We start from the raw sequence: 70,795 nt of genomic DNA, 5'->3' as shown, positions 1-70,795 counted from the left end.
CAGCAGCATCACCAAGCCTAACCTTCTGAACCAGGACTCCAGAGAAACGCTGCCATGTGCCTAGTCCCCGGGCTGTCTATAACGCAAAGGCAGCCTGCAATCACAGCCTTCACACCAGTGCCATCTGGGAAGCTGGGGCTTCGCAAGAAACCATCCAGAAAAATTTTTGGGAAGCCCAGCAGGTCTCTATTGATATGATCTCTGTTTTGATAAACAGGTATTTTTCAACAAAAAATAATTAAAACATTTTTTATCATCTCTACCTCTAATGCTGAGCTGATCTTGATTTTTCAGTGTGGAAGACAGGTGTCAGTTAGAGCTATTCACGTGTTTTCTATAGAGAGCACAAAACCTAAAATCCGAGCCTTACATGCTACATTATTCAGTCATTTGTTCTTGAGATAATCTGGCAAAATCAACCCAATAAATTTTAATTTTCAAATTTTAAAAATGATGATTTTACTCCGTGTTCCACTGCGAGTTTGAAATCTTCCTACAGGCTGCATTTATACTTCTGTTGTAAAGCAGTTGCTAAATAGAACCACAGCAGTTAGAGATAGTAAGAACTTACTGAGTCATCCAGTTCAAGCCCTCTGCTAGGTTATATTTGAAAAGTAAAAGAAACAGGCCTTTTACATAAGGATCCTCCTAGTTCAAATGATGACAAATTTGCAGGATTGGTGGATTTAAAATTTTGTTAAATAGGTTCATCATACAGGAAGCAGTATCACTTTTGCTAATGGTGGAAAATGAGGTTGGCCGTGCAGCCTGGCATGATTTATGGAGCGCAGCGCGCTATAAAGTTCTTTAGCCTTTAATTCCACCAAGACTTATGATCTTTACAACCAGAATTTTCAAAAATAATGAATGTAGCAGTTGAATAAGTGTGAAAAGGAAGCAGAAACTATTTCCTAATGACTTAGTTAAAATGTTTATTTTAGTCTTCACAAGGGACCTTGCTTTTCAAAATTAAGACTCCTCATGGAGAAACCGGCTCTGAAATGGGATTGGTTAAAAGATAAGGAATTACTTATTACATTCCTAACAAAGTGATGAAGCTTTAGAGATACAGGTTTAATCTCGTCTTACTTTGCAGAAGGAATACAATTTGAACTTCGTCTAAATGTGTTTTTTCTTCCCTTCACCCCAGCCAAATGTAGCTACACTGCAGTGTTTAGGTGTTGCCAGTGCCGCTGACTCAGGTTTCTTCATCATTGCTGTAGGTAATGGCAATGCTACAGGCCAGACAGTGCCACTTCCGATACCTTTGGGATTTTTTTATTGCCAGTGCAAAACAAATGACTTAAATTCGGGAAGCAAATCTGGTGGAGAAGCAAAAATTAGAACAGCAGTCAGCTCCCCGTCCTTCAGCTGTGACTCTTCAGTAAAACTGGCTTTGTGACTAGCAGAAACGAGCTGTAATCTGGAAAACCGGCAGTAACAAATCTTTGGTGTGCAAAGTTAACATTCGTAAATATCTAATTTTAGAGTAGAATGGCATTAATTTATTTTGGTGGTATTTGAATATGAGGGTACTTAGTGATATATCAAGCAAGCAGTGATGAACCTTGTGAAAAGGCTAGTTACCCAGGGGCTGGATATTACTGAGCCTTTGGAAATATGCACAAGGGAGGATAAAATAGAGTTACGCAGAGTCATGCTCTTCTGAAAATGTTGCCAAATGCGTAGCCTTCAGAAGAGTTGCTCCCCTAAACTACACTCTCCAAATATCCTTATTATCCTCATCCTCCATATAAATGAAACTCGGATATGTGCAGCCCTCTTGGCTGGGCAGTGTAATAAGCTTTCACAAGAAGCCAAGATGGAGAGAGACAGTTATCAAATGACCAGGAAATATGGAGCATGTTTGCTTTTTCTGTCAGGGATTTAAAGAGCCAGAGAGGAGTACAGTCCAGTTTCATGGTCTGAATATTCCTCCTTATGACAGAGTCCTACCTCTTTTTCACTACAATGGTGCTGAATCAGGCAAGCCTATGCCCTGTGAAGCAAAAAATGTATGAATGTTGTTTCAGGATGGAAAGGCAAATATCGCATTTCCAGTCCAATTCACGTTTCAGCACAGAAGGATCCCAAATGCGCCAGTCACTACAGGAGTGAACAGTAAGTTACCACATTTTTGCCACTGCAGAATTTCACCCTTAAGAAAGGACAGTCGGAGTAAGCCCCATAATCTCTTTTTGAATGTACCTTCTCCAGCTGAGGCATATTGTCCTGGATGCCTTCCCTACCCTTCCAGAGAGGAACAGACCAGGCTCTGAACTGTATCAGTGGGGCAGTGAGTTTCTGTGCTAATCCTGTCCATTATCCACTTATCATTACCTCTGCAGGTTCCTGCGCTTAAAGCAGGGCTATATTTTTCCTACACCGGTGCACAGCTCCATGCCAGTTTTCTCAACCTTGCTTTCAAGCTTTGTGGAAATTCTAATGGAAGCACTAAATCATTTTGCTGTGGAAAGTGAGCCTGCTTTGGCTATTAGCTGCAATCAGCATTCACTCTTCCTCTTCTAAATGAGGACGCTGCTCTGGGCTCCCCCTCTACATACAACATTCTGCTCATTTTAGGTCTTAATTTTCTTTCTAGTAAATAGGTACCTTGAGAATTGCTCAGCGATAATCGCTATCATAGTTCATCATTCCTCAAGACTGGGGGTTTATGATAAATTTGTACAATATTTATGTAAACAATGGCTAACGCAGTTATGCAAATGATTCCCTTTTGTACTGAAGAACAGATTATTAGCATGAACTTAAAATCTGTTAGTTTATGCTTTACACATTGTATTATCATTTACGTTTATGAAAGATAACTGTAGAAGGCTTCCAACCTCATTACCTTTGCCTTGTGCAGCTCTAGGGAGCAGCTTACAAAGCAATGGAAAATAAAGCCCACCGAGTTAGTTAAGGACCCTTTCTAGCTCCGTTCTGCCATTCTAGGGGCTAAACTTACCAAAATACTGATGTGGCTGGGGATTCTTCTTAGTAAGTGGGCCTTGAGGTGGGAGAGTGACAACGTGGCAGCACATTATGGGCTGCCTTCTAGCTCCTGTCCTTGAAAGACGACAAGGGAAATGCCTGTCAGCCACAGCATATCCTTTTCTGCAACAATATCCCTTTGGGGCTCTGCCAGCCCGTGATGTACCAGAGCAACCTCTATTAGATGGTTTTGTGCCATGAAACCAGGCCAATCTCTAGCTGAAGACAAAAGTCAGCGTGCAAAAGATTTACGTCACCCTAAGCCGTACCTGCGTGAGCGCAGTCTGGAGTACGGAGTTGCTATAGGAACCTAGTGAGAGCACCCAAGGTTCCCTTTCCTTCAAGCGTTGTTTTCAGTCCCGCAACAAATACACTCATTCACGTGGGAAAACGGTAACCGGGCTGATAGGCTGTTGCAGTTAATCCCTGTTGGGAGAACCCGCTGAAATGGATTCAGAAAAGGAAGGGTCAAAAGGAAGAATAAGAGTTTGAGGGGGAAGGGGACATTTTTTTATTTAGGGGTTTTTTATACATTTTCTCTTCTTCAGTGTTTGAAGGCAAGATAAGTTTAGTTAAACTAAATGGAAAAATTGTAAAGTGAAGAAAACACGATTTGGACAGGAAAAGAAAGGCTGTACAGAGCATCCTAACTGCGCAGCAGGGAGGCGCTTTGCTGTGCCCGGGTGCCCCGTGACAGCTCGGGTAAGACGGGGTGTCAGGGCAGAGAGGCTTTGGACTGCAGTTTTCATACTAACTCATCTGCTTTGCATTGGAGCCGATAAGAAACACTCATTTGATCCATTTTGCTGCTTCGCTGTGGTAAAGCCCAATGGAAGGTGAAGCACAGAGTGGTAACTGCTTCAGAGACACCAGCAGCAATACACCTCTGCCACTGGAGTCACCTGCCCTTTATAGTGCCTGTTCCCATCTCCACTAACTTCTGACCGCTGTAGCAACACCTGCATCTGGGAACCAGGGAATGCACCACGCTGGTCAGCATCAAACAGGCCTGCTTTGGGTTAAACGCTTACCGAACTGTTCACAGACAAAGGTACCGGGATAGCTGTCTGCTCCATCTTCGGCTGTTTGCACAGTAAATAATACAGGCATACAGCTATCCCCTGCATACGCCGGTGTTCTCCGTGCATAAAAGTATTAAGCCTGGTTTTCTGCCTGCCCGGGCAGGCTTCTAAGACACAGACAAGAGTGAACCCATAAAGAAATATTTAGCTGTCAATGGAAGCTTCTACCTTTCTGTGCTCCCGTCGCATTCAGAGAGCAGTTCTTCCACAGAAGGCTTGTTTTAGGAAAAGAGCAGGAAAGTAACTTCTTTCTGAGTGCCCAAATACTTTGGTGGGCTAAACGTTAAGGAAGGCTTAGATTAAAATAGTTATTATGTAGCAAAAAATTATGTAGTTGCCAGGTTGTATGGAAAGAAATATATGGCTTGCAAGTCTCAGTTCTTTTCCTTTTTAAACTGCAAGCGCACCCAGATCAACAGGCAAAACTCACCGTTTTTGCAAATGGCCACAATGGCACAGGCTCAGACAATGCAGTCTTTGCACAGACGGGCTCTCTGCCAGGGCTACGGTCTACTCATCCCATGGCAAGCGTTCAAGCAGAAATAGCAGAACCCCTCTGATCAATCGCTAGCACTTGAAGTGCTGTTTAAAAACATGTCCTCAGTCCTCAAGTATACAGCCAGCTAAGTCAAATCTGTGTCCTGAGCCAAAATTTTGTCCTGAAACCACTACTGTGACTAAGCTGGGGGTGGTATTAGAAGGCATTAAATATTTATTTGGGGATTCTGATGATGCTGAACATTTTTTCCTGTGGAAGCTCCTATCCCAATGACCGTAAATGAAGAACAGGACTTGGATGAAGCAGATGGTTCAGCAGATGGTGACTTGCTCCTTTTTTAACGAGGCTTTTGTGTGAATGGAGTGTGGCATGGATCTCTGTATGCTTTTTGACTTTGAGAGTGTGTATGTGTGCTTTTAGGTTTTAATAAGTGTTTAATTATGAAACCATATGTCATGATGATGATATGGATTTTACTGGCTCTTTGAAGATCTGGGAAATTCTTGAAAATTTAGTTTGTTGACTGATTTCTGAAACCAACGCTATCTTTGTAAAAAGGATATTTTGGTGTTAATTTTTAATTAAACAGGAGCAGGAACAATCCTTGAGTGTGGGACTGGACAAAGCAAGATTTTATTACAGTCTCTAGTTTTTTTGCTCTTTTCTGGTTTTGTTTCTCCACCATTAGGCTTAACTTTCCTGACTACCCAGAGCATTAAGATTTCACTGAAACCGAAAGACAAAAGAGCCAAGAGGTAACTGAAGAAGGGTGAGGTGCGAGGTTCGCTTTGCAAACAGTTCTGTCGAGCTGTCGGAAGTTCAGCAGCCCCCAGCACCTACTTACCATTCCCGTGCTGAAGGTAACAGCCCCCTCAAACCTGCCAGCAGGACTGCCTGTGCATGCGCTCCCTAACCCATTTTATTCAAAATTAGATCGATTAGTGAAAAAATGCACTGTTGAACCATTTCAACTGATGTGCCTCTTTTAGACTGATACAGGTTAAGGAAAAGTCACATGAGCAGCCTGAGCATCAGCAGATCTGAGGCAGCATAATTTCTACCACAGGGAATTTGATGATTTGCGGTGAGGATTAGATTGAGGGTGGCTGCATATGACGCTGGCACAGCTGGAACCAGAAGCGAATGTCCTTTTACTGTCTAAGTGTGGTTAAACCAATACAGTGTCTTCTGTCTCCTTGAAGTTCATATTCCTGTAAGTCACCTGTGAATTTGCTTCTAATTTCACATTATTTCATAAGGCCACAGAGTGGTCTTCTAGGATCCAGCTTTGTAAGTTGGAATGTAATTGAAGATGGTCGTCTTGTATCTCATTTTCTGTAAATTCTCCTACCACCTAGTATCCAAGTGCCTTGTAACCTTTCATTGGGAAAGGGAACTTTTTAACTTTTGAGGTTTGTTCTTTCGCTCATTATTTTCCCAGGTAGGAGATTGTGTAGGCAGAGCGGTGGTATTGCTGGCAGAGTTCACAGGTTTAGCAGACTGTTTTAAATTGCACTAAAATATATTTTGGGTTCTAAGCCAAAAGGCAAGCTACTCGCAGAATTGTCCAGCTTAACTTTGTCTCCTGTTGAAGTGTTTCTAAGCTGAATATAATGAAGATCTATTCTAAGAATTCCTAAGGGATCTCTTCGCACAGAATCTGGAACTGATCCATGGGTTTCCACACTTTAATCAATGCACCGTCTAATAGTGATTTCCTTTAGAAGTCAAAGAGATTTGTTTCCATTCCCGGGAGACTTTGGGTTTTTACCTTTGGCTGCAGTCCTTGAATTAATATGGAAATTGAGAACATCGCTTAGGACTAGTCTCGCGTGCAAGCAAAGTGTGCAGGAGCATGGAGCCAGGTATCCATGCCCGCTCAGACACTCGGCTGACTGCTCTGTCTCCTTCTCTGGCAGCTGGACGACTCACACAACTCTTTGCTCATCTCTCTCTAAGCTTCTTTGTCTGAGGAGCAGAACAGTAAGTGACTTATTACTGAGCTCTTTTTTTCCCCTTTCTTTTGATGGCTCTTCCTCATGTCACTCTGGAGTAAAGGCCAGCACAGTTCTCTCTGGAAATTTGCTTAGGCTGGTAAGGTAATAAGGAGCTGATTAGAAGCCAGAAAGCAGCTACATGGAAAGCAGCCATCTCTCCCATCCATTAATCTGTAGTCACCTATAGGTGACTGTCTATCAAGCAAAAAGTTTCAGATTTGCAGCTAAATTTCTTCTAATCAGCATTTCTAAGCTGCCAATAAGACCGATCATAACATTGCCTGCATGAGGTTTCCTTTCACCCTTCGGCAGTGCAAGGGCAGAGTGGCTCTCGCTTGCTTTATACCACATAAAACTGGAACTGAAATGCTGGGGAATCAGATGCCAGCAGCAGGGCGTTCCACGTTAGAATTACTCGTGTAAGCCTCGGTATCACAGAGGACTGAGGGTCTTGTGCTCTCCTCTTCCTCGTCACTGTCTCTGTGTGCATGCTGTGTGCTGTACACAGGTAGGTACAACTGAGCGTAAAGAAACCCATAGCATAACCAGAGTAGGGGCACTTGCAGCAGGATAGAGGTCATCAAAGTCATTCTTTTAAATGACATATGTGATCTTGTGAATTTGTCACAATGCCAAGGGAGTTGAAGCAATTCCTCCTGGACGCAAAGACATGAGTGCAGGCAGTGATGTAATCAGTGAGGGTCATATTCAGCCTCGTTTGAAGGGTAAGGTTCTTGGTGGTGTTAAATGACAATCTGTCCTGAATTTGTCATGCCCATATGTCATCAGTAACAACTTACAAAACACACCTCTCATTTTAGATCCAAGTTTGCATCTGTTCCAAGCAAAACATGTGCCATCTCCCTGTATATTCCTAGCAAGTCTATATTAGACAACACATGAGAAAGCTGAAAGTGAAACAGGAAAAAGTCCTTTCTATATTATGGGGAAATTAATCGCAAATCACTGTCATTTTTGCCTGACTTTACGTGAATATAAAACCGTAGTGGAGAAAACATCTCAAAGTACTTCACCGTGTTTCAGTGACATATGAAAGGTTATTGTAGCTCATGTACTATCCCTTAGGAGAAACACATTTTCATATGTTTTCCAGAATGTGATGGTAAACAATATATAATTTGTCCTGGGGGAGGAAATCAATCAAAAAGGTACAGAAATTTAGTAACCAGTGACATCACAGCGGATGCTTCAGTTGTGATTTGTTCATCTGTGTTTCACTAGTCCGTCATACAGGCGAGGGACATCTTTAAAATAAGGAACCAGGCTGAGAGCAATCCATCCCTGGATACTGCGATGCCAGACAGCTGATAGGGTTTCTGAGAGCTTGTAGCTTCAAAGGAATTGATTTATAAATGTTTTCTATTTTAAAATATGCAGCTGGACATCCAGTATGATTTACAGAAGCATCTGACTGGCTTAGATGCTTAATTTTCATTGACTAACAACCAATGTTTAGGTGCTTCTATAAATCTCCCTATGTTTCTCTTCATCTTTAGGCACATAAATGTTTTGTAAAGCTGAAACAAAAAACTCAGGGCCTCATTTTCAAAATCTCAGATCTTATGTGACATCAATGGCCAGATTTCAGAAATGCTCTTCCCTCAGCATCCTGAAATCTTGCAAATTCTGCAAATTCACTATCGTTATTTGAGATATACTTTTTCAGGAATTTTGAACTTCTAATCTGAAAAAAATTAAGCCATATTGCAGAGAAATTTGCAATGCCAGAATATAAGCATTTTAACACTCGTATTTACAGTTAAATGGTTTTTTACAGTTACAGTGATGCAGAACAAAAAACGTTTGAAACTTTTATGAAGTGACAAGCCAGGGAAAAACAAGTCAAATAGTTTTTCCTATGTTATTGCCAAGAACAAAACTTCTGAAGGCTAGACTTACACTTCTAGACCTATCCAACCCCAGTGCCTCCAGGGAGACCCTACCAAGGGGAGTAATGAAAATGTAATTCTGCTGTTGCACAATGTAGTAACAGAAACAAATTTTCATCCTCTTGGATGCATCAATTCCAGGAGGTATGGGAGAGCCAAAGTTTACTTTTAGCATTTAAGTGGGGAGCCATATCAGAGAGCAGCCTTGTTGAACAAGAAGGTGCCATGATTGCTTATCAGAACAAGACTGCTTTAAAGGGTTTAAGCGACTGTGCTTTATTTAATGTTCAGAACAGATTGGACTTTCCAGATCTTTTTTCTAAGACAAGTTTCTGATGGGCTGGCACTGAAATTCCAAGTTGCAGAAGTGAGGAAGTGTTTAAGATCTAATTATAATGAAAAAAAAGAAAGCAAATGGTGTCCCATAGAAATGCTGACACTAGTATAAGCATGGTGACATTCTCAAGTGCTGCCTTTGTTACTAATGTTCTTATTTTCCCTTTTATTTACAATTTGGTGGTACAAGGTCACGCCATATACTAGCATGACTTTAGGAATTGTTTGCTGACATGAATATTAACATCTTGTAGAGTTCCTTCTCTCCTTCCTTCTCTTTCCCTGCTTCCTGCTGGCATGTCAATATGAATCAAAATTAGGCCAAAAAGGATTTGAGGTGATAAAGCCTGAGATGAGTTATAATTAAAGTGATAGAACTGTATTGCTGAGCTCTGCTGTGCTTTGAAATATTCTGCCAATTTACCGAAAGTGGATGAAATGCGCTGTGCCAAATTATCTGCTTTCTAAACCACGAGTCTTTCTAATAGGAGAGATGTTACAAGTTTCTAGTTGTTTTACAAGGCTATAGTTAGGGCTGCAAACTCCTATTTTTGGATACTTCAGTGACTACTGTGAGAGTTTGTGTGATAAGTAAGGCTGGGAAGGCAAATTCGCATCTTCCCAAATTAGCACCCTCTATGCACCCATTTTTCTGCTCTTTGTCCCATTTTGTGCAAGACCAGCTGCCCTTGCCAGGGTATAAAAGAAGGTGCTATCCATATGCATGCAGCGTTATGTATTGTAGAATCTCTAAGTGTCTAAATGGACTTCCTCAGCAAACGCTTCAGAGTGCCTGATAGTATTAGGGTTACGGTTAGGCCTGGGATATATTGTCTTTGTTTTACTGGAAGTTTACTGGGTTTCTGATGTTTCTTTAAAACTAGCGTAAGTACTTTACAACCAGACAACATAATCGGAAAGATTTTGGGGAGAACTTCATAATTCAAGAGAAAGTAAGAAAATACTCAGAAAGTTAAAAAGTCTCTATCTTCATATATTCAAACCCCAAGTTTAGATTTTAAAATCACAGCAATTCAACTTCATTTTAATAAGGTTCAAGGATATTTTAAAAATCAGTAAGGACCTAGAATTGGCTTCTTATTGAGATGCCAAGCATGTATAAATCTGACCTCATCCAATACAAGATTCCCTAATTCAGAATAAGCCAAATGCAAGTTAAGCTCAATTATACATGAAAATGGCTCAAGGAATGTAGTGTTTAAAAAATATCAATAAATTATGTATGAAATTGAGTCATTCCACCACGCTGTTGTCACAAACGCAACATGTCAAGGACACCATGTTAAAAAAAATTGTGGGTGAATATAGAAAACACAAAATATAATTAACTCTGACTGCTGTTAGACTCACATTTTTCTGCCTGATTAAAATTTAACCCAAATAAATTACAAATAATTGAAAAAATCTCCCAGCAACCCAAAACCTCTTCCGAAGCTTTGTACACTTGCTGCAGTTTTCTTCCTGTAGTTGTGTTGGCTCCAACCAGGTAACAGCTGTGAAGGTAAACAGGGCATTTTCATAAAGGTCCCAGTAGGGAAATGTGAACAATATGGTCTTATCTGAAATAAGGGTCGGATGAAAGGAGTCATCACGATCCCAGCTCTCCTCACACTGCCAATGCTACTTAAGGCACACAAAGTGTATTCTTCAGATCAGCTCATATATACACATACCTCTTCCCGCCCAACCCTGCCTCTTGCAGTAAAACTTGGCGCTATTTAATTTGAAAGCAAGAAGGGTGATTCCACTCGCACCTCTTTTACAGAAAGTCCCCGTCACCTCTCCCTTCCTTCCCTGTCAACCAGGAGCAGTTTCAGGGGTTTATCAGTGCTACTCACCGGTACACGTGAGAGGACAAGAAAAGAGTTTTGTGGCAGAAACAAACCCACCCACAGCTAGGACGAGCTGTAGCCTAATTAAACTTAACTGTCCCCAAGTGCTTTCTTGAAAATAGTTACTCAAAATTACCTAAACTAATCCACTTTCTTGAAACCCCCTGAGGCTTTATTTTCCTCTCGTTTATTAGGATTTTACCTTTCTAATACCCCCAATTGTGATAATGTTGCTTTTGATTTATGTTGAGGAATCTGCCAGCAGAATTTGGCCACGAGGCATTAAGACAGAAGTACTCATCTTTGTAGAGCTCTTCAGCCTGAGAAACGTTTTCACCCCGTGCCCACTAACATTAATCCCAGCGCTCTCCATCTGCCAGCAAGTAAGTTGCAAGCTAAACTGTTTATTAGAAGTTTTTGAGAAACACCAAAGTTAGGCCCTGAAAACAAAAGTTCACGGTGACTTGAATAGCAGATTCAAGGCCTCAGATGGAAAATGAAAAAACTTTCTTGTTAATGAGAAAATATAAGCTTCTATTTATATAACTCCTTTTTATTCTAGAGAACCTCATCAGTTTGGTCTTGACCTTATCTTTCTCCCCATTTGTTCACCACTTATGTATTTTCTATGCAGTGTCTCACAATTAAGGGGACTATAAAAGCAGATTTAGGCCCTTTGTAAGTGAGTAGCTATCTAACTATAAATGAGTAATAACCTACCACTTAAGGAAAGCCTTTGAGAGGGCAGAAGAGCACTGCAGTGTTGTGTAATGACTGTCACAGCCGAGTGCGGGAGAGGAAGAAGAGGAGATCCCAAAGGGAGAATTTAGGTGCATAGATAAAACGAAATTAGAAAAATGCAGTTTGGCTGCGCTGGCATTTCAATATGGGCACATAATAAGAGCTTATTGGAAATTTTGTGGAATAATATGATTCCTTTGGAAAATGCTGATAATGTCAAATTGTAACTGTTTGGCTGGACCGTGTACTATGGCAGCGCCCTCCCCAGAAATCAGGCAAGGGAGGGAATGCTGCCTGTCTGGGGCACCCTGCCAAGTGCAGCTGTGGGATCCCACAGCCTGCATCGCCCGGGCCAGAGCTTACCCTTTGCCCAGCTGTTTTTTTCCTGAATTTTAGGCACAAAACAAATAACTGTTCTGCATGCCAGCATACAGAATCATCCATGCCTCCCCTTTTCAAGCCACCACTAAAAAAACAATTTAGGTATTGGCCAGACTGTGGCAGGACTCTAGCCTCCATCTCCACATCATCACCACATCCCAATGCATTGAGCGTGCCTCTGTCACGTCGTCCTAAGCAGGTGGGACTTATCCTGTGCCACATGCTGTGATGCTGGGCACATCCCACATGATTCCCCACCTTGTCCCATGTACTCAAAGGACTTCAGTGTTCTTGGGAACAAACTGAGTTGGCCTGACACTGAAGAAAGACATTGAGGGGCTGGAGTGTGGCCAGAGCAGGGCACCAAGGCTGGGGTAGGGGCTGGAGCACAGGGCTGGGGAGGAGCGGCTGGGGGAGCTGGGGGTGCTCAGCCTGGAGAAGAGGAGGCTGAGGGGAGCCCTCATCGCTCTCTGCAACTGCCTGAAAGGAGGCTGGAGCCGGGGGGGTCGGTCTCTTCTCGCCAGGAACAAGCGATGGGACGAGAGGGAACGGCCTCAAGCTGCGCCAGGGCAGGGTTAGGTTGGGTATTAGGGAAAACTTCTTCCCGGAAAGGGCTGTCAGGCCCTGGCCCAGGCTGCCCGGGGCAGGGGCTGAGTCCCCATCCCTGGGGGGATTTAAAAGCCGTGTGGATGTGGTGTTTGGGGACATGGTTTAGTGGTGGCCTTGGCAGCGCTGGGTTAACGGTTGGACTTGATGATCTCAAAGGGCTTTTCCAACCTAAACCATTCTGTGATTCTATAAATCCTCTCGTTCACCTCTGACAATGGGATTCTATGATTCTATTTCTTCATAGGAAATAATGACATTTCTATTTTCATTATGAAACTGGATTTTTTTTTTTTTCAAAAGAAGAACAAAGGATTTTCTGCAAGAATTATTCTTTAGGTTTAATACCACAAAATTGAGCTTCTCTCTGTTTCTCTTACAATGAAGTCTTCAGACTTTTAGCCTTTACAAAAATGTCAGGGACCTTGACCATGTGTTTGTTTTATTTAACTTTAGGAATAGATTACGGTTTTTATGAAGCCTGATGGATGCATATACTTTGCCCTTGACCACATGTTTCATTGAATTGGTATTCCGTTAATTTTTCCATGGTTTTAATGAACATACTTATTTACAGCCTTATTTTTACTGCAGAATTGTACTGGTATAATTTAAAATATGAATTTAATCTAATATGGTTAAACTAGTGCAGAAAAACTTAGGTTTCTTTTAGTTCAGTTTGAGCGGCTTATTTTTTTCATCTTATGTGAAATTGTTAGAAACATTTTAATCTAGTTGGCAACAAGCTACTCTTCTCACTAAAATAACAGGATATGCGAAATCTTCTGCATTGATGTCGTTACACTGGTAGGGAATCTGGTTTATCTTATATGAATATTACTTTCCCATATAATCATCCTATGTGCACCAAAACATTTAAAGATACCTATAGATTTCCTTGCTTCTGTTGAAGGATCTATTTGCGAACATTTGGCACTGGAAAATAATACCGCCTTAAAAAGACTATTTTATCTGCTTGGCAGTCAGTTTTCTGTCTAGGTGAATCTCAGCAGTCATATAAAGGCTCTTTTTTTCCATTCATTTCAAACACATACGACAACAGCCTTCTGGACCCTTTCCTAAGCAATACAAGATATATCTAAGCATTATATTCTGCCCTCAAAGCATGGATTGATGCATAGAGGTAATACTTCTGCTCACAAAAGCAAAGCCTGGGGCCATCCACATTAACAATTACTCTCCAATATTTGCTAAGGACCTTGATGATGATTCCACTCATCATCGTGGATGTTACAGCCGTGCTTTGGTGGTTACGGAGTTTGGCAGTTGAGAACGTAATGCAGAAGGTAAAGCGAAGGCAGTTGTGACCCTGATCGGTTTATGGGCTAGAGTCTACTCTTGAACACCCCTGAACCCATTCAGTTTGCACGCATATAATGAACATTTTGTAGGAAAAAACTGAGATGAGAGACAGAAAGAGGATAAACACAGACTCATGTATCCAATAAACTAAATTTTTCTATTTGTCAGCTGAATATAGCTGCATCCCACAAAATTCAGTCTCTGCTTAATATGATTCTCTGCATACTTTGATCAAAACCACAGGAAAGTACTAAAGAGAATGCAACTCCTTCCCCGCACCCCCTGTTGTTTTGATCGGCTTTGATCTCTGAGGCAGCTGTTACTTGAAAACTTTAAGAAATAGATATGTAATTAATAGCAAGGGAGCCAAAATTGTGAAACAAGATCTTAAGACGTAAGAAAGAATTTCTTATAACAAAAAGGCCTATAATTTTCTCTCTTCAAGGCAAACGCTAATATTTACTAATTTTATATAACAGCACATGAGGTTCCTCTACCTCGTTAAGGAGGATAACTTTCAGTGGCAACACCAGATGCTCAGTTTGAGTATTTGGGTACTTCAAGAACCTGAGTTTGATTTTCAGGTTATGAATGGACCTGAATATCAGTAATTTCTCTTTGGAATTCTCTGACACATCAAGCTGTTGCAAAGGCTTTGAAATCTGCTCTTTTCACTGACATTTCTGACCCACTGGAGGATTTTCGGCAAGTGACTTCACTTTTGTGTACCTCAATTTCCCCATCTAGAAATTGAGGTTAATCATGTTTCTGTATATTACTTTGAGACCTACTGATTGCAAGTACTGTATGAGAACAGCACTATTTTTATAAGAATTTGTTTTGTGCAGTGCCTCCATCTTGACAATCAGAACAGTTTGGTTTTAATTCAAAGTGATAAGAAGAGACTTAAATGAAACAGGGCAGTTTGTGGATATACGAGATTCATTTTTTTCATATATAATTCTTTTCCATATGAATGTATACATTTCTTCTGGGATTTATTGTATACAAAGTCTTCCTGAAAAGTTCAGAGCTCTCACCTCCCTTAACTGTAAAGGATTGCTTTGCGCAACATGTCGGACTGTGACGCTGCGCTGAGAAGCATCTAATGATATTCTTAAAGCCTGGTTTTAATCATTTCAGAGCATTGATAATAGTTTTAATATTTTTAAAGATGCAGGCTATCCAAAAAAACAGAGATTAAAGTACCTAAAGAACAATTACATTCTGTGTCTCCAGCAGGCAATAATGTGTCAAATTCTAGCTCTGAGTCAGGTAGGATTTACTCCATCCCTCTTCACAGTCAATGGAGAGGGAATTTTTGGCTATAATTAGATCGGAGGAGCCGGGTTCCCGTTAAGAGTTTGCTCATGAGCCAGAGAGAGGTGAGCTCTTGTCGTTCGCATCTTTGCCTGCTTTTCACAGCTGGGAGCCAGCATTAACAAGAGCGTTCTGGAGCTCAGTAGTGCCCTGGTGACGCCAGACGGAACGAGAACCGCAGCAGCGGTGCTGCAGGTAACGCTTCTCAGCCGTAGGTTTCGCTGATCAGTCAGCAGAGCCTTGGAGAGCGGCAGCCAGGAGAGTCTCTGGCTCTTTGTCCCTGTATGATGATTTCTCCTCCTCCTCATCTTCGGCATGTTTTAGTTTGGACCTTCTTAGATATGTGATTCAAAGCATTATGCATTACAGCCCAGGCATAGAAACATGTGCAATTAATAGTAGATTTATAGATGTCACTGGCTGGTGTCTTCATTGTTGTGGCACACAAAAGGCTGTTCTGAACTCTGGACTCCTTAAGGCACAAAATCAATGAGTAAAATTGTTTAAAAAATACATGTCTGTAGAGCTCTAGGTCCTTGTGCTTCTCTCTGGAGTAAAATGCATTAGTTCCCTGGGGAACTGTGGGAAATGACAACTGCTGTTCTAATTTTCTCAATAAAAGAAAATTTAAAAGCCCTCAGCAAGCACTCAGGAAACGGCACTTTGCATTTGATGCTTGATCACGATAAAAATATTTATTTAGTGGAAGAATAACTGTAAGAGAATCTTTTAAGGGCTTTTATAGAGATTTTTTCCACCCAAACTTATGTCAGACACAGGACTGCCGATCACCTGAAATGCGCATTCCAAACACCTTTCCAAAAAGTACAAGGAAACTATTCTTTGAGAGACAGGAAAGTTCTGAGCTGGATTTTCTTTTTTTTTTTTTTTTTAATGGTAGCTGTTTCCATTGTGACATTTGAAAGGTCAGATGTGACATTAATGGTTTGTGAAGATGAACTGGCCAGTGACTCAAATGGCTCCCGAATTCGCTGTTCCAGGGAACAGCAGGCAAAGGAAAGCTGCAGAGTCTGTAAAGAGTTCAGCTGTTTGATCTGCTGCCTGGTAAAATCTCCAGGCACTGTGCCCTGCTCTAACCTGCTTCTTAGTATTTGTAGTTAAAGCTATTTTTGAGTCAGTCAGCAATTATACATTGTGCTTTCTCTTTGCTACAAATCTAATTGAAGTAACACTGGTACAGGATCTATAGTTACGTATTTGTTTTTCTTGGAAAAATGTTTGCCTTGGCTGAAATAGGGGTAACAGGGAGGCCACAGCGTGATAAATTTCAGCCCTACTTTGCCGTCTAATATCCTACTTCTGCGATTATCTTTTCTCACATGTTGCTTTTGCCCTAAGCCGCAGGCCTCAAATTCAGAGACGAGCTGAAATAACTGCTGGCTGAAAATGTTATAGATGATACAGATATCCACTGCAACTGGATTTTCGAGAGAACATTCAGGCTATACAGAAAGGAACACCAAATTATATGTCATTAGGCATGGGTACAGTTTCCTGTAAATGTTTTGAAAAATATAGTTGTGGACTAATGCATTTGGGCTAAATTCAGGGCTGCGCTAAGGGTTGTGACTTCAGTAGTGCTTGCTATCGTGAACTTCTGACCTTCCAATACCAACATTATCAGAAAACTTGTGGAGAGTGAGGTGGCTTTCAGAATTCATGGAGATTTCAGGATGTTTTGAGGAGGTCCCAGAACACTGCAAAATGCATTCAGGGGATGGTCACAAGGGAACGCAGACGCCACTCCTTAACGATGCATCCCTGTTGAACATATCGCTTAAACATAGGCTTGGTCCAGAGGCTTACAGATTACATGGGCATATATCCTGATCTTTCTTGATTTCTTTTGCTGGTATGTGGTGCAACCTGTAGGTTCTCTTGTCGCATCTGACCGAAAGAGGTACAATAGCAGAAGAGGGTGCCAGCCAGGAGAGAACTTCCCACGCGCAGGTGTCATGAAGGGCACATCTACGCCACCCAGTGAAACAGAGAGCAGCGCAACTTCTGTAACGCAGTGGTCCTGAACTAATGAGTCTGCCTGCGAAGCTGGTGTTACTGCCTCAGATTTGGCACTACACCAGAGCAGCCACGTTGCTGTCAAGACCTCAGTGCTGCCTGCGTTGCCCGAATGCCCTGGTGTGGTCAGCAGCAGCGATGGGTCCTCTTGCGATGCGATGGGTCCTCAGCGATGCGCCTATTGCCATGGAAAGCTGCCTGCAGGACTTCTGTGTAGAAGGCATAATAAAGTTGAAAGATATATCATAGATCAGGCTGCCTATTGACGTGTAGATCCTGAATTATATCACAGCCCAGAGAGCTCATCAAAGGTAAGCTGCATCCCCTATCAAGCCATAAGCAAAGGCAGGTGTTCGCAAGGGGACTGGGTGCCATGACCCAGCCACAGGCATCCCCTCGGGTGGCCGCATAGCGGGAGCGGCCGCGCAGCCCGCCGGCATGGCTGCGGCTGCCCCCAGCTCCGTGTAAGCCCCGGGGGCTGCCATGCCGTGGGCGGGGATCTCTGCGCTGCATCGCTTAGAGGCACAGCACAGCAGATCACCATTCCACTTTCTCCCCTGTGGTTCAGCACAAACAAATCATAGCTGGAACTAAAACGGTTAGCATAGGTTTATTAACTTTGAGGAAAACAAATCATAAAAGGGTAAATTGATATTAACTGGGTTGAACGCAGGGGAAATCAATAGGATTATACAAGGGCCACAAGAAGGCAGGACGTTCTTCTATTCTTTGACCTTTTGTGAGGACAAGCTCGAGGAAACACAGGAGATCGAAAAGAAAAGATTCTGAGCTCTAGCTAAACAGCAATAACCAGACCTTTTTAGCAGGTGCCGTAAGCCCTGAACAGCAGGATTTTGCTACATGATGTCTTATTTGTCTAAATCCAAAAAAGGACTTCGACTAAGGCCAGAAAGATGCAGGTGGCTATGGGCTCTGCTTCCAAAAGCTCAATGGCATCTCATTTGCTCTGGTTGGGATGCAGAAGGAAAATTTCTTCTCAGCAGACAACTGATCTAAGAATAACTCACTCAAACAGACTTTCAGGCTTCTTTTGTACGTAGATATTAAACAGAAGTAATTCTGTGACTACTGAGACAAACTTTGTTTTGGGGAATTTGCAGGAAGTTCTTGACGATTTCAGTTCACCATCCAGGGCAGTTTATGCTACGCTTGCACAGTGTATTATAATAATGTCTAAGGCTGCAAGCTTGCGTGAGCTGTTGCGGCAGGCAGGAGTTGCTGCACTATCTGCTATATTACTAGAAACTGATTGAAATAATTTTGAGTATGAAATATAGAATTATAATCTGTGCAGTGAATCATACTCATTTTCATAAATATATCTGTGCATATATACACCAAAACTGCAGTTGTCTCCGTTCCTGGAATATGATTCAATTGACGTGATACCTTTTAACGTAAGCCAAGCAGTTGTTTATTTCCTAAAGCTAATGGTGAGTCAAGAGTAGCATCAAGATCCAGTTTGATAAATGGGTGAATGCTGGGTTAGAATAAGGTGACTAACTGTACAGTAGAGACCACTGGTAGCTCCTGGTAAAATACAGTCACTAATCACCTAGACAAAGAAGTAATTCACATGTTAATGAAACCTCCCGCCTGTGCTTTGGAGGTGCTCTGGATGAGTTATGAACAAAATGATAGAAAGCAACTGGGAAATAATGTGGGTTTTGGAAGTCTTAAAAACTTGATGAAACACAACAAAAATTGGATTCAACCTGGAAAAATGCCAGCTAATCTATCTCAAGAAATATAATTCAAGTTGTACATACTTACTGTGAGGGACAAATCTGGAAAGCAGTAATGTGAAGGACTGAGAAACTGTTGGCGTGCCTGTGCTCGTGCAACGTGAATAAGGAGGTAATTGTTCATCTCCATACAACCCTGACAGAAGAATACATGCATTTCTAGGTAGCTCGTTACAACACACAAAGTGAAGGTCGTTCAGTGTACAGCAGAAATAACTACTGAGGGATTTTTGAATAGACAAGAGAGGGAAGATTGGAATGGATCAATATTTATAGGTTGGTGAAAAGAAGGTTAAGTGGTTGAGAATCAAAGAACTTGCCAACAATCTACAAATGAGATAAGCAGCAAGAAGGAAGAGGAATTATTTAGGGTGTTCTGAGGGAGAAGGAAGGAAGAAATGAAAATTTAGGCTGGTTACTAAGATAAAAACTCTGATACAGAAATGAACTATACGGTGTAAAATTCTCCCAGGAAACTAAACCTTATTGCTTAAAGACTTTGTCCAAGTCTTGACTAAATATATTTGGCAAATAATTTATTTCTATCAGCATCAGGACATGACCTTCTCTCAAACTCCCATTAACTTCGGTGCATTTCGGATGTGCCCCATGAAGCGGCAGCAGGGGCTGGGCTGGCTGTCAGCACCTGGCTGGGGTACAGCGAGCTCCAAACTAATGGACTTCAGACCCATGACAGGGCCCGGGACCCGTCCCACCTCCAAGATGAGTCTGTGCAGATCTACACTGAGTGAGTGAGTGCCCCCAAAAGACTTTTAAACTCGTAAGTCAGGTTTTATTAGAATGTAAACTACAGCAATTAACTTCTTTATCTACAACCAACTCTAAAGTGAACACAAATTTTAAAAATAATGTCTTTGTTGTTTGTGAGTTTGCAGAGGGTGTTTTTCCTTCCAGATTTACTTTTTGACCACTCAAGGCACTAAGTGTCTCACTGTCTTTGCTTTGGCTACAGGCAAAGCTCCTTACTGTGATTTTTCTCATTCTCCTCTTGCCATATTGTGCCAGTGGGACCATCTTCACCAAACAGGCTCAGTTGCTTCCATGGGAAGGAGCAGCCTCCCCATGGGCTAGATGGGTCCATCGAACTCAGACACACTTTTAAGGAATATTTGCAGACTGAGAACGCCCAAATCAAACACTCACTGTCCATTGCAACCTTCCATAGTACTCATATCCCACCTGTACTTCAGACAGGTTCAGACAAAATTAAAAGCCTCCGAGTGTCTGGTAGCACACATGAAAGATGATCCAGATAAAAAACACTAAAAGCTACTGCTGCACCTGCCACTGACAACGCTGTTGGAAGTCACAGTTAGGTGTGTCACCAAAAGATGAAAGGTCAAAGACAGATTTCCCACAGGAACCTTTGCAACCCAGTAAGATACTGGGGTGGGGGAAGTTTTTGCTGATGCTACCACAGTGTGTTCACATGATGCCAAGAATAAGTTATACCTTTACATTCCCATTATTATTAAATTTAGTAAATAAAAGCCTATGCAATTACATCCCAAATCATTTGGGGCGACTAGCATGAAGTGGCACAAAAGTACACCGCCTTTCTGTTGGTTTTGTGTTCTAGGACAGATGAAGAGACCATTTCACTGACAGGATCCTTTCAGTTTTCAAGTGTGTTTTGCCCTGTAGAAATGTCCTCTGGTGTGTTTTGGTTTTTTCTATTTTAATGTCAATATGGGAGTACAGTGTGTGCCTGGGAGGGAATAATGCCTCTAAGATGATTAACATATTATTATTAAACTACGGGATAATCGCAATCCTGTCAAAGTGTCAGTGCGTGCATTTCAACAGCCCCACGTGACTGCGGCTCCTGCGCTGAACGCCCAGTAGCTTTCTTTGATCTAAGGGGAGTATTTTTCATGGCCAGCTGCTGAATGTGACCCCTTTGGAGCTGCAAACAGCATAAAGAAAACAAAGGTGGATAAACACTACTAAGTCACCCAAAAAAAAACTTTTTTTACCACTTGGAGTAAACCTAAGCTGGCTTTTCAGATGGCAACATACTGGTGGTAATAGTGAACAAGCCGAGGCATAAGAAAGTGTGAACTTCTCAAGAAATACAGCTAATTCGGCTTTTCAGACTGGCTGATGACTCATGTACCAGGCACCTGCATGATGAAACGGACCTGTACCGTATGCTACAACTGCTTTGGCATTGGTCAAAGTGCAAAGCCTGAGTTTGTGCCAGCACCTTGAGTACAGGCCCTTCTGGAGTTGAGCTGGCTCAGTTAAGGGGTTTAGTGGGCTGAGCTCAAGATTGGCTCCTTCGCTGACAAGAACTACTGCGAAGAAAACTAGCAGCAAGGGCTTGCGCCTCCTTTCCCTTGGGAGTTACTTTTAAGCTGGGAGTTTACTATTGCTCTCCCCGTGTTACTTTGCGGCCACGCTGCAGCTCTGTCTGTGCCAGGCTCTGACCTCCCAGCCGGGACCTGGCCCCAGACCCACCGGCTGCTCTTCCTGGCTTGGGGCTGCCTCGCCACTGAGGACTCACCGGGCGCTCCCTGGGCTGTGTCTGCCCCGATCGCTGTGCCAGCCCCGATCCTGACCCTGACTTGCCACTCCACAGCCCGGCTCCTTGGTGGGGACACTGGTCCCACCGGCCTCCTTGTCGTGCTCACCACCCCGCTCACCTTCCCTTCCACACAGAGGGGCCCTCGCTGCTCTCTGACTGTGTCACTTCACTGATTTCATGTACCTGAGTAACTGAGTTAACTAGGCTTGTTTTGAGCATTCAAAATAAAATATATGGACTTTTTTATCTAGTTGTAGATGTCCCTGCCCATTGCAGGGGGGATGGACTAGATGACCTTTAAAGGCCCCCTCCATCCCAAAGCATTCTGTGATTCTATAATAATTGCTTTCCAAGGTCCAGCGTGTTGCATAATCAAATTTTTAAGTAATGCTGTATTTTGCCCAAACAGATGAGTGAGACTGAAGGCAGATAGAGACACCCTGTGAAGCGGTATGTTCAAACTACAGTTCACCTGCTGATAGACTTTAATTCCTACCATCCTGCTGCTGTGTCTTTTCAGCTGAGAGAGCCACTGTACGAGGTAAGAGAACAGTGGCTTTCTCCACTGAAAAATTCATTTGTTTTGTTTTTTGGGTTTTGCCAGGGAGCCGGCATTTAATCACTAAGATGTGTCATGCTGCTAAGCTGCGTGACAGCTTGATGCACCAAAGGATGCTCCCCACTGAAAATGTAAACTACTTACACTGTATATTTTTCTACCTAAGGAATCTACAGATTTTCACTAGTAATGGCTTTCCTTTATTCCAGGTAATTACAAAAAAAGTGTCTGCATTTCCATTCTGGTATCAGTGAAGCTAAAGAGCTCTTGTACTCTTATCTTACTTTACAATATATTTTTCTTCTCTATGGACGTTATTTTAAAGCATGAAGGCAATAATACGTTTTCCCTGTGAAAAAAAAAAAAAAGGTTTGTATATCACACTAACCAAGCTGCCGCTTCCTCCTGCTCTTTCTGGCTTCTAACATAGCTCTTAAAGAGACCAAATGATTGTTTCATCTCCCAGCTGTGTGAGATGCAATTTCTGAAGTAGAATACAGAGGATTATGGCCCAATTTAGGTACCAACAGGAACCTACTGCTGCTCAGAGTCTGCAGTTACAATATCTTAGACTTCTCTTTATAGCCCTTGTTATATTTTGAGACCTCCATTTGCCTCTACTGAAGATACGGTGCATCTCGATCTACTTTTTCCCTATAATTTCCCAGTCCTATATCCTCCCTTTACTTGTTGTTGGGGTTTTTTTTTTTTGACAGCACTTTGCAACAAATGATTTGTGTTTCTGACCACCTGATAGTGTAAATGGTTCCCCTGCTGCCCCCCCTTACAAAAGGCACTGCTAGCTCTGGCCAGGGCAGACTTTCCCTGTTATCCTGGCACTCAATGCCAAAATGGCCCTTGCCATTTAGGGAAAACCCCTCTCTCATTTTGAAATTTCCACACCTCTTCTGGATTGCAGGACCCAAAACGCTGTTTGGATGCTGTATGCTATTTGAATTCACTGATTTTGAAGAAAAACTTTTCCTTGCATTTTTCAGATGTACTTTGTGATCACTCCTAACGCTAGGCAGACTTTTTCAGTTTTAGAGAAGCAAAGTGCTAAATTTGCATTATGAGATGAAAAATCAAGTTAGAGAAGTGAAAGATAAAAAATAACGGAACACTGCATTTAAGGACCCGACAATAATCTATTTCCCTAGCTGTCACTTAAATGTCTCGGAGGCACATTCTGGCAGCGGGAGCCGACAGGACAGTTCAACCACATCTGCTTCAAGTGCTACTTTTCAGGACCCGCCTTCTCCTGGACTATTAACCTTCTGTTTAAACTTCTGATTGTGTGTATGCTATCTAGCATTTACCAAGCCTTACAGCAGTTATGAAAGTGCTACATCATTTCCTTCCCGCTTCTCAACTTCAGGAAACGTTGTACTGGAGCTTTGATTAACTCGCTGTCAGTGAAGATACAGATTAGAACTTGACCAGGCTGAATTGTGCTTATAAGGATTTTGTTGATGGCTTTTTATAGACAATATGTTGACATTTTGTACAGATGGGAAAATTTGGCTTTCTATCTCCCACTTACTGTTCTCCTACACACGTACACACAGTCCCTCATGTATATATTTGCCAGTTTTAGGAGGATCAGATCATCACAATTACAAGAGGGGAGCTTTAAACACCAGTGTTTTAAATTTGTATGTTTATTCCTCACTCACAATCAACTCAGCACAGAGTTACATCTGTAATTGGTTGTGACAGCAAACAATGCCATTTGCATATGTAAGAACTTCATTTGTGGTACTAATTATCATCCTTTCTTAGGGCAGAATGTGCAAAGGTATTTACATGCCTAACCTACTTTTATGTTTTTTGAAACCTTCTTAGGCACCATTCTGTGACTTTAGCTGCCAATACCTTTAAAAACAGAATTTGGTATCAGTGTCATAGAATATGCTAGAAAAGAGAGGTGAATGGAACGCATGATTTTCATGTCAGTTTGTCTCTGCATTTGATTTGGGACACAATATTAGAGGGGGGATTTTTTTTTTTTTTTTTTTTTTTAAGAGAGAAATTCTGGCCCTGGCTGTGCTTTTGCCATGGGTCCCTTACTTCTGCTCTAAGTCTGTGATTGTCACCTGCACACGTACACATCTTTCTTTCACAGAAGTAGTATTTTTTCACATTTCAAGCTACCTCCTCTTTTCTTGTTTCTGCTTTGGATTTTCATTTGTTTCAGAGCTTCTGTTCCCTGTGATTATGTATGAGTTCAACTGCCTTAATAAGACAAGAATCTAGAGAAAATCAACAGATGTATATTACTTCCATTTCAACAGCCCTCGCCGAACAGTGCCTGGACTTTGACACCTGATTGCACTGATGTGTTGTGATTTATGCTTTCCCAATCATAGGCAGCAGGGCAAGCACAGAAAGTTTAATGACTGACTTCCGACTTTCACACTTGACCTGAAACCTGCTGAAGTCAGGGAGCCCTCAAAGTCTTCATCCCAGCTCCGTCAGAGGCACTGAGCTTCCCGTTAGGAACGGTGGCAGCTGCTCCTGGCTCGGCCTTCGTAACCTCTTCACTGAGCCAAAAGGCAAGCTGGAACACCAGGCAACAGATTTTACTTACAGATTTTAAAAGTTCTATGATACAAATTGGAAACCTCTAATAATAATAAACCTCTAATACTACTCTAAAAATTATAAACCTAAGGATAATTATGAAGTTCAGAGCAGATAAAATTTATTTTCATGGCTTGTTAATTTACTCGCAAATCAGGCCAGCTTTCTGGATTTAACACTGTGAGGAATTCACCAACTGTTTAAACAAACAAATACCACACACATACATCAGTTTGGCATTTCACTGTTCCACTTGGTCTCTGCTTTTGGTTGTTGATTGGAAAAACCAACCTGACCTGTTGGGAGACTCATGAATGTCTACATGTGAGGGTCGCTACTTGTGGCTGTTAGTTACTGCAATTACACCATCCAGGTAATACTGGAATTAACTTCTCTTTCTATTTGCGAAAGTATTTGTTAATCACTGTATTTCCAGACAACTCTTATTGAAGTAAAAATTAATTGGAAATCATATCAGACCAACACAGCTTATCGGCTTTAATGGGAGCTTCACCTGCTTAGGACAAAACTCATTTTTTGATACTTTTTGTTTGTTTTAAATAAAGGTATGCTCGTGCATTAAATGGGAGGAAACATGGAGATAATTAATCTGTATTGGGAAGTTGCCAACTGTTTAACTCTTTGTGAGTTAACTAAAACAGTTTATAACTTTTTTAATTTTAGTGTAGTTTAAATAGTGACAAATTTTAAAGAAGTTATGAGGCTGCTAATTAGTTTGTGACAATGGTTACATGCTGGGTTCGTTGTGAGCAACTAAGAAAACAATATCTGATATTTGTTACTCGCTCTTTAGCCAGTATTTATTGCACATAGGGAATGTTAGAGCAACTGACCATGAGATACAAAAAGAAGTAGGTTGTTTTACCAGGAACAGAAGAACTCCAACCCCTTTAGATCTTCAAAATACTTCAGACTTCTTTGAACACCTTTGGAAAGTTCACATATGTGACATGGCAATTTAGAAAAATGACAATTGCTGGAGAGAGAATTTTACAATGAAACCATGCATACTGTTCTAGCATGGGTAAGAAACTTAATAATTGAGAGTAGTTACATGCTTAAACATCTCCTTGTAGTGCTTGCAGACTTGAGATCAAATATTCTTACTGTATTTTGCTATACGCTGGAAATATCATTTTGGGTTGTAAGTAATGATCTGCTCTGCTGACTGGAAAGTTGTGATGCTGACTGTAAGCTGCAATGACTTACTCTAAAACTCGGAAATCAGGATGACTCCCCCTTGCTATGAAGCAATAGATACTATCAGCCTATGGAGTGTTAGAAGCTGGAAAATTCATTAAAAAACCCACAAACCCCTGTCTGCTCGGCACACCTTCTGCCAAGTCCCTCGTGTATCATCGGCATTTGCTCTGTAGGCAGTATTTCTAGATCTGCTGCAAGCTGTACAGGTGGGTGTATACATATTGTCTGTGTCACGATTACCGCTAAGTTGCCTGACTGGTATTCCTGTCAAATAAGCAAACCTTCATTCACGACAGCCTGGTTTTTCATATTTAGGTAAAAAAATGTCAGTGCCGATGTTTCCTTCAGTAACATTTGCAGTCTCACCTGAAGCCTTCAAACACTTGTCACTAATCTGCAGGCACAAAATGCTGCACTAAGTGCACAAGCGGTAATCCTTAGAGCCATACAAAGGCGCAGCAGTGCCCCTGCCTGCAGTTTGACAGAAATCGCCAGAAGTCAGAGGGGTTCCTCCGCTGACATTTCTCAACTATTATTTCTGTTGTATTCCAACAGGGTCTCAGTGTTGATTCAGAGCCCGGGCAGTTTCCACAGTCCGTCTGTGCATATTTATTACGTGCGACCAACTATTCTCTGTCTACACGTTTCCAGAAATCTGAGAAGTGCAAAGGTCGGTGACACACGCCGGTGCTCAGCGTATCTCCAGGTGAGGCTACGTGTCACTGATCCGTCACAGACTGTGCCAAAGCTGGACTTAACGATGAACTTGTTAAGAAGGGAAATGCTTGAATAGGCATGGCTCGGGCTGTTCCATCACTCCGAGTTTGGTGTTGTTTTCACACCTCCTCCATCGTATTTGATGATTATGCCTGCAGACATAATGTTTTCCTCAAAGTAGGGCTACTAACTGGCTATCAGTTATTTGGTGCTGAACTTCCCTTCATCACTCGTGAGCTAAAATAATATCTTGGATATCAGGTCATCTTTGAACAATCCCGTTGCTGCTTCATAAATGAACAGAAAGTCTGGGCAGCAGGACTGCTTTTAGCAGAACTTGCCAAAAATCTGACAGCACAGCTGGAAGTATAGCTCTTCATGTTAATTCTCATTAGTGCTATTAGCTTCATCTTTCTTTGCCCGAAGAACGTATTTAGTTGAACGTTTTGCTTCCATTTGCAATAGGCTAAAATTTATCTCAAATCTGCCCAAACTTTGCAGAAAATAAAATAGTACTTTGACAAGCATGATCTTGGAGGATCTAATCTTTTTGTCAGTGATAAAATGTGGCTCTTGACACAAAATCCTTTCCTCCATGTGATTTTCTTGTAAGCTTGCCATTGATATTGGCTACTGGGGAACGTTTGAAAAGCAGCTTGACCTTGTTGCATCCAAACTGTGCTTACTGGGGTTTGATTAAAATCTCCTTAGTATTTCACATATCCACTTTGAAATTCTGTCGTGCCTATCAGGTTTTGGGTTGCTCAGGGGCTCTCTCCCCGTGCGTTTGACCCTGGGTTCAAAGCTGGCTTGGTGTAAATTCATGAGCTTTGTATTGTGAGAGTTAGAGGCTGCATGGTGGATTCTGGGAGCTGCCTTTTGTCATGCGCTGACCTAAACTGTCAGAAAATTTACATCGAAGTCATTCAGAGATGTCTGGTTTCCGAGTGTCTGGAATGCTCCTCCTCGAGTAGGGCGATGTGTTGACTTGTATCGCTTCCCCTGCAGAACGGGGACGCTTCCTGCCCGCCCTCTTTGTTTATTTAGCACATGGGGCGAAGCACTGTTCACCCAGGCAGTTCCCGAGCCAACGGAACGGAGGATTAACGACATCGCAGCATGCCCCCTCCTCAGGCCTGGGCTCTCTTAAGCTATATATCTACCCCTGGGTTTATTCCATGCTGTTCCATTTAGCATTACCCCTGCCTGAGCTGTGGGGGCTGCTATATCCTTTCATCAAAAATATTTCCCATCGGCTAACTGAAGTAAAACAAGCAAAAATTGAAAAGAAAAAAAAAAAAATCCACCACTGAAAACACGCAGAGACGTCTTTAAGAGCACAGTGGGTATCCAGGCTGCGTCCCACGAGAGACAAGGCAGGCAAAGGCTTGCGTGTGCCCTGAGCGAGGCGGAACAACGCACGTATGCCCTAGCCTTGCCTTGCTTCCGAGTTCATTACTGTAACCTGGAAAATGGGAGAGAAAACTACGAGTTCATGCCCACGTACCCTGCTCTGGCAAAGCTATTTCTGAAGATGGGATTATTTGGAGTATTTTAGTTTGTTTGACTAAGATAACTTCAGAATTTGTTGGGCCCAGTTAAAGAAAGGATCAATTTAAATATGAAGTTAACCCTCATGCTCAGGGGCAACTAATCTACGTTCTCTGTGTTAATATGATATAAATTACTGAATTTCCTAAAATGCAATTGATTTCTACTCACAGAAGAAAACGCCTGTAAGAAGAGCCCATAATTACAGGTGGTTCGGCTTTCGCCATGATTTTTTGCTGGTACACAACACATTTAAAGTATCTATTCATAATGTCTTACTTCTTATACATTATGTGTGCGTATCTGCATATTAGACTGCAGAAATGCTGACACAAGCAGAGTTTGTGCTTGAAACAACTTTTTTTTATTGCTAGCTCTTTGTATTTGCTAAGCAACACAAATTAACTCTTCCTCAAAATACCATTCCCCCAATTAAAACGGCCATTATTTGCAATGGTGCAACACATTAAACATTCTTCAGGATGCTGCACTTGCGGTGCGATTCACCCAGGAAAGGCTCCCTCTCTGCACCGGAGCTTTGCCGGTGCGTTAACCTTTCCATGTCAAGCTGTCTCTAATCAGTTTTAACGTCTAGAAATTTCCATCTGGTGTCCATGGTTTTTTTCCACCATGGTGACCAGAAATCTAAGTACACACCTGGTCTTAAACAGATCAGGAAGAATTTAAATCAAAATCCTGATGGCTTTTAGGTACATATTAAGTGTTATGCCTCCTTTATCTGTTGTTATATTGAAACAGGGAGACATGAAATGAAAATAAATTATAAATTTGCCCTTCTAGTGTCTTCCCCGAGTCTGCTATGCCAGCGATATCCCTGCTGGCTTTGAACTGAGCTTCTGAGCCCGGTGTCTTTGGCATGATCCTTGCCCTCGCAGTCATGCTGCTTCCCAGAGGAGTTTGTGTCACTGATCTGCTGACAGCCAGATTCCTATTTTTTATTCAGCGTTGTACTGAGGGTATATGTGACATTATGCTGTTTGCAGCGGGTTTTCTTTTCCTTCCCCCTCGCCTTTTAAAATTAATTATTAAATGCGATGCCAGGGACAAATTATTCTTGGGGACCGAAGAACTGTGATCTTTCTAATAGACTTGGATTAATTCCTGCTGGTTTTAAGTACCTTTCTCCATTAGCTAGAGGAGGTGATTAGCACGACGAGCCTCCTGATTTAAGTGTCTTTTCAGCATCTGAAGTTAGCGTTGGTAAACGGAACCACCGAATCCTGCATCGGGCCTGTTTTGAGGGCTCAACTCTAATCTCGGCGCGTTATCCTTTCCCGAGACAACCGCCCCTTTCCCCGTGTTTCAGCACAGCTATCGTGACGAGCGAAGCCAGAGCGTCTCTTGCCCGCGCGCTCTGTTGTTTCAGGTGCGGGCATTCCTGCGGGAAGCCTGTCGGGGGGACGCTTCGACGGCGGGGCCATCGCGGCGGCGGACGCCCGACCGACGCGGGCGAGCTCCAGCCCGCACGGCCGCGGTGCCCGGTCGTTCCCTCTCCGTGCCGTAACGGAGCGCAAGCGTTGAGGGACGGGCCGAGAGCCGGCCGGGGACGTCCCGAGCGATGCCCTTCCTCGGGCCTGGAGAGCCTCCGCCCCCCCCCCCCCCCGAAGCGAACACGCTCAGGTGCCGTCCGCAACCGCGCACGCCGCGGGAGAGCCTGGGCTGCGCCCCCGCGGAGGGAGCGCGGCCTCGCCCCGTCGCCGCGCCCGCCTTTACCGGGGCGGCGCGGGCCGCGGGGGCGCAGCGCCCTCTCCCGACACGGCCGCCGCGGGACGCGCCGCTGCCGAGCCGGCGAGACCCCGGGTAGCCGCCTGCCGCCGGCGCCGCTTTCACCCTTCGCCTTCGTAACCCGGCAGCGGGAGGCCCGGAGCCGGGCGGAGCGGGGGCCGCGCGGAGCCACCCCGCGGTCCTCCTGCTCGCCAGGGGGCGCTGCGGCCGCCCGCTCCCGCCCCGCTCTTGCCGGCGCGTGCGCGTCACGCTGCGTCATCGCGTCGGGCCGGACGGGGAGCGGCTCCGCTTCCGGTTCCGGTTGAGGCGGCGGCGGCGGGATGGACCGGGAGCTGCTGCGCCAGGCGCTGAGCTACCACGGCCCCGCGCTGCTCTCGCTGCTCCGCGCCGAGCAGCACGACAACCCCGACTTCCGCGGGCTGCTGCCGCCGCCCGGCGCCGCCCTCGAGCCGCCCCGCGGGGCCTCGCAGCCGCCGGCCGCCTGGTGAGGGGCGCCGAGGCGGTGCGGGCGAGGGGAGCGAGGGAGCGAGCCGTGAGGGGGCGGCGGGGCGGGTCTCACCGGGTTCTCCTTCCCCTAGGAAAGAGAGGCCGAGCATCGACACCGAGATAAAGCGCTTCATCGCCAAAAAGGCCGACCTGCTTTTCGCTCACGCGTGGAAACCCAACGGGCCTCTCTGCGAGACGATTGAGGAAAATGAAGGTAGGCTGCTCGGGAGGGTAAGCCAGCAGCGTCTTTAAAAGCAAAGTAAAAGGCTTTTCTGTTTTGTAGGCTGTGCGTAAACTTCCTGTTCGTACAAACAAATGGGATTTTGACAGGTTTCGCTGTCGCGAAGCGTTTGTGTTTTGAGGCTGTAGCTCGGTCCCAGTTTGGTAACTGTGGGTTTCTCGTGTGTTGCAGAGTATTACGCTGTTATGCCTCCCCTGGAGCGGTTCATGGAGGTTCCCAGGGAAGAGAGGAGAGAATTATTTTTTCGAGACATCGAGCGTGGTGATATCGTGATTGGCAGGATTACTTCTATTCGTGAATTTGGCTTTTTCATGGTGTTGATTTGTCTGGGAAGCGGCATCATACGGGAGATTTCAGATTTAGAAATCACTGTAAGATACAGCTTTTCTCCATGTTTTGTTCTTGATAAGCAGTAACTTTTTAATGTGTTAGTTGCCTCTTGCATCTCTTAACGGAGCGGTATGTGTAAAGGTGAAACCGAACTTTCAATTTTGAACTGAACTGGCTTTGTGGACAGCATATGGTGCTTTGCTGAGTCAGCAAACACTTATTTTTATGACCCATACTCAATACTTATTATTTTTTAGTTGAAAAGTTCATTATTTATGGATGCGTAAGTTTTTATTTGAACCAAGCTATGCGTTTAAGTGTTACGGCTCTGATGGGTGTCACGATTAAACTAATCTTCTGGCTTAATCTTGGGGAGAAAAAAAAAACTTTTGGCTTTGTTTATGGTATTCCCACTTTCTTCTGTTGCAGGCTCTTTGTCCTTTGAGAGATGTGCCTTCTCAAAGCAACCATGGAGATCCTTTATCTTACTATCAAACTGGAGACCTTATTCGAGGCAAGTAGCTGCAAAAGTTGTCAGGAACCTTTGTTTCAGTTTTGAGATGTTTCTGTAATTTCATCGTAACTTTTATCGTTTCTATAGCTGCAATCAAGGACGTTGATCGTTACCATGAGAAGCTCACGGTGTCGCTTTACAGCTCAGCTCTTCCACCCAATCTTTCCAGCACAAAACTAGGCGTAATTACTTCCGATGATTTCCCATTGCATTATAGGTAGGAACATGCTCTTATGATTGCGTACTTTTTGTTGTTCATCTCTCTGACGTACTTTTTTCTGGATGGGTCAGCCGTGGTTGGTCTTTTAGCATCTTTCCCAAAATGTAAGGAAAGCAAAAAGCAGAGCGAGGTATCTATCGCTGTGGGACTCTGTTAAAAACAAACCAACCAACCAACCCATACAAAAAACCACAACACCACCACAAAACTCTCCAAGAAACAAAAACCTTGGGAGACTGGAATATGAAACTTAAAATTTTTAAATTATCCTTAGAAGACAGAAGGACACAGCTATCTGCGATTTTTGTAATGTTTTTCTGTGTCCTGGAGATACCTAAATCAGTGCTAAAATAGGTTTTAAAAGCTCGCTTAGGCGTATAAGGGTTGCTAAATAGTAGGAAAATGTATGCCTGTAAAAGGCCACAGCTTGCGAGCAGTAATAAACATCAGTATAGGCGTTTTTATTGTAAACGTAAGCATTATAAAATTGAGTATAGTGTCTGTCAGGTGGTGTTTGTGTACGTTGGTGGTGTTGTTTTTTTTTAAAGGCGAAGCATGGAGGTTGCTAATACAGGAGAGACATTTGAAGAGGTTTTGCATCGTTCCCCAGGATTCGCTAATCCATTTTTAGTTGAATATTTAGCCGAAAAACTAGGACTAAGTGAATCAAATCCACCGTCTTTGCTGAGGAGTCTTCAAATGTAAGTGATTTTTACATTGTTCTTATCCTATGGCTTTGTGGAGATTATTCTAATCCATTGAAACCGACTTGTGAGTGGAAGTCCTAGACCACTTATACTTAAACCTTTTTCATTTTGATTTGCATGACTGCAGCCTTAAATATTTAAAAGCAAAGTTCTCTAGAGTAAGAAATTTACGCGTGAAATTCTGTTGCTCTAAGTAAGTGAGACACCTTATTGCACAAAATGCTTCAGGGATTCAGAAATACTTCAGGAATTTGTTGCTTAGATCTTGTATACATCTTTGGATTGAAAGACAGGATGTTTCAGTTTTAATGTTTTCTGTCAGATGTTTGTTCATAATGTTTATTTTAGTAGTAGATCTGACCTCGTTAGTAAAATAGGCTCAAACATATGCAATGATTGAGGTTGTGAGCCCTGTATGTATTAGGCCCCAAAGCAGGTGTGAATATGGTGTATTTTTGTTAAACGTGCTGCAGCTGTGCTAGTTCAATACAGCACTTTTAGAATGGGTTGGGAAAAACTGGTTTCAGAAATATGAAAGAAGATTCCTGACTGAGGGCAAGCTGTAAGGCGTTGTATAAATAATACTTCTATTTATTTCAACTGCGTTATACCTTGTAAGTTTAATCTTGTAGACTCGGAAGGCCAACCTGACGTTTTTGTTTGGTTTTTCCTTAAAGTAAAAATTTCAATGAAGAAGACTTCGCGCCTGCATTGAGGAAAAAGCAGTCTGCATCCTGGGCCTTGAAGTGGTATGCGATACGTTTTCTTCTTGGAGCTTATTGTTAGGTCAGGTTACAGGTCGTGCTTCTTAAAAGAAAATACACATCGAACCTGTTTTTCCACTGCGCGTGTAGTGATGTAACCAGGAAGATCTTTTTGAAAGTAACCCTAACTGCTAAGTGAGTACGTGATAGATAAAGTCTTGAGATTCAGTTCCAAAATACATGTCAGGTTTAAGGGAGAACTTCTTAGAACGTTTATAATATGCCGGCCCATTGATAAGAGCAAGATTTGTGGCAATACCAAGTACACAATTTTCCATTTTATAATTGGGTGTTGAGCGACCGTATATCGCTTGTCGTGCCATTTCAGCCGCAGACTGTGGATTCAACATGCGCTTTCTGTCTTTGAAAAGTTAAATCTATTTCCCTGGCTGCATTCGGAACAGCAGCTCTGGACAGGCACTACTGCTTTTACGCTATGCGGTGGGTTTGGGCGTGCTACAGGGTGGAGGAGGCAGAAGTAAGAGAGACTTTTCTGCTAAAAATGTAAATTTTTTGTGGAAAAACTCTTGAATCTACCAGGTCAAAAAAAAAATAATCTGAGTGAAGCCTCAGAATTTCTGGTTTCTATGCGAACAAAGCAGTGTTTTTCTTAAAACAATAGTGTTTTGTAACTTTGATTAATTGCAGAAAAAGTTGCTTATAATGTTAAATACAAATTTTAATTTTTTAAAAAAGTCTGTAATGAAAAGTTCTGAAATTCAACTCATATCAGTTCTCTTCCAATAAGTTAATCTCTTGGTAAATGTAGAAGAAAGGTTCAGGTAATGTGAAATATAGAACCTCAAAACATTCCAGTTTGAGATGAACTGGTTTCAGTGTGTACCATTTACCCGTCTCGCCTCATGTTGTTGGTCTAACGGTGATTTTTAGCTTTGGATATAATTAAGCCTGGTCCAGTTTAACGGTGGTGGGTCACACGTAGAGTTTTGTGCAGAAAAGTGCTTAAATGTTCATTCTGTAAATGAAGAACAGTGTAATGTAGTAGCACCGTCTGTAGAAATGCTCTCCAGTGCCTTAAGAGTTTAGATTAAAGACAATATATTGTTGTGGAATTCTGTCAATATCGCGTTAATTTGAAACGCCACCGTTAAGTACGTGATAATAAGGTCAACTTTTATTACCTATCACTTATTCGGAACAAGAATTTGTGAGTAATTAACAGTATAAAATCTGCATAGGCTAACTGTACATAATATTTTCTAAATATTTTTCTCCAGCGTGAAGGCTGGGGTTGATTATTTTAAGGTTGGGCGCCACGTGGAAGCCATGAATGAGTACAACAAGGCTTTGGAAATTGATCCACAGAATGTTGAAGCTTTGGTAGCACGTGGAGCTCTGTAAGTCTGCTTGTTTCATTGGTTTTTCAACTTTGGGAAAGAGAAATGTCACTGAAACCCGTCCAACTTTTCTGTCGTTCTAGGTATGCAACAAAAGGAAGCCTGAACAAAGCCATAGGTGATTTTGAAATTGCTTTAGAAAACTGTCCTACCCATAGAAATGCAAGAAAATACCTCTGTCAGACGCTCGTGGAACGAGGCGGGCAGTAAGTGTTGGGGTTGTGTTTTGGTTTGGTTGTTAACAATTTTTCTCAGAATATTTTTTTAATACCATTCTAGTTAGGACACAGAACGGCATCTTTCCTTCCTGGCTATGTGTTTAAAAAAAAAAAAAGTCTTTGTTGGAAATATGCCTGGTGGGGCGGTTGGTTTACACTTTCTCCTCTGTCCCAGTTAAAATCCTGGCAAAATATTTGAGGTTTAATCCTTGATATCCTTTTATCGGTAGGTTACCAGGCTCACGTAAAGCCTCGTGAAATGTTTGAATATATTGCAATAGGTTTGTTGGGTTTTTTTAAAGAAAATATTTGTAACAAAATGAGGTTCTGTTGCTCTATTGAAGTAGTGGTTAACGACTGGAACACACAATTTCACTTTTGAATATTCAGGGAATAGATTTCTTTTAAGCCCTGTGTTAAGAAGTGAGAGAGAGTATTTATGAAACTGAAATTTCCAAGAAGAGTATTACCGATGATGATTAGGAGATAACATATCAGAAATACGGTTATATTTCTTTACTGAGGTGGGCTAAGATGATAGATAGGGTCTTGGACAGACGCAGTGGTAGCGTCATAGTGCGAATAAGAAAGGTAGTCCTAAAAATAAGAAAAAACTGTCAAAATCTGTGGCTTAACTGTATATGGAATTATCACTTGGATTTTAGGTTGGAAGAGGAAGACAAGCTAATAAATGCCGAGAGTTACTATAAAAAAGCCTTAAGTTTGGATGAGACCTTTCAGGAAGCAGAAGAGGCCTTAACGAAACTGCGTAAGCACATGCAGGTGATTCTTTACTTTCTCTTCATATAGTGCTCTCGGCGACAAGAAATGAACGTCAAAAACGATATTGACTCTTTTGAGCAGGGAGAGCTTAAGTTGATGGTTTGTCTTACTCTCTGCTTCCCTTCTCCGCAGTAAAGCTTTTATAGTGAGCATTATGGCTGTGCCTACCAGAAGAAGGGTACCTCTTGATGACTCCGCTCATTTGAACAGGGTAGCAAAGAAACGCCAAACAGTTGAGACAGGGAAAGAGCAAAGCCTGTTAAACCCATCAGCTAAAGCAAGGATAAGAATATTCCATCACACAAGCATGATTAATAATGTCAAATTAAAAGATTCTGTGAATACGGACATGCAAAGCGTAGAACACGTGGGCACGCCAAATAAACATTGCACACCATCGTACCGGCCAGAGCCTTGTTGTTTGGAGTTATGACAAAAAGACAGAGTAACACCAGCCAAAGCTAACTCGCAGGAAGATCCCCTGAGAGGGGAAATTAAGAGGTGATTTAAAGGAAAACAGCAGGGGGTGGTGGGTGGGCGGGCAGGCAGGCAGTTTTGAATATCTGAGCTTTCTTCTCTGCTGTCTGGTTTTTTTCCTCTCTTCTCCTGCACGCATCGTGTTTCCCAGGGGAGCCCTGGTGGGTCTCTGCTCGTCTGAGTTGTTGTCTTTTTTCTGGTATTTACCTCCTTGACTTGTGTTGTCTTCTAGAGAGAATCAAAGACTAAAATAGAGCACTGAGGCACAGGCTTGTTCTGTTCTGTGCTTCTGCCCCTAAGGAAGTACGCAGACTGGGGTAGATGGCCTTAATCGACACTTCTTCGGTTGGTGGAGCCATAATGCTGACAGGCTGTGTTGAAGGAAGGGGAAGAGGAGAGACGACAATCTTTTTAATAAAACCGAGCCACATCATAGATAAGCTGTTGTGTGGTATATGAGCACTGCCCACATTTGGCTGCTTTAGAAAGAGGTGTCAGTCTCAGTTAAAATGATGAAGAACGTTCTCAGCAAGCAGGAGAGAAATTTTGCTCTCCTTTAGCATTTTCCTGGTACAATGGGTCGCTGAGGCAGCAGGTAAAAACCACGACGCCAGCTGCTGTTGGTCGGTTTGCATAGCCGTAGCTGCAATTAAGGGTTTCCTTTACTGTATCTGTTAAGACAGTTACTAAGTTTTGAAAACGATAATCAGACTTTCTGCTCACTCTGCCTGTGAACAGAGCTACTCTTTAGGGCTGTGGATGGCAGCAGTCTGATCTCTAATAGACTTAAGTAGTTTAAGGATTGTTCATCTGATGAGATGCTCTTCTGCATTTACGTGCGTTTTAATACATAAGTCTGATACTATCGCTGTTGTGCTAGAGTGGCTGAAACAACACGGACGTGTGCTTTCCTGTAATACTGATTATGTGTTTTTCTCCAATGCATTTTCTTCTGAATTGGACCGTTGTGGCTGTATCTGACATCTGGTGCTGCTCGTCACCAACAAACCCTTGGAATATGATTTCTTACGTAAACTATGCATCAAACTGGTCTGTGAAATTGTTACAAAACGGTTTGTATTCAAACACGGCCAACTTGAATACATCTTCAAATGGGTTCTGCCATGTTTTACTTGTAAACTACAACAATGATACTTTCCCTCAAACCTTTCTCTCTCTCTCTTTTTTTTTTTTTTTTTTTTTTTTTTTTGTCTTTTTTCCCCCTTCCTGTTGCTAATACGGGGTTTTTCTTGCATATTCTGTCTGTACCTTTTGGGCTCCACGCTTCACGGTGCGCTGGATCACGGGTACCACTGCAATGGCTGGGCAAATGTATTTTTTTAATGGAACAAAAACTGCAATATGGTCCTTAATGTAAACCTGATTATCACAATGGCCAATGCCAAACTCCTGAACAATACTAATTCTTGATCTGGGAACCCTGGTAAAACATCCCTGGTGTAATTATACATTCGAATGGGGTTGGGGACATGGGGAAAAATACCGGTGTTAACACTTCCTTTTAATGTAATTTTTTTATGACGCTTGGGTTCAAAAAAGAAATCTTTGGAAATGAGGGAGAAACAAGCTGCCAAAGAAGAGAGACAGAAGGAAAAGAAAGTAGAAACAAGTGCAGAAAAATTGCGTAAGCTCTTAAAAGAAGAAAAAAGGTAACTTTGTTATATTCGGTACACTGAGTAGGTGGCAGTAAGTGCAGACAGGACTATGAACAATCCGTTTCCAAGCAGCTTGTCCAAGAGTAAGCTAGGTAGAAGTAGGTAAGCTGCTTTTCCTCCGGAGGTTTTTTGTGGGTAGTGGCCTTTAGTGCATATAACCTTTAAGGGAGGTACGTGTGGAAGAGAGGTTGTTTAAAGACGACTTTGCAACGTGAAGTATTTGCAAAGTGTAACGCCATATTAAACTGGGAAAGATGCCTTTTATAACAAACCGGTCGGTGGATTTCATCTTAATTTTTTGATAAAGAAGTGACATTTGAAATTGTGTTGCCAGGTCAGGCTCAGTTTCCATTCGTGCCCTACCGTCCCATCTCAGCCAGACTCTGGGGAGAAGAGATTTGCTTTCTGCGTGTCGCTTTTGCCTGATGCTGAAGATTGTCTCACAGGTTAATTACATTTTTTTAGGTTGAAGAAGAAAAGGAAAGTATCGACTTCCTCCTCCTCTTCCTCCTCCTCCTCCTCAAGTGATTCTTCATCGGATGTATCAATTTCTTCTTCCTCCTCTTCCTCTGATCACAAGAAACATAGGAAAAAGCGTCGGAACAGATCCGAGTCTGCCCGCAGCTCCAAAAAATGCTCATCTAGAGCTTCTTCCCATTATAAAGATCAGGTTAGGAAAGAGGAGTGGTATTCGCCTCCGGCCGATACCTCTGCTTCCTTTCTTAACCAAAATTTTGAAGTGGAAAAGCTGCTGGAAAGGCAGGACAGCTTAGTGTGTACAAAACCAGAAGTAAGAGAGAAAGACAGACACTGTTCTTTTTCGAGGACTTCAGGTGACGATGAAGACACTTTTGGAGGTAGGTCTGAAGATTCAAGAGATTCTTACAGTAGCTCCAGGACTCTGCCAAGTAGTAGCAAAACTGAAAAATACGGTAAATCTGATAGGTTTTTCTCCGGTCGGAGGGGTTCTTCAGGTTCATATCACAAGTCAGATGATAAACCCAGGATGCATTACTTTAGGAAATTAGAAAGGGACGTAGAGGGGAGAAAAGAGCAGTTTAAAAAACACGGCTCAGGGCAAGACAGGCATTACGTGTCTCCAGCAGGGTCTGACTACGCTGGCAGGTCAGCGGGAAAGCACAGGTCGTATTCGAGTGCCTGCTTACGTGAAGGTGAGAAAAGTTCCGATAGCGGTCGGCATGTGTTACGTCAGCATAAAAATGAAAGCGAGTGTAAGAGTAGGGAAAAAAGCTGTGAGGAGACTAAGAAAGCGCAGGACCCAGACGAGGAAATGTCTTTAAATGGTACAGCACAAACGGAAAGCGGCGTGAAAAGAAACCTGCCCCAGAACTTGGTGAACATATTCAACCAAATAGCTGAGTTTGAGAGGGAGAAGGGAAGTAAGCAGAAGAAACAGTAACGTAGCTAAGAAAATGCTGTTCTGCGTGTAGCGTAGAGCTTTTCTCCGAGTAGCTCTTGAGGAAACGCGTATGAAGAGTGATGGAAAGGCAGAACTTGTTCTGTCCTGCAGAATGTCAAAGAATTCTTAAAGTAAAGATTGTATGGTGGAAAGAGATGCAAGGACATCTTACGTAAAATATCTGTTATTGTTTAAAATCTAGGTTTGCTGTGCTCTTAACTGGGGATGTTCCTGTACAGTATCCTCTGTCTGATGGGTTGAAATCCTTGACGCCCCTGGACTGTAGTTAGTTGTGGAACTCACGTCAAGTATGCACTTTAATAACACGTGGGTTTTGTTTGGGTTTGGGTTTTTTTTCATCCCCTGGGGTACTCTTGACTGTTATTTTTGTATCAAACTTAACTTCCAGCTATAGAAAGGGGATAACTGACTGGAAGTCACGTGCCACCAATGTACATAGCTCATTTGATCATTAAATTTTCTTAGTTTTTCTTAATTTTGTGTCTTGTTTTTTGTTAATGGTGCTGGTGCACTGGTTGTAAGCGAATGGAGCCCTCCAGTGCCTGTGCGGGCAAGTGTGTTACGTTCTTTAAAGGCGTCAGAGACGTTCTCAAAGTAATGTAAAACAACCCAAGGGAAGTACAAGGAGAGGGGTTTGAAACGGCGTTTATCGCCGAGGTAAGCTCAAGCGCGGGCCTTGGTTTTTGTTTGGGTTCGTTGGTGGGTGTTTGCTTTACAGGGCGCTTGAAGGCGGTGGGCGCGCTGCTGCGGCAAAGGTGAGGCTCTGCTTACAGCGAGTTCTGCGAAGACGGCCGGCAGAACGCGCCAGGGAGCCTGCGCCACGCCAGCCCCGCGTCGGCTGCCAGTTTTCCGAGTTTCTCCGTAGACAGAGGTCAGTTGCAAAAAAGGTACTCGGTGATTTCAAACAGAAGTAGCAGCTTTGCTGCCTTCAACTCTGTGCTGTCATCTTTCGATTAAGGTATTACCCGAGCTGACTATTTGATTAATAGTCAAGGTTGATCTCGAAACGAAGCATACGTTTTCTTTCCTGGGTTGTCGCAGTGTAACCTAAAACTGTTTGGACAGCAGCGAAGATACCAGTTCGCTATAATTTAACGGCTTTAACGTAACTCTCCTTTTCATGCTATGAAAAATGAATTACGGGCTTCGGAAGGGTTTTGTGGATCTTTAGTTCTCCAACAGCAAAATGAGAAAGTAATTTAAAGGTTAATTGATTTTATTGTATAAAACATATGCTCAACATTTTTCCTAGATAATTTATGTTGCAGAAGAAAGTTGAAACACGCATTTCCAATAGAAGTTAACGCTAAGATTGCTAACAGACCTTGATAAATAAGTTAAGTTACAGATTACTCAATTAAGAAGCCTTAAGTAGCGTGAAGCCTTCCCTACGGCCTTCAAACGACTACTTTTTTGGGCGTGTACAAATACCCGAGGCGCTCGCTCTGCTGGCTGGCTGGGAACCGCCAGCAGCTGCCGCCGCGGGCGTGCTGACAGGCAAGCTCAGGTCTATGACTCTGAGCGATGGAGTCTGACTGGAGCCCGAACCTGCGCTTCTGGAGGATCTGAAAGACAAGAGTTACTCATCAGTACACAGAAATCCCTCTGGGTAAAACAGCTGCCCACGGTGGCTTACAGCGCAGCCGCCCAGCAGCAGCGTCTGTTCTGGGTGAGACCCCTACCACCATCTTGGTAGACATAACCCCTCGTAGCTTGGGTAGCTCGTGGGGACGCTGTCGGATTGTAACTGACTCACGGTGTTCTGTGCCCCGCCAGCTGAACGCGTGCTGAGCAGGGGAAAAAGGTATCAGTAAAAGCGTACAGCGCTGTCTGCCCCGGTTAACCAGGAAAGGGAGCTCACGCTACCAGGTGCAAATGGGGCTGGAGCGCAAACTCGTGCTTTTGTAACGTGGAACCACTTCTTAGTTAGAGCGCAGTTAGTAAAGGTAAGCATGGTTATTCTGTCATTACAGTTTTAAACTCTGACGGATGCAGAAGTAAACTTAATTGTGTGCTAGAAAAATCTAGTAAACTTAAAGGTGGGAGAGTGTAAGGAGAAAGTTTTTATAGAGCATTCGGGAAGTAGAGGCAAGATTGAGAAGACCTTCAGGAGTGAGGAATTCTGCCATTTAGGGACTAATTTTGCTGGTTTAAGCTTTACCTTCAGGAAAAAAAAACCCACACCAAAACCAAAGCTAAAAAAGCCATCGCTAGCACTTACCTGGTAGAAGCTAGCGAGCTTTGTGGGGATGGTGATGGAGAACTCTGACTACCACCGTTAGAAGCCGTTGTAGGAAGCTCTAAATTGGACTAGAAAATTTGGAAAGAAAAAAGAAGTTGACCTAATGGTTGTACCGTAGGGCTGGGTGTATCGGGAGGGTTTACAATCCTTTGGATTTAAAGAGATGCTGAAAGCAGATGAACACTTTTTCCTGCTTTACCATAAGCGTAGTTTATTGTTGAATTTAGGAGTTGCCCTCGAAACACTCCTCGGTAGACTAGAGCCATCAATCGAGATGCCGGTGGCAGTTAACCGGAAAGCTCACCTGGTGAAAGTAGAGCTGAAAGGGTGTAGATAAATCAGGATTTGCTTCTAGAACATCAGCTAACAATTTGTCGATGTTTCTGTGGAAGCTTTTCAATTCACGAAGATCAATGTCCCTTTCTTCTTGTGTTTCTGTTTTAGTTTTCTTCAGAGACTGAATTTCTCTGGATAGTCTGGAACACTTAACACAAATATTTTTAAAGCACTGCTGTTACGAAAATGCCTCACTTTTTCAGAAACTTGCTAAGTTTAAGTTCTGTGGTTTTAACCACGCTGCTGGCTGTCACTATGAAGTCAGAAGCTGTCGCTAATGACTATACAGACCTGGTTCATAACCCTTTCTAGTTTTGGCTTCTGTTCTTCTATGTCTTTGTTCAGCTGCGAAATAAGAGCTTGTTTTTCCTTCTTTTGCTCTTGGAAGAGGGCCTCCTGCTTCAGCACCGTATCGAAATTTTTTTCCATGCTCTGCAAATTCATTTGAACAGCAGTTATAGTTTATAAAGCCATTCCGATATCCTTTCACTTTCTGTATTACTTTGTGGGAGGGTCAGTATCGCTACTACTTGTTTCTAAATGTAGCTCAAGCAATTGGTACTAAGTGCTACACAACTCAAAACTCGCTGCCTGTCGCGCTGTTTGGTAGATAAATGCCAGGACAGAGAGAGTACCGGGTAATTTACGTATCTTTCAAAAATGACGTTAAAGGTACTATTAATGAAGTTTTAAGCATGTATTTTCAGACGTGCCTCTGAGCAGTGTCTGCAGACCATGTATTTGGCACGGTACCGACGTACCAGTGCAAGCTGTCTTAAGAGAAATGACATTGTTTCCCGTGGGAGGAGATGGATACCTTTGTCGGGAATGAAAAAAGGCGGCTCTGTAAAGGTGGCTCTGGTTTTTATAAGATAAATAAATAAAGAGGCAGGGAAGGGTATGCCTTAACGCCTCGTTGTGTCCTAGGACTTACTCCCCAATGAAGATATGCGTCCCTGTTCTTTCCTTTCCGAGATGTTATTTCTTAAGTGAGGTACGTGTCCTGTGGAGGTGGACTAAGCAATAGGAATGTTTGTTGACCTGTAGCCAGTGGCTCAGGGCTTAGAATAATCCTGCGGGATGTAACGGGGTGCCTTTGACTTCTTCTGCCTAAGACACTTGTAACTAGAGTGTCACCCATCAGAGTCAAGTGTCGTTCGTTCTTAAGGGCCAGGTGGGCTTTTTGGTGACGAGGGGAACCAAGAGTAAGTCCCTGACGTGGAGCCTGAACCCAAGCTGTCCTTCAGCAGGCTGGGCGCCAGGGGCAGCTCAGGTGGGAGTCAGCTGGCTTCCCTGAGCTGGCTTAGCACGGTTTAAACTGAAGCACCCTGAATGCTAATAAAACAGAACATGTTCTCCTAGGAAAATCCTGGGACCTAGATGCCAGAGGACACAAGACGTGTGGATGATACAGTATCGTGGGGTATGCTATACAAAAAGACAACTGCTTTCCTGGATGCCAGAACAGAGCATCTGGGATTTGGAAACTTCTAGCTGTATGTGACTAAAAAGCCTGAAGTTTCATTGTGCTTCACAAAAATTCAAATAAGCACTCAATTTTTTGAAAGGAGAGTTAAAGCCTTCTAAAAAACTGTATCCATTCGTGCAAGTCATAGGATGTAAGAGAAGGGGCAAAAATTTGTCCCAGAATTTCCCGTTCTTTCAGTAGGGGGGCTAGGATTTAGGCACAGGCTGCAGCCTTGTCTGACGGGAGCTTTACCTGGAGATTCTCCTGCAGTTCCTTGATCTGTCTGCGTTTGTATCGGTATTTTTCATCAGCAGCCCTCTTCTCCTCCTCTAGTTTCAATTTCTCCTCATACTCCTCACCTGTGATCCCAAGCAATGAGGCAGCATTAATTAATGCTGGACAAGCAGTCTATACAACTCAATTTTCACTTTAAAAGCAGTTGCACTTTAAAGTAACTGCACCATGGAGTATTGCTGCGTTAGTGGTGGGAGTATTACAGAGGCCTCAACATTTATGGGTTTTTTTCATACTCTGCTACTAATTCCAAATCCCTGCGAAAAAGTAACTGCCTTCATGCAAGAGAATGATTTCAAGAGCTACTGTGTCCAGAGCCAGCAGAGGGCACAAAAGTTAAATAATCAAATATTTTCTAGAATTAAGTTTATGTATTTTTACAAGCTAAACAAAGGAAGTTCCACTGGAGGAGAGCAAGCTTGCGGAGTCTAAGTGGCAACAGAAACAGCAAATGAAGGTATTTTCCAGAATTCTGAGGAGTTTTCAATATCCAAAAACTTGTAGTTAGGTAGTCCGCGGTTTAAAATCTGCTGACGCTACACTAAAAGAGCACAGTTTTTTACTTTTCCTCATCATTTTCCCAGCTGACAGGTTACTACTACTTTTTCCCCGCTTCCCTGTGAAAATCGGAGATAACGATGGTGTAGGTAAGGGATCGGTCTTCGCCCCTGGAGCACGTGTGCCTAAGCTGCCCGGGGAGTTGCTCGAGGTCCAGCTCTGTGCCCGGGCTGGCTCAGTCCGCCACGAGGCGGCCGGCAGCAGCACGGCTTGTTCTGCTGCTGCAATTTGCATTAGGAGCTGTGTGTGATGCAACGCGACAGGGAAAAAGCACTACGGTGCTTTTTGTACCGTGCAAAATTTTATCCACCAGGCCCAGGTACTTCAGCGAGCGCCCCTTTCTCCCAGTAATGACATTTTTTTCCCCAGTAATCATCTTTATGCTTTGCCTCTTCTGAATGCTCCTGCTTATGACTATTTGCAAAAGTTATACAGGCTTAGAGATCTTCACAGAAATCAGATATAGGAATGTAAATATTAGTAATTACACCTTATTGCGCTTTCTTCTGTGCTTATTCTGCTGAATCACTCACAGCAGCATGTGACTTACTCCCTTTTGCTACTATCAGTTTACTCTTTCTGTGATTCATTCTTCTGTGCCATGGAACTTCCCCGCTCTAGACCTGAGTTTTACCATCATCCGTAACTCACACAGCAACCAGCAATTTCTATTCTACATACTTGTCTCGGTGACTTCCTTGAAAGAGTTCCGGTAATTGCTGTTGCAGTTATTAAGTACACGCAAAGTGTTTTCCAGAGCTACAATTTCTTTTTCAGCTTTGCAGATCTTTGCATCTAAATCGTCACCTTCACGTTGAAGTGCTTCCTTTTCCTGCGCGGCCTGCAAGTAAAACTGATATTTTAGGTGACTGCGTGCATACTGAAAATATTAGGACAATTATACAGAAAACACCTGTGATATTTAGGGGTTAAAAGCCCAGGTAGATGTGGGGCTTCTCTGTGTTGTCAGGCTTGAGCTGAGATCTGAGTTACTGGGGGGCTGGAAGGAGCCGTTATTCCCAGTACTGGAAGCTCTCTGAGGTGTTCTGTCCACGTGCGTGTCGTTAAAGGCATCTGCCCTCCGCTGGACGCTCACAGAGCCCCGCGCCGCAGTATCCTCGCTGCGTACGCAGCGGTTTCCATGCTCTGCGCTGCTGATGTGAACTGCAGCACACACTTCACATCGGTTTCCTTACCCACAAAATCCAGTAAGAGCTGAGATTGTACATCATACAAAACTAGCGGGCGAGTGTTAAAAGTCATCCCGTTTGTCTGGGAGTCGCTCACTGGGAAGTCTCCATCCACCTGGTCAGTGAGATTTAAGAAACGGAGCCAGCTGGTGAAGGGATGTCTCTTCTGTAGCCCCTCAGAAAATCTCACGCAGTGAAAAGTCTCCGTGGTTGTCAGAGGGCGTCCGCCCACAGTGACCACGCGGGCTTTACTGAGGCCTGCTGCCGGGCTGGGTCTCGGCAGCAGAAATGCCATCACTAAGAAATTTCACGCTTCAGAATGAGAGGGAGATGGACTTCAGAGCCCAGATTGCAGCTAGAAGCATTTTGCTTTAAGAGGAAATCGGGGAATTTGTGGAGATCAAAAAGAATAGATTTTTGTTCCAGAATCAGAGTACTGCACTATGGATAAAGACTGATTTTTTTCCCCCCACCGAAAAGCTGAAGTATGCATAGGTGATTGATAACTAAAAGGGGGAAGCTGACATTCTTCAAAGTTTGAACACCATATGGTGAAATAAATACCTAAAAATAACGCTGACGGGTAGAAGACTTTAAGATCATGCGAGACTGTGATAAACTTGTCAGTTTATAGCAGATTCCCACATGACCAGTACTTCTTGTGTCTTTGTAAATTAATGAGCACTGAAGTGCAATTTTTCAAATTAAGGTCCCACCGACATTAGGACTCACCGGGGAGATTGTTGTGAAATTGCTGTATCATTTAAATAACCGACAGCGCCAGATAACGTAAAGCAATTGGACTGAAAGTAAGCAGTAGGCAAGGAGGTCGTCTTAGTTACTTCAGTAGAGCCCAGGGAAAGCTAGAGCTTAAATACTTGAATTATAACAAATTATGTTAATAAAATACCTTAATTACATAGTAGGCATGAGTCTTCTCCTCTTCTCCTTCAGGTGGCATCATCACAACAGTAAGGATTTCATATCTGCATCTCAGTTTATCAATTTTATTTAGGCGATCTTGAAATTCAGCACTGATTTATTTTGAGAGAAAAATAAGCGGGTTGAGAAAGTGTTTGTCGGGTAGTGTTTTGCGGGCAGCTCCCGTCAGAGCAGTTTAAGTTCCTGGCGTTGTTCCAGCAGTGCCCACCCGCTAGGACGCAGGCAGGGCAGTGGCTGCGCTGCTGCTGGGTTTTGTTGCTTTCTGTGTTCTCCCAGCCGCAGCCCTCTGTCCTGCTGGTTACCTGCACGTCTCCTGCAGTGCTAAATTCGCCTTACTTTATTTTCGTATTCCAGATCGCTGTGCCACAGCCCTTCCCAAAAATTTTTTAAAGGTTTGGCATTTAAATCCTACAGCTGCGCAAGCTGCCTCCTGCTGATAGTATCTTAACATTGCCACGACTAGATGAGCGTAAGCAAGGGTAGGCAACAACCCCAAATCAAATTACATGGAAGTACCAATTAGCTGTGTAATTATCAAAGGAAAAAAGCCACACAGTCGGCACTCTCGGTGCGTGGTTAAGCTTTAGTCACACTAAATCACTCTAATTTCCTATTGTGCGGGGTGTGGTTAGCAGAGGGGGGAAGAAACAGCCTGCCAGATTTCAGCAGCTCAGCTGCTGACACGTTGATTTTTGGCTGGCTGTAGATACTGGGATTTCAGAGCTAGAGCTGTCCCAGATACTTTGCACTGACTATTACAGAAGGGAAAAGTTATTTCCGATACGGTTGCTTTATACGAGGGTACATACACGCTTCAGAAGATTTAGTTTTGTTGAACAGGACACATAACGGAGAGCTCATTTGTTAAAAAGGCAAAAAACCCAAACCAAACAGACTTACTGTATGAGTCAAAGAAATCGCATTTTATCAAGCAGCTGGGAGTAAACCCTCTTTAAAGACAACTTTTCTATTTTAAATATTCTGTCATACCTCCAGACAGACTGATCTCACATTTCCCGATTATTCTGAAAAATGCACACGACATTGACTTTAAACAGATGCCTGCAACCGACGTTTCCCCTCGGTACTGCAGAGGATCGCCACTAGCAGAACAACCAGTGATCTCTTGGTCACCAGGCTGCGAAAGCGGGAGGCTGGATTTCAGGGACGGGATCTCTTGCTATCCTCAACTGCCTCAGTATGTAACTCTGAGCAAGATTTAGTTCATCCTCAACTTCTCCAACTGGTGAGATTGGGTAAAATGCTTCTCTTTTTCAGTCAGTCCCCATGTAAAATATACTCAATAAAAGTTACAAGCTTAATAGATAGAAGAATAGTTACCTTACGCGTTGCCGTTCCTGATCCGCAAGTCTTATCTGGGAATCCAGCATTGCCTTATGGATCTTAATTTCCTCTGTTCTCTCTGCTATGGCTTTCTTTAACTCCAGCTTTTGTTTTTCCAGTGTTAGAACTTTCTCTGTCTTATTACACAGAGTATCTCGAAGACGGTTCAATTCTAGTTTTAAGAGATTATCTTCGACCATCATCTCCTAATAAATGCCAAAAAGGTCTCAAATAAGAAAGCATCATTTTTAATTAAGATATTTATAAAAGTTACTAAGCTAATAATTTTTAATAAAGCATCCATTATTGTATTTTTTATATATACAACTGTAAGACTCATTTTACTCTGCATTTAAAAATGTTCTCAATTTCTCATTTGCTAATAGTTTACATGGCGAGTGCGACAGGGGTAGAGTGTTTCCTGAATGGTTTTATCCAAATTCATTGGACTCTAATTCAGACTGAGTTATGGTTTGTTAGACTTTTCCATCTACGCCTTACTTTCAGTTAGCATCACAAACGCCAAGACTATAACGGTGGTTTTAAAGAAATTAAGCAGTCTTTCCAAGGAACTTTCTGAAGCAGTTAGTATCTCACCTGAACCATTATAACTGTCCTGGACTATGTTCTAGATTCTGTAGGTCTACAAGTCATGTGTTATATCAGCAAATTTACATACACCAAAACTCATGAGAAGCAGCAAGCGGTGAACTTCATTAGCATGCAAACACTTTGAATCATTAAAAAAACCCCATTTCTTATGGATCCCAAACTCTGTACCATTTCTTCTCTGAGTTCTTTTATGCTTCTTTCTTTTGTTCCCCTGAATTTCATCCCCAAAGAAAAGGTCCAGGTCAGGGAGAGTTTTCATTGGGGAGCAAGCGCACCGGTGAAGTCGATGGCAAGGCTTCCCCCTGCTACTCACACCCTAGATTGTTCCGCTACCTTAGTGCTTCTTTTAGGAAGGCTAGGGATTATTGCAGGAAATAACGCGCAGTAATGAGAGGACTGGGAACTGGTTTTTTCTGTTTATCAAAATACGGGAAGAAAGACTTCCATTTTATTTCTAATACCTTAAACTGGAACGTAGATAGAGCCAAACCATCTGCTGGAAAAAGTCCCGCAATTTAATAACAAAACTGAGCCAAACTTACTAGTTGGCATCACAGATTGAGAATAAAAATTCAGCGCTAGGTAAAGACGTCCTTGAACAGTAAATACATTTTCTATTTTAAAGGCAATTGTTTCTCAGAAGAAAAAGCCCCACTGACCAGGTGGGTATTGTGGTGTAAGTAATGTGATTAAATTGATAACCCAGAGAAACTTTATGCTGCATACAGGGGAGAAACAACACTTTGCCTGGTAAGGTAATAGCGATGAAAGCGACTTCAAAGTTTGGGAAGGAAGGTGTAAGTCAAGAAACTACATAGGGGGTTCTTATGGATGTAATGAGGCAGCACCGCGGGAGGCAGGCAGCAGCCTTCAGATCAAGTCATGAGTTTGTGCGTTTTAAAAAACAAATTAACTCTGTGCTGTATAAGTAAAGTTGTAAAATAATACTGTACCTGCTTAATGGCTTTAGCTTTTTTTAACTCCTGATCTGATCTCTCATTGAAAAGATTTAGTTCATTTATCTTGATCATCATACCGCTTGTTTCTTCTCCTGTCTTATCCAGTGCTCTCCTGATGAGCTGGACATCACTCTGTTTCCAAATTAAGTTATGTTTAGTTTACTTCTGTGGACGTAGTTTGCACCAAAAGCTACCAGTTAATTTGAAATGAGATATTTTTAAGTCCTAGAACCAGGAACCATCATCGCCTTGTGCCCATATGCTGCTCTGCAAACAGCGCCTAGAGCATTGCAGTCCTCGTGCAGAGTGCTGCGCGATGTTGATGTCATCGCTTGTTTTATCTGAAGCGTAGTAATTGTTATTTATACAATATAGATCTTTCAGCCAATAAGGCAATTCTAATAGAATCATTTTGGTCTAGATAAAAAAAACTCTCCTGGCGTGTCTGACCATGACTTTGATATTCATAGTGCATCTTCATAAAACCATCCAGAGTATGAATAAATTCCTGGCAGTGTGTTCCAATGTTTGATTACACTCACGGCTCAAATTTTGCATCTCGTCAAAACTGACGTGTGAGCACCAGTTGCGCACCATTAGACCTTGTTATTGCATGGATCTCCAGTTAAAGGGCTCCCGTCTAAGCAGTTTCTTCCCCTCACTAAATGGATCAAATTTCTTCTTAACTATCACTTTGAGAAACCAGTAGTGATGTTTTATTAAAAACCTGACTTTCGTCTTCATATGGTTTCTCTTTGAAAAGAGGTTTCAAAACGTGCTGAAACGTAGCTGATACATTTCTTATAAAAAGAATATATTTCTTATATATGTTTCTTATAAATATAATATATATATATTTCTTATAAATTTAAGAAATATAAATATTTCTTATAAAAAGAAGTTACAAACTGCCTACAGAATAACTGACTGGTTCATATCCACAAGAAAGGTAAGTGCGTTTTTTAGAGAATTAGGGATGGTCACTGGACAGCGGAAAACCAGAGAAGCAGCATGAATATGCAAAATGGTCGCATGGGAATAAAGTAAAAAAAAAATAGCATTTCTGAATTACATGTCAGGATGGGGTCAGCTAACTCAAATACTGTACCTTCAATTCAGTAATTTTACTTTGTACAATTTTAAATGCAACTGTACTTCTAATTTTATGAAAAATATAGAAGGAAGTAGTAGCGTCACAGAATAACATTCTCCTATTTCTACATGGTCCTAACGATGAATTCGGACATTTGCAAGCAGCCGGTCACATCTTGAAACGAAAGCTAACCTTGCCTTGCCAACACTTCAATCCTTGTCTTCCTGCCAGGGTGCCCCAGTTGTGCAGTAATGACCTGTTTTTCTGGAAGGTATAGGGCATGTACGAAGTTTTCCACACAGGTTACACAAAGTTCAAATACCTTTTAATCTAATACCAAGTTATTAATTAATACCCAATCTATTTAATTCACTGAGGTGTCTAGATGTTACACAGTCAACCTGATGTTCTAAGGAAGTTACCTGAAGTTTCTTGTGCTGCGCATGTAAAACATCATATGCATTTTTCTTTTCTTCTAAGGTTTTCTTAAGTTCAGCAACTTTTGCTTCCAAAACTTGTTTTTCATCTGCATTAACCTCTCCTTCTAACCGTGACAGCCGTCTCTGTACTTGCTGAATATAAAAATCCTGTTAAAATAATTTTTAAGAGAATTAATTGTCTGAGATAAGCAATCATAGCCTTTCTATAAAGCTAAAACACTGGATATAAACTTGGATCTAAATGTTGGCTTTAGGACAGCCACCCAATTAAGCTATTGTTTTATAATAATTTATGGCTTATAGACCTCATTAGAAAAATATTCTTAGACGACTGACGTGCAGTGATGGTTCAGGAGTAATCTTCTAGAAGGGTAACAAAGCGTGCTCAGCGCAGTCTGCTGTAGGGAGGCTTACAGTGGAGCTGCCATCTTGCTGTTACCAGTGGATGCTGATAGAAAAGAGCGAATTTTCAAAGTGGTGCATAGGAAATATGCACAAAATCCAATTAGTGAATAACAGGATTTTGGCATGTACCTCTTGTATTGCTTTAAAAATTTACCCTGAGGTGTCTGTGGTTCAGAGGGATCAAAGTAAAGAACTGATTTGAGAAATCAGTGGGAAAAGCAGCAGATCCAAAAAATAATGAAATACACAAGTGCATAATGTAGGTAATACTGTAGCAAGTTTCAGTTATTTCCATTTTATCCTACATCTAGAGACAGAAATAAATGCAGACTTCAAATTCTACTGCATGGCATTTCCAAAATGGTAAGATGTTGACAAAAATTACAGAACTCAAACAATTTACTCTCATTAGATCCAAGAAACAAACATAGTATGGAAGCCTATTAATAGTTTACCTGGTTATATATTAACTCTTGTTGTTTTAATACATCTGCATCAAGTCTGTGCAGTCGACTCTTAAGATTTTTAAGTGACGTTCGACTTCCCTCGATTTCTGCTAGAACAGACTTCTCCTTATCTTTCTGCACCTTTAACTCTTGAGTCTTCCTGAAAAGTAGTTCTTTTAACTGGTCCATTTCTGTTTCTTTTTCCTGGTGACAAATTAATCATTAAGTAGTAAGAAATAATTAATCACATAAGAAGTAATTTCTGAGGAATTACTTGCCTTTATTAATCATATGTAGGAAGATTAAAAAATTTCAATACTACATCCATTAACATGAACACGGAATTTCCTAGCTCTTCAAAATGGTTGGCAAGAAAAGTCTCTGACTTAAAAAGTAATTTTTAAATTTTTTTTTATTTTTTTTTAGCTTGGATCCTACCCTACTATTGCATGACTCTCTTTTTTCCCATTATGGGAATGCTGCTCTTTTCAGCCTTTCAGAAAACTAAATTCCTGTCATCCTTTCAAAAAAACCCTCCTTATTGATTCCAGTATATGTCAATATTGGGAGAAACATAATACAAAGCTTTTCAATGGTTTATTAAAACTTGTAACTCTGTGTGTATGCACATGTATGTACGTATGTGTGTTTCTATAGGTTGGAATAATTTTGTTTGCAAAATTAATTACCCATTTTAAAATCATTTCCTTATTCTCAGAGGTAAGTTGCCATCAGCACCTGAACCAGTGCAGGCAATGAGGTTGTAGTAGGGTCTGTTACGGTAAGACAATGCTGAACATTTCAGGTTACCTGAAACGTACTGAAAACAAACAAAATTGAGATTGTTTTCTTTCTACAACCCTAACAAGGAAGACAACTTTATTCTCTCTCTTCCTCCTTCCACACGCCCTCCCCCGCCAAAATAACCCGAGGCCTTCCAAAGCTCAGGCCGTTCAGCGTGCTGGTTTCCCGTAAGGTACGTCTCTGAAATGAGTGATGTGGCATCACGAGCCTGTTCCAAAAGACTCATTTATGTTTAGCTGAAGTCTGGTACAGAGTTTGAAGGTGCACATTAAAATTAATATCGCAAAATACCTTAGAATTACCTTTTCCACATTGATTAAAAATGTGCTTATTCTTGATTTTAGATGTATACATTGTGAAATTTGCTTCTAAACTATCTTGCTGGCTTTAATAACAGTGAAAAAGAACTCCTTCTCTAGGAGTTCATCCTTACATTCTACCAAAGAGAATTTGTTTGTACTTGAACTTGCTGTAAGTGCAATGCCAAATCCAAAACTCAGGAAGTAAAAAGCAGGTGTAAGTTTAATGTGAAATCATTACAGCCTGTAGCATTTTACACTGATGTCAGTAGGCTTTGGATCATGCCTGAAAAAAGGAATTAAATTTCGGAAGTAAACTTTTTATGCATGTGCCCAATTCTGAGCTGCATCTCTGAAGCTTATGACAATGATGAATTCGTCTCCTAAAACTGGATCACGATTTGACCTTCATTTCCTAGTCTTTCTTGCATATCTAAATTAATTTATTTAATAGAAATTGTTTCTCTCCCTTTAAGTGAGGCTGTTAATAGAGAGATAAGATATTCAGTAAGCTTCACTGTGCAACGGCATTTTGCCACAGACTGGAGAGGGAGAAGTATCACAGAACGAAAGCACAAAATGGTGACATTTCATTCACATTGTTCCTGTAAATATCTCTTCACAGTAAATTAATAGATGCAGCAAATAACCATGCGTGTCTAATGGTGATGGAAAGCATGCTTCTGACTAATACATTACAGACATTGTTCAAGAACAGTTCATCCTAGTTAAAATACTGCCCTGGAGCTGCGGAGCTGCCAAGCTCAGTGTCATCTTAGGTTATCCGCCACAGACGCAAGTAAGGAAACCCTGCTAATGGTTTAGCCACCCTGGTAACAGCCTTAAGGGGAAGCAAATCAGGTTTTCGTTTTAATGAAATGTTATATCATTACAACTTGTTTTCAAATTATCTGAAAAACCAGAACAGTAAGGAAGGCCTGTAATTTAAGAAACTCTCTACAAAGGAAAGACATCCCCTCTCTAGTTTCTGTATGTGTATTTTAAATGTACAGTTAATGCCTGTGGAGTTAACGAGCCTGAAAAATAACACTCATTCTACTCCAAGGGATCATTTCATATACGTGCTACGGAAAACACAAATTGGGGGGGGGGGGGGGGGGGGGGGAAGTATACAGTGGTATGCAGAGATACAGCTTTGTTGTCCCTTGTGTGGGAACACCTGCCATCACGTTAATTTGACCTGGTCGTTTTGCAGTAAAGAAAGCTTCAGCATATCCAATACTCAATTGTCCAGCAGAATGTAAAAAAAAAAAAAAAAAATTTGTATCAAGTTCAGTCAGAAGCTAAGTAGTAAAATACTTTAAGAGAATTAGCAGCAAAATGACAAAGCAGTAGAAACATTTTCTGAAATGCAGCAAAGTTCAGATGATTGCATTACAACATTGCATTTATTCAAAAGCCCTTTGCAGTTCATCACATGATAATGACTGAGGTATTTTTATTCCTATACTTAATTTGCAACATAAGTGGGTTTTGATTTAAAAAAGTATTATTAGACATGTTAAAAAAAAATAGTCACTGTATTACAGCTCGTACATGCCACTTCCCAGATCAAAATCTTTATTCATCATGAAAATGAAATCTAAAGTGGGCCAGTAATTATTTAATAGTCCCCAACAAGTTAGATGTGTCAGAGTATCATGTAGTAGAATTAAAATACTGAAGAGGAGACTAGGCCAGCCAAATCTGATTAAAAGATTTCAAAATGTTTTTTAATCCCAGTTTGCCAAAATCATAGCTTTTTGCAGGTTTGTAAGTTTTGGTGGTGTTTTACTAAAGCCAAGAAGCTTTCAGTAGTAACGCTACTGAAAAGTAATCCTGACAAGATTCTCACCCTTCAACAACCTTAGTGATGGAAAACTGATAGAAGTTCAAGGACCTTTGCTCCTCAGCAGCCCATAAACCACAACGTTGAGAGACAAACTCCCCAAAGAGCTAAGCAAAATACAAGGTTTTGACATTTTTCACTATTGTTACAAAGCAGAAGCAAAACATTACTGTATCTTTATTATAAAATTTGCCATGTTGCAGTAAATAACTTTTATTTCAGTCTAGCCAAGAAGTTGTAAGTAGCTTTTAGGTGATGTCAGAGGTAACAGCCCGGGTCAGTACACTGATGCAGTCAGGATACTGGTTTTACACCCGGATGAGTACAAAGTTCCAGTATCCTATGTTAATGCATGGGGACACCATCTTCTGAATTACTAGGACCACTTATGTTCCTCCAGAGTTTTCCCAGCACAGATACTGACACATCTACATGCACGTTACTTCTTCATTTGATGAAATAGCCACATGTCATATTAATACTTACATTCCATTTGAATCCACAAATGTTTGCTCCAGATAGAGTTTGCAAATTCAAATGAATCCTCATTTGCAGAAACCATGAAAAATTTTACCTTGACAATTTTTTCGTCTTCCTTTAGTATTTCTTCCATCCTCAAAGCTTTGTCTTCTGAACTGAGTGTCTCCTCAGTCACAACCTTCAGCTTATTGGAAAGACTCGCATTTTTTTGTTTAAGAAAGCTTAATCTGAAGAAAATTACATGATTTAACAAGTTAAATACAAGTTGCGTATACCACACTGCCAAACCCAAGCAACACACCTTACTGAGCAGTTGCCTAATAAAGCAGGCTAAGCTTTAACCTATGATAACCAAGGCCCTAACTGATTTTTTTTCACACCCTTTAAAACCAGGGATTACCAGGAATATTTCCTAAATTGCCCACTGCCAGAAACTATGCAGGACATGAAATAACCAGAAAGTTGGAGGCTTTAATCATCAACCTTATTTAAGGCTCTTTGCTAGCTCAAGGATTTGATTATATTACTAATCCTTACAAATCACATTTTAAAATGTCTGTTTCTTACCTGGCTTGTTTTTTTTGACTTTCTTTCTTCAGATTGGTTGCTTGTGTTCTCAAAGACTCTAGATCCGAAGCAGTTCTGTCCACAGTGGATTTCAAAGCATCCAGCTAATAAATTACAAAACGGAGCAATTAAGCTGCTCTTTACTTTGGTACATGCCAGGATATTTAAAATTGTAAGGGACCTATTTATTGGAAAGCATTCAGTTTCTTTTCAGCAGTGTTTTCCAAATGAGAAGTGCTGCAACTTCTGAGGTGCTGTAAACCGGCACAGCTGGTAAACTCAATGGGCTAATTCACATAATCTTACATAATACCGGGAGAAAATACTCCATAATGAATACAGAACAAATTATGAAGGTGCTATGGGCTGCAATTCTCGTCCCACAGCATCTGTGTAAGTGGAACCACGGTTTTCTAGAGCACGGCTGACTTTGATGAGGTTCATTGTGACCACAGATACCCTTATGTATCTACTAAATATTTCTAATTCAAACTTTGTTGGGTACATAAAATTATTTTGATTAAGATAAGAGAACACTGTGACAAAAATACACGGGCATTTGATTTGGTAAAAAATACATGACAGCATACACATTAAACAGGATAGGAACACTTTACAATCAGTAGCTCATTAGTCTTCACAGTATCACTTAACAGTGTAATTGTCTTCACTTTCACAGATGACGAAACCCGATCAAGGGTATATACAGCAGGTCTCTCTCTGTACCAGAACAAGAAACTGGGAGGTCACAAGTTGTCAGCTGAACTGTAAGTCTGTTTCTTTCCTTGTTTCTCACTTGCATGCCACAGATGTTCTAACACCGAATAATGGGAGACTGTTCTCATTATCACATTATGTAGTATTAATTGTGGAAAAATGTCAAGCAAGAATCTCACGGCTTAGAGATGAAAACCTACCAATTCTGTGAACCCTCAAGTCTGCATAAATTATAGGGTAATGTAATAGCCTACATCTTGTTTGAGCTACCTACAGTTTAATTAGGATATCAGTTTATAAACTACCTACTGCAGAAAAGCTATCCAAAGTTAAGGCAACAGCAGATGCAGGTTTTGGGTTTTTTTTTTTTTTAAATCACCAAGCTTGCTGAGTAGCCCTGTGTTACCATTTTCTTGTTAAGAGAAAACTTACTCAGGTAATACGAGTGTGTCCCTTCCCAACAGAGCCATGAGACTTTAATTACCTCTTAGAAATACTTCTACAGGCATTTAAGTAATTAAGCAGTACAGCTCATTCCTAGCTTTAAGTGCAGATTAAATATAAGTAGCAGAGTAAGTACGGGCAGCATCAAGCAGCCCTATCCTACTGCCTCTTGATTAGAAAGCCATGTGAAAGTGTTTGGGTTTTTTCCCCAAGAACTTTAACCTGCCTACAAGGGCCATCAACACTCACTTCTGAGACCACAGGACAGGAATCGTTTGGAATCCAGAAGAGATTTCTCTCATCTTTATACAATACTGCAGCCTACATATGCTAAAGGCAAGACATACCTCTTTCTGAAGCATCTAGTGTTAGACCACGTAAGAGAAAATTCATGCATTTTATACCAACACAGAGAACACAAGCTGATCTCTTCACTGCTATCAATGAAAGGATTATGGGGAAAGATCCCAGTAATCATGAGTAGACTGAGAAGAGTGGACATTTTGTTGAATTATTAAGAGTCTAGTATAAAAACAGAGAAAAGCAAACGCTATTCCTGTATTTCCTCCATCCAGTCAAAAGTTAGAGTTAAAAGTTATGGTTTCAGTCTGTTTTTCTGAACTGTTTGGTCATCCTTACCTCATCCTGCAGCCGAACTCTGTAAGTATCCTGAGTTCGATACTCATTTCGGAGGCTGGTAGCTTCCCGTTCAGCTGAAGAAATTTTCTTTTCGTATTCCATATTATTAAGAGTTTCATTTACCAAAAAGGAAGTTTTCTCTTTCAGCACAACTTCTTTCTTTCTGATCTCCTCTTTTATCTCTGTTATTAGCTATCAGCATAAAAACATTTTAGATTTGCTTGCATTAGTTAAGATGTGTTAGATTAATAAAGGGTACAACCAGAAGATAGACTGCTGTTAAGACTACTCTTTGCATGAGATAGCCCAGTTATCACATCATTCTTAAATTACTTTATTCCACTAATACATCACAACACCAAATACTACAATTGTTTCATATTGGAAACTTCCAAAAGATTTCAGCAATTTCAAAAAAACATGTCACTATAAACTTGCATGAAATAAAAATAATTTTTGATTGACTGAATAGGAAAAAAAAGAGCTATGTGAACAAAACTTCAGATAGACTTGAAATGGACGAAATGCAAGGGAGAATTACTAGCAGTAGTGATGCTTACTTTAGCTGACAGATTTATAGCTATTCAGTGAAAACTGTGTGTTTTGAAAGGTTAAGTGAAAGATTAGCTACTGGGAAAATCATATTGTAGTTCTAATGTTAAAAAAAAATCTGTTTACAAAAGCATCAGTAGGACTGTTCTATGGACTACTAATATATGGAAGGCTGGCCAGAGCTGGGGCTTTGTTGTTATTGGGGTTTGGTGTTTGTTGTTTTGTTTTGGTTTTTAATATCTGCTTGGTGTTTGCTCTTTGCACGAATCTTCTGACCTGAAATACTATGAAATCCAAAATATTTCAGCTAAATTAGACCACTATATTTTCTGTTGGGTAGTATTTCTTCTGGCTTGTCATCTTCTATTATTACATTTTTTTTAGTGTTATATCTTAAGCCTGTTTAAACCGTGTTTCTGCTAAGGGTATACCTAATACTCATATGGGCAACGTAACAAAGCTGATATTCTTTCAGCAGGAAACTATCATACTAGCAGAGCTAAGCGTTTAGGTAGAGCCTTCCTGTACATGTAATTATGCCTTTCCTCCCCCTCTAAAAAAAGGCCATTGTTACTTTGGAATCCACATTTATAAAATTTTTCTCTACACCGATCCTTCAGGCTTTTTCTGCTGCATCTGTTCTATTGCCCTGCAGAACCTTCCGAGGAGTTCACACTTCTTCTGACAAAGTCAGGATAAAATATACTTTATTTGTACCTCTGGCCATTGTACCATCTGTGCATGAGACACTGACCAAACCGATGAAGAAATTTTAGAAATTAATACTGACTCATAATGCACAACAGGATTCTTTTTGGATCGGAAGAGTGCTGTTGCCTCTCTCCGTTTGCAGAATGTACTTAAGAACCAATTTTTAACCTTAATGTGATTATTTATCATAATTCTGACATAAATGTTATAGTCATGCATTTGTTCACAGAGGTGGCAATGCTAATTCCTTCAATAACAAATGTTCTATTTTCTCTTTTATATTGCATCCCAGACACGGAATCCCCTCCTTGCAGTTGACTGTCCTTACACTCTAAGAAATAACGCTCCATCTTGTTGCTGCTTAGATCACAGACAAAAAAAAACAACCTGAAACTGGCATGCTTTGCATTTTTCAGTGACCTCGAGACTGAAAATTAAACCTTGCATAGTATCAAGCAGAGCACCATTACTTACACTGAGGGATACAGCTTTCAAAACAAATTCTGAATATATTTCAGTAATATCCGAACTTTGAAACACCTTCATAAAATACAGAGGTAAACACAAAGAGAACACTGAACATCTAAAGGACCCAATCAGTCTATATGCGACTGGCAAAATTCCTATCAATATCATAGATGCAAGAGCAGGCTGATATACTGATATGGATCAGTTACAGCAGCTTTACCAAAGCACAGTGAGCGATCTGTTGATCTCTCTTCTGCATCTGCTGTATTGCGTTCTCCCACTGCCTGATGACTTCTTGCCTTTCCTGATGAACTCTGCGAAAATCTTCAGCTGTCTTGTCAAGCTCTATCTGTTTAAAGGAAATCACCCCCATGATTTCTGATTTTAAAAACTTCATATATAACAACATATCTTCAAGAACCTTAAGCACAAACCTGAGCTGTTACGGTTTCTGTAAGCTCATTATCAAGAGCTCTGCGCTTCTGATTTGCTTGCATGGTCAACTTTTCTACTTGAAGGGTTAATGCCTAAAAATGAAAGGATACAAAAATATAATGTATTTGAAAACAAATATATAACGTCTTATAAATTCTTAAAGCTCTGCTATAATTAGGGGTGAAATTACCGAGGCATCCATTTTATTTTATTTTAGAGAACAAAAAACCTGAGAATCTAGCCTCCCAAGTTTTTGATCATTCAAGAGGCCATAATCTCTTGTCAGCCCTTGGGACCAGACTGGAGCTGGACCAAAAGTAACCCTCCACCATGTATAAATGTGTGCGTGGTGTCCTCAGCATCAGCTGTTTCACTTTACTCTTCCTACTATACTGTGTGACTTGCTAACATAAATGATACCAATGAGACTGTGTAAGCTAAAGTTTTTGGGCTAAGTATTTAATGAGTAAAAATCAGTTTTCTCCTCCCTGTATTTCAAGGCTCAAAACAATATTAACCAGGCATACTTATCTCTAAATCAATATTATACTTGAGAACTAACCCCTATAGAGTCTGAACTTGTGACTGTAGTGCTTATTTATACCATCTTTCATTATTCTAGGCAGCTTTACTGAATTACTTGTACTTTGTTCTCAGTAATATTAACAAATTCAGTTCTAATGGGAAAATCTACACTATTTGTCCATATTTGGCATTCATTTTGGAACAAACTCTTCTCTTAATTCAGTGGCAGTGTTTTCTAGGCTTCATTATCCATTTGTGCCCTTTCTCAGAAAAACTCAAACTTAAATTTTACCCAGATAAACAAACAAATTAATGTCTTCAACTATGCCTTTCGCCTTTTGTAAAACCTGTTCCCTCTGACCTTTAAAATGAATCTCATATGGAATTGCAGTGTTGTGCTAAGTAGAAACCAGTTTAAAAGCACTGTTGTACAAAATCTTGTCTCTGTCTTACCTGACTTGATAACATAACAAAGTCTTCAAATGCTAGAATGGTTCTCTGTTTTGTTTCTAAAAATTGCTGTCGTTTGTACTTACTCCTAGTTTCCCTTCATCTTGTTGTGCATACTTCTGGATTGCGATAGCATCATTATCTTTACGATTTGATTCCTTTATCCAGCTCTCCAGAACTTCCTCATCACAGTTCATCTGTTGTTTTAAGTTTTCCAACTTCTTAGTGGTTTTATTTATAGTACGCTAAGAAAATTAGAAATAAATTAAAGGGTTAATATTAATATTTTCTTTGAACAGTAATTGAAACCACCAGTTCAAGCTACTGTAACAAGTTTACATACATCCTGTTGTCAACAGAATTGCTAGTTCTCTTTTTTGTTCATTGTGTATTATACTTGAGGAATGCTAATATGCATCCTGGTCTTAAAGAAGAAACAAGACAGTAAGTTCCCACAAACTTAAAATGCAAATAATTTTAAACAGAAAAGACAACCTCTGGCGAGATATATGTATATGTGGGATATTATTCCACATAATAAACTGATCTGAGGCATCATAGGGTAAAGTGTCTCCCTTGCACAGTGAGGCCCGGTTCTTGGATCCTTATTCTGCATATCATTTTACAAATGGCCCCATGTGACTGTGAAGAGACTTCCTGACACAAATATGAGAGAATCTGGATCCAGCTGAATAGTAAGGATATCTTCATCATGCTACCCATTCTGAGAGACTGGAGATTACAAACAGACTTAATGAGAAGAAAGAGAGCAAATAAGAAAATAAACAAACATAATTTAAATTATTTGTAGAAAGAAAGAGACAGTTCCATTAAACAGAAAACCACCTGTAATTAGATAGCATTAGATTACTTTTTTTTTTCCCAATGTAAAGCAAATTTTTGATCTTGAAATCATGCCCCGAGTTTACTTTATGTGGGGAAGATTTGCCACCAACAATTTAATTTTTAAACCATAAAGACAATACTTGTGAGAATTAACAAGATGGTGATATGGATGTGTGGCTGTGTGTCAGGCATTAAGAACATTAACTAGATATCGAAAGACTGCAATTTTTAATATTTGCTGAGTCTTGATCAGTCTATGCAAGGAGATCCCCAGTGTCACTCTACTTGCCTACACAGGGAAAAGCACATCCAGATCAGTTATTATAGTTTATAAGATTTAACTATAACTAGCTATTTTTGACTTATACTCTTATTTCTGTAAGTGCAAGAGAGGAAAAGTCATAAAATCTACTTGCAATATGGGTGTTCTCTTACAAAAAATTCTAAACCTTACTTCTTGGCTGTTTTTCTTTTCTCTTAAGGAAACTATCTCATCTTCCAGTCGTTTAATCTCACTTCTGAGACGTCCACGTTCTCTCTCAGCAAGGGCTTTCAAGTGTTGTTCAGTTTCAATTTCATTCTCTCTGGCTTTGTAAAGAGACTAGAGAATAATATGGTTCAGCATTTTACAATAAAGAAGAGGCATATATCAACAAAAAAACCTTTTTTTACATACAACCAAATCCCAAGTCAGAGATGGTATGATTTTGTCATGTAAACATAGGAATTTTCAGAGCAACTTTATTGTTTGGGTTTTAGTATCTCAAATATATGTATTCATATATAGATACACCCATTGTACTGTATCAGATATCCACAGATCAACCATTTTTAGCCCTAAAAACTCAATTAAAAGATATTTCACCCAAGATTCATAATCTTAATCTTTCAAAATCCAAGTCTTTTGATCACCATCGGCTTTACGTCAGATTCAGGAGGCACAGCAAAAGAAACCATTTTACTGTTTTGTGCAGAGACAGACCACCACCAGGCTGGCCTACAGGACTATCTCTACATTTTCTAATCTGTCTGACAGAAGTGATTTAACAGGGGTTTTCTTCCTTGTATAATAACAAATCTATTACTTACTAGAAGCTTCTCTTAAATAAACTAGTATGTGTTGTCTCTTTATGTGCAGATTAGAACTTGACTCTGGCACAAAAAAAAAATTAAGAGTTGTTCAGCTGCAGGGAACTTTAAGACTTTTTCACCTAGGATATTTTACCTGAAAGGCGTGCAGCTTTGACTCGGGACTCTTTAGAAATCTAAACACCCATTTCGGCCACTTAACTCCGAGTGTAAGTGAAGACTTGCACCTTAACCATCTCACTTCATTTTTTCACGTCTACGAATTAACTCTTCACTAGCATTTCACAATTAACTCTTGACCATTATAAAGATTATAAATTTGTTTTTCCCTTACACTGATGTTTTATTTTCATTGACCAGATTTTTCTTATCATCTACGAAAGTCTCCGTTAATAAAGAATTCTAAAATGCATCCTTCTTGGCTTTCTTCTAGGTACAGTCATTTGATCTTAGATGATCGTTTTAATGACCATCGCATAGTGTCACCGAGATATATAGTTTTTGTTTCCTGTGAACGTCCTGACAAATCTCTAACAAAGCTGGCAAAATATATAAGGATACCAGCCACAGAAAGATACTCAGACGACAAGTCTGTCCGATAAAATGGATCCGCTAGAGGTAGCGATTTACCTGAGTGAAGCTGAACTCTTGTCTTACGTTTTTCAAATGAGATGTCATTGCTTCTATACGCTCTTCAAAGTCGTTCAACTCATTTTGCAGGTTTACTTTTTCTTTTTGCATCTTCTGCAGCTATTTAAGAGTTAGAATGGTCAAGTAACTACTTTCAGTTGAGCGCTTATTACCTGCAACTACTTAAAAAACAGAGTCGTTGCACCCCACCGCGACCCCGAGCTTTGCTGAGGGAAGGCGAAGGCGCAGCCCCTGCTCGGGGCTGCTGAGGGGCGAGGCGGGGCCGGGCCGGGCCGGGCCCGGCGCGGTGCCGCAGCCCCGCCGGGCTCCCCCCGCAGCCCCGCGCTTTAAGGTGAGGACCTCGCTCCCCGCTTCCCTCCGCGGCCCCCCCGAACCCGTGGGTTTTTCCTCCCTCTCTCCCCGGCCCGGCGGGGAGGGCTCCGTGCCGCCCCGCGCCCTGAGGCGGGCGGGGAAGGGCCGGCCGCCGGCGGCCCCCTCAGAGCCCAGGGGCCGGTCCGACGGCTCCGCGCCCGGGGCAGCCCCCCGGGCAGCCCTCCAGGGCCGCTGGCGGGAGGCGGATTCCTCTCCCTCCCCGGCCGCGGCCCCGCGCTCACTTCGTCCTCCAGCGCCTGGTTCTCCGCGTTGGCGACAGGGACGGCATAGCCATCGTCCCAGCGGAGCTCGGCCAGCACCGAGGCGGTGGAGCGGCTGCTGCCGCTGTCCATGGCCGCTGGCGGCGGCAGGCGAAGGGGAACCGCGGCCGGGCCGGGCCTGGCGTCGCCGGGCCCCTTGGCAACGGCGAGCGCCCGGCGACCGCCCAACCGGGCCGCCGCTGAGGCGGGAGCTGCCTCTCGCCCCGCCCCGCCCGGCCGTTGGCGGCCTCTCGCCCCGGGACGGGCCTGGGCCTGGTGCCGCCTGGGCGCACCGAACGTGGAAGTTTCTGGTCTAAGCGCGTACGTCTGGGTTACCAGAGCTGGCTGGGGACAATGGCGTCGCCCGCGCTCGCTTGTAACCGTGCCGAAGCGGAAGGCGTCAGACCCGGTGCCTTCGGCTGACGCGCCGCTGGCAGCGCCTCGGGGTCCCCCACTCGGTGGCCGCCCTGTCAGGGCACCGGCCTGCTCACCGCCGCGCCGACAGGGGGTCGGGCCAGCAGGGTAGCTCACCTGTTGCCGATAACGCCTAACCGCAGATTTCTAGCAGGGTGTGTGGTACGTGTCCTGTTGTGAACAGGCCTCTGGGTTCTCTCCCAATGACAAACAGGTGGGTTTCCTGAGCCAGAGATTGCATTCAGGTGACCATAAACACTAATGCCGTCTCCTTTATAACCTTGGCGGTTGCCTTTTTGAACCCATCTGTACTTCTGGGTTGCAAATCATCCTGTGCTCTTGAGTTCCATCGTTCACGGATGGAAAAGGGCATGTCAGCCTTGGCGGGAAGCGCAGTTTGCTGCAGAAACCCTCGGTTGGCAACTGTTTGCCCTATTGTCTGGCTGAAACATCTGAAAAGACATTAAAGGAATTAATCAAAGCATGATTAAAAACCACCTGAGCAAAATGGCAATAAGCACTGACAAATGGTTGGGAGGTGGTTTGGAGGAGCAAGGCGTTTGCAGTGAGGTTTGTTGTAAAACATGGGCCTGTGGCATAGTAGCAACACTGGCCGTAGCAGGAGACGTTGATTTTGCTAGATATCTGCATATGTTATGGAATAATATTTTCAGAGAAGAAAAGATTGCTGAAGAACAGTGAAACTCAGGCCTGATGGGGATGCACCAAAATGGCAACTTGCAGTACTGTGCAGATTATTGCTGGTCTTCAATTCTTGGTTACTTTGCTGATCGTCACCCTGAGAGAAGTCTTGAGTTATTCTTAAAAGTATTGAAAGAAAAAAGAAGAATGATGTGAGGAGGCAACTTAGTTTCTTAAAAATAGAGGAACGGTGTAGGGTTCGGTGCCTTAAGCTACCCGTGAAACAAATACAGAGGTCACAAGGAAGATCTTTTTTTGCCTCAGTTGTCTTACATGGCATGGTGGGCTATGGATGTTTCTAAGACGTGCTGACTAGTATTTTTGAAGAAGCAAGCTTGGCTGTCCTGGTTAAACAGCAGGAAAATGTAGTGGCTCGAGACAGTAAGTGGCAGCAAGCAGCCTCCTGTCACCTTCCTGTTTGCCCTCTGGGATGTATGAAGTTGCAATGGCCAAGTCCTCTGTTTTGATCTCCTTGCCATACGCTTTCACCACCTGCAGCTCAGTGACGACGTCCATCTGACACTGAGGACGATCTGCAGAGTACAGTTAGTGTCTTCCAGGGGGATGTGGGATGATTTGGCCTACGCTACCAGCGTGGACAAGACAAAGATGGTCATCTGCAGGGGGATAAAAGATAGCTGAGGTATATGGCCATTAAGAAGAAGGGAAATTTCTACAGGCAGAAAAATGAGGCTTCTTAAGATCTTTGTGTTCTTGAATCTAGTATATATGGAGGAGACTTCTAGAAGATTGACGTGTAGACAGGTGGCTTTTCAAAACACATTCTTAGGACCAGCGGCTCTCAGCAGTGCATCAGAAATGGGGCTAAGCACGAAAGGGACCGGTGCAGGGGTGGCGCATTGGTGTGGTAACAAGGCGGAAGGAAGCTCCAGTTGTTCGGAAGGTGCCGGGTGAAAGGGCTGCTGTGCTTTTTGACCCGCTGGAGGGAGCTGCCAAGAGCTAGGTATTGCAGAGTGCGGTTAGGTGACCTGACTGAATGAAAAGGTTGAATTCCAAAGATGCCACAAGTTACTAGAAATAGAGCAGAGACTACAGTGGCACATCACCATCTACGTATTAGGGGCCACTTCCTTCCCTCCCCAAAATGAGAACGTCCTTGTACTCACTGGTTGTGAAAAATAAATGAACTAGCCTGGCGGGGATTTTAAATTAACATCTGTAACGCAATGTGGCATTGCAGCGATGAGCACTGGAAAACCTTGTGTTACCCAAGCAGAGCTTGTGTGTTCAGTAACCCATGAGACCGCATCATGCATTCTAAGAAGGAAGCAAATCATGGGATAGTTTTTTGTTATTAGGTGAACAGTCAGTCCTATTCACTAAGCAAGACAGGCATCCAGTGAAAAAAATGGTAATTTATAATCATGTACCATAATGCATACATGCAAGAAACCAAATTAAATCAATCTCGATGCAGTTATTTAAAACACCTACCGAACTTTTGCATTTTTGTAATCGTAAGTGTTCTGTTCATGTGTTTTTATGAGTACAGTATTTATACGTAGTCTCTGAAGAGTATGAAGTGTTATAAGAGTAAAGAGTATTATTTCACAATTTTCATGGAAATTCCACGCCCCTTGATTTCTCTTGCCTGATCCTGACTAAACGAATCTCCATCATATGCTTTTGTTTGTATGACTTTTCCCTTCTTCTGCCTGTGGTCATATATTCTGCGAGTGCAGCAATGTTTGACAGACATGCTAATCCAGCAGATGGTGCTGCGTGTCTGTGTATTTCAGGGGGTTTTTGTTTTCTTTTTTTAACAACAACAGTTATCCACTCCTCAGTTAAAAGGGAAACTATATTTCTTATTCTTAAATACATATATATATACACACAGAAGGTTTTTTTTCCTAAATTATGTGTGTTATTTTTAAAGCTGTTAGAGAAACAGAAGTAATTGTAACATGACAAACTATTTTCCTCTGTTAACATTCCTTTTGGATTGAATTTTCAATTATGCAGACCACTGTGCTCATTTGTTCCAATTACATAAACATAAATGCACTCTTTCTGGCCTTTAAAAGACTTACAGCTCTTCTTATGCCTGTTTAAAAAAAAAATTCATTTTCTGTTTGTTGGTTTACGCCCAAGCTCCTTAAATGGTTGCCCGTGTGAAAATAAAGATTTCAATTATGATTTGCTTTCTAGCAAGTGATACTTTTGTTATCTAAAATACAGGAAAACATTTTTTCGTGACTGGACATCTAAGCCATCTACTGAAAAAAAAGACTCATTTAAAGGGCTATGGGATTATTTGTAACTAAACCAATGTAGCCAGTTAATGTGATTTAATCACTGTTTATAATAAATTTCACATGTGAACCTTTTCCTCCATAAGTTGCAGGGTGTTTGAGAATGGGATGTAATGGGGCACATTGTGTCTTTTCTTTTAGATGGGTGCACTAAGACTGCTAACACAATGGAAGAAGCAAAAATGGGAAGAGAGATTGAGGGGACCACGCAAGTGAGTCTGAGATCAGAGCATGCAGGAAGTCTGAAGGATGGAGAGTCTGGCATCATAATGATTTGTGTATTGACTAAAAATCTGATGTCTTTATTGAAACCTGGATCTCCTGACTTAGGAGAAACACGGTTGCATAAAAAGGAAAATTGCTCCTAATCCAAGTCTGATGTGTTATCAGTTACATATAGGCTATTGCTAACCAGTGAATGATATAAATTGATGCCAATTTTAATATATTGGTCTTAGGAAAAAAAGAGAAATATAAGCCAAAATCAAATACCGCTGTATTGTATAAGTTTGAGGAAGTGTAAATTTGTCACCAGTAGGTTCTCTTTGGCCTGTTCTGTACTTTTTTGCGTAGTTGTGCTGGTGAAGGCTGGACTTGCTGGTACAGTGCTGTGGGCATGGGCTTTTGTGTGGTGGATATGGGTGCAGAGGAGAAAAAACCATCCTTTTGCTGCAATATTCATTTGAAAAATTACTATAAGCCATACCAACAGAGGGTAATTGATTTCACATGTACAACCTGAGTTTTCACTAAGAGACTGCTGGGGTAGCTGTAACAACAAATCCCTTTAAGGAGAGACAAAAGCTTATTTCATGTCGGTGGCAAAGGGTCTGTGCAGCCCCTTTGAGCATCAGCCAACAGAGGGCACTGCAGCCAGCAGTCTGAATGGTGCCCAGTGGGCTAGGATGTACGTTTTCAAAACACTGTTCAGAAAATGTTCATGTAAAACCATTACTAGGTTTTATTTAATAACCTCCTAACCCCCTCTCTCTCTCCTCCTCCTCCCCTGTGTTCCTCTAATGCCTTTTACAGCTCTTGCTGCACAGCGTGAAGCCTTAGAGCTGTATTCATCAGTGACTCACACCCTTGCTTAGGGGCCAATTTTCATGGAAGCTATATAGGAAAATCTTGAAATGCACCTATCTCATGCAGGGCGCAAGATGATTTCTCTGTTCATTACTATTCCAAAAGGACTTGTTGCCCTTTGGAAATGTTCAGATATTACTTACATTTGTGTGTGCGTGCATACGTGTGCAGAGCTAACTTGCCTTTAGATTTGAGTGTTCTAAAAATAAAAATGTGTTGTTATTATCATTGACACTAGTCAGCTGAAAGGTAACTAAGGACCTGCTTACAGTGAGTGGAAGCAGGCAAATGCAAAAGGAGAAGCAGCACTGTGCTTTAGATGAGCAAATCCTACAGACTCAAGCACAAAACTTGTTTAAAATCACCCTTTTGTTTGATGCTATGATTAGCAGCCTTCTGACGGATTTGGGAGTAAAGCCAAGGCATTACTCTGAGAAACCAAACTGCACTTTTGCCTCTAGAAGTTATTTGTGTAGGTCAAGGTTATAGTACATTTCTAAAACCCTAGAAGAAAACATGTTCCTTTCCCTTATGACATCCTATGTTAACTCAAGCTTTTAACTCTGTGGGGGAGAGCGAGATAAAATCATAGAAATTATTAGCCAAAATGACCTTTCTGTTTAAAACCCGTCTGACAGGAAGGGAGTCTTTACTGCAAAATTGCCAGTCATAGAATAATTACGTTCTGAGGGGTTGCTAATTATAACCAAAAATTACTTTAAACAGTTTGGGGGAAGAGACTGAGACGTACTGCTTAGCATAAAGCAGTTTTATTTACGCATGTACAAAGTAGCTTACATCCCTACTACAGGATTAAACTAATTGCAATATTTCACTGTAAGTTGTTGTAAAAATTGTGTCATGCAATGGTGAATCAGAACTGCTAAGAAAAAAGAGGGTAAAATATAATTTTGCTTTTCATAATTTTTTGAACTCGGGCATTTCACATTGTAATTCTAAAAATAGCATTTTCCTTCTCTTTGTTTCTTAAACAGAATGGAAAAATTTCTTTCCACAGATCAGGCCTATCCAGTGACATTAACTTCTACCTTCAGTCTGCTCAGGTGAGTTCCCCAAGAATGTGTTAAAGACCAGATTCTTTTTTTCCCTATTTGTGGATATTGTTTTGCCTAAGTGAGTTTTGTTAACATAACTTTTTGCTTGGCAGATCTGTTTTTTCCCTGTTAAGATGGCCTAACGAGAGAGCATTGTGTTACAAGAGTGCATAGAATTACCAAGCTCCACGCGTATGTTACACATAACAGGAAAATTCATGACCCTATCAGATCCAAAAAATAGGCAATGAGTCCCATAAGGGCAGTAGTACGAGCCTTGTTTTAAAGATGATGAACCAGAGGCACAAAGAGGCTAAGCGACTTGCCTCAGATTGCCCAGAATACAAACTAGGAGACGAGAATTTTTGACTTGCGTTTTATTTTCAGACACAACTTTAACACCTATATGAAAGTAATTGCTATTTTGTTTATATGGGGTAGCCTGTATCCAGTTCTTTTTTTTCTAAAGTGCATTTGTCCTGTAGAGAGTATGTAGGGAATGTGCATGTACCCGTAAGTAGCATTCCACAGTTGAACTAATTGCCAGGCCAAGCGAGGGACCACAGTAAATGGGTGAATAATTTGATCCAAGATGGATTTGTACTCTACCAACACAGCTTGAAATCTTCTAATGCTTTTGGATTTGACTGTGAGCTGTTCATTGTTGTTTGAGCCTGTTCTTTTCTATTACCATATTTTCTCTGGATATCATTTCTGTGTTCCTTATCTTCGTATAAAAGGCCACATCTTTACCATATTTCCAGGGAGTAGTCAGTAGAAGTGTACAAAATTTACTGCCGTAGACCAAAATACGGCAGATAAAGGTAGTGCATTACAGAGTTCTTGCCCTCAATCATGCAGAAGGCTCTCTATGCTCCTGTGAGCAGTGGTACATATGTGGCTACACTGTAATGGGAGAAGGGTTAACAGCAAACCAAGACATTTTCTGCAGCAAAAGCAGAGGGAATCTTCTCTAAGCAATTACCTTTTATGTAATAAACAATGTCAGTGGTCAATAGAGGGAGTTTTCTTACCCTAATCCCCTTCCATTTAACTTAAACTAGAAATGCTATTAGTTGACTCGCAGGTTGGTGTATCGTGAAGCCTGGCCATACAGGGTTGCATGTTAAATTTAACTGCCAGCAGAAGTGTCACTACAGTAGCCTTTGTCTATCCTTTCCTTGAATAAAATACAATAAACAAATAAAATGCCTGCCAGAGCTTCAGTGGTGTTAGGTGCTTTTGGCAGACATGTCTATTGATATGCTGCAGTCTCTTTGGAATACAGAGTACATTGCTCTTTATTACAGATTCTATTTGCATCATGAAATTTTGAGTAGCTTCTCCTGTACTTTTAGCTTCTATTGACTCTGAAAATCCAGCTCTAATTACTAATGGATACTTTCCAAAATAATTTCATTTTGGTAAAAGACACACATAACCTGTTATCATTAGATATCTACTGGCAATACAGATAGCTTGTGCTTCGACTAACCCTTAGAGGAGGGGAAGGTTTGATAAGAGAGAGGTGCCAAAAGCCATGATACGTGCTTAAGGTAATGAAGAATGTAAAGATTACAACGGCATATCTGTCTTTCTATGTACAAGCTTTGACTTTCAATGAATGTGATTTTCCTCATAGATGCGGTGAGATTTTTGGTACAGAACGACCACACAGCTGAATATTCCATAGCTGAATAGGCCCCAGCTCAGTTACCGGACACAGAAAAGACCAGAGCTTCAAGGCAGCATGCTTATAGTTTTCTCTGTGTTACATATAAACAGCGTCTCTCTCTCCTGTTCTTTCT

General features: G+C 41.7%; 2 protein-coding genes and 1 long non-coding RNA gene across 5 annotated transcripts; 2 read left to right on the top strand and 1 right to left on the bottom strand.

Moving 5' to 3' along the window:
* The first annotated feature begins 17,141 nt into the window (after positions 1–17,141).
* Positions 17,142–27,881, top strand: LOC148050747 (uncharacterized). Its single transcript, XR_015700489.1, has 3 exons — positions 17,142–17,390; positions 21,803–21,934; positions 26,315–27,881. It is a non-coding gene; the product is annotated as an uncharacterized LOC148050747 (long non-coding RNA).
* Positions 27,882–30,058: 2,177 nt separating this feature from the next.
* TTC14 (tetratricopeptide repeat domain 14) lies at positions 30,059–39,463 on the top strand. Its single transcript, XM_087739380.1, has 12 exons — positions 30,059–30,257; positions 30,352–30,473; positions 30,672–30,871; positions 31,260–31,344; positions 31,432–31,561; positions 32,113–32,265; positions 32,949–33,020; positions 34,274–34,393; positions 34,477–34,599; positions 35,277–35,394; positions 37,432–37,541; positions 38,013–39,463. The coding sequence occupies exons 1-12, from the start codon at positions 30,094–30,096 to the stop codon at positions 38,965–38,967; spliced, it is 2,352 nt and encodes a 783-aa protein (XP_087595506.1). The 5' UTR covers positions 30,059–30,093; the 3' UTR covers positions 38,968–39,463.
* Positions 39,464–40,268: 805 nt separating this feature from the next.
* On the bottom strand, positions 40,269–64,207 carry CCDC39 (coiled-coil domain 39 molecular ruler complex subunit). 3 transcript variants are annotated; one of them, XM_087739378.1, is made up of 20 exons: positions 63,986–64,207; positions 62,823–62,942; positions 61,558–61,704; positions 60,344–60,502; positions 59,282–59,374; positions 59,068–59,196; positions 57,117–57,308; positions 55,317–55,420; positions 54,844–54,976; positions 51,327–51,521; positions 50,449–50,613; positions 48,928–49,065; positions 47,360–47,568; positions 45,987–46,110; positions 44,568–44,727; positions 43,287–43,393; positions 41,858–41,998; positions 41,535–41,714; positions 41,210–41,298; positions 40,269–40,553 (listed from the first exon to the last, which is right to left on the bottom strand). In XM_087739378.1, the coding sequence occupies exons 2-20, from the start codon at positions 62,931–62,933 to the stop codon at positions 40,394–40,396; spliced, it is 2,736 nt and encodes a 911-aa protein (XP_087595504.1). In that variant the 5' UTR covers positions 62,934–62,942; positions 63,986–64,207; the 3' UTR covers positions 40,269–40,393. The 3 variants fall into 3 exon arrangements, with proteins under 3 accessions (XP_087595504.1, XP_087595503.1, XP_087595505.1); XM_087739377.1 differs by lacking the exon at positions 63,986–64,207 and adding an exon at positions 63,437–63,671; XM_087739379.1 differs by lacking the exons at positions 48,928–49,065; positions 63,986–64,207 and adding an exon at positions 63,437–63,671.
* Positions 64,208–70,795: the final 6,588 nt, after the last annotated feature.

The sequence above is a fragment of the Nipponia nippon genome, unplaced genomic scaffold (assembly GCF_047370975.1).
Source record: "Nipponia nippon isolate SJK-2023a ecotype South Korea unplaced genomic scaffold, ASM4737097v1 scaffold_7, whole genome shotgun sequence".
Lineage (NCBI taxonomy): Eukaryota > Metazoa > Chordata > Aves > Pelecaniformes > Threskiornithidae > Nipponia > Nipponia nippon.
This window is presented reverse-complemented; position numbering and strand designations above follow the sequence as displayed.

What these genes read in the sequence shown, in the direction of transcription:
- CCDC39 (XM_087739377.1), bottom strand. Translation starts at nt 63,547, where the DNA reads ATGGACAGCGGCAGCAGCCGCTCCACCGCCTCGGTGCTGGCCGAGCTC. An exon ending in CGCAGCACAAGAAACTTCAG is followed by an intron (nt 49,066 to 50,448) that starts GTAACTTCCTTA and finishes ATTTGGAAACAG; the next exon opens with AGTGATGTCCAGCTCATCAG. An exon ending in TTCAGCTCTACTTTCACCAG is followed by an intron (nt 41,299 to 41,534) that starts GTGAGCTTTCCG and finishes CAAATTTTCTAG; the next exon opens with TCCAATTTAGAGCTTCCTAC.
- TTC14 (XM_087739380.1), top strand. Translation starts at nt 30,094, where the DNA reads ATGGACCGGGAGCTGCTGCGCCAGGCGCTGAGCTACCACGGCCCCGCG. An exon ending in GCATCCTGGGCCTTGAAGTG is followed by an intron (nt 33,021 to 34,273) that starts GTATGCGATACG and finishes ATTTTTCTCCAG; the next exon opens with CGTGAAGGCTGGGGTTGATT. An exon ending in CTCGTGGAACGAGGCGGGCA is followed by an intron (nt 34,600 to 35,276) that starts GTAAGTGTTGGG and finishes CTTGGATTTTAG; the next exon opens with GTTGGAAGAGGAAGACAAGC.